The sequence below is a fragment of the Kogia breviceps genome, chromosome 4 (genome assembly GCF_026419965.1).
Source record: "Kogia breviceps isolate mKogBre1 chromosome 4, mKogBre1 haplotype 1, whole genome shotgun sequence".
In the NCBI taxonomy this organism is placed as follows: Eukaryota; Metazoa; Chordata; class Mammalia; order Artiodactyla; family Physeteridae; genus Kogia; species Kogia breviceps.
In genome coordinates this window covers 80,970,086-81,042,174 of record NC_081313.1, presented here as the reverse complement: position 1 = coordinate 81,042,174, position 72,089 = coordinate 80,970,086, and the positions used below count along the sequence as shown (strand labels likewise).

Below are 72,089 nucleotides of genomic sequence, written 5' to 3'. Positions count from 1 at the left end.
AAAGTTATATTTAGATAACTGACTGGCAGGTAGGTGTCAGTTCAGTTAAAAATGAGATTGCGCCTCCTCTGTCCACCTCAAATTTAACACAAAATACGTTACCAAGGAGAATTTAGACCTGATTAGGATTGACACTTTTCAAAGAAAACTTCCATAAGTGAAATCAAAATGTCATAAGGGAAATAAAGCTGTAACAGAACAGAATTGCAAAGAAAGGAAAAAAGAATCACAACTCAGTTTATGGATCGTTTGTAAGAATGATGATGCTATTTTCTAATTAGACTTGACTTTCAAATTTTCTATTTGCAGATAGAAATGAGCCATGAATTATTACTTTGAACTATCATTATTAATCTCAATGATAGCAGGTTACAATGAATTTTTTAAATGATACTTTTTCCTACTTAGTATAATAGTATAAATATTAATAACAAGAAGAGTACCCTACACTTATCTAGTAACTTCAGTGTTAGAACATCAAAGGATGTTTTACAGATTAAGTGCTTCACCTTGTGGTAGAATTCACTAGAAATTTAAAAACAGTTACAGTGCATTGTAAACTGGTCTCATGTGAGGTGAAGTATATAATTTATTTTTCAAAACTGAATCAAGTGAAAATGGCTCAGATAAAGTAATTAAATAAGGAAAAGTGTTAAATTTATTTTATGAATAAATATGGAACCAAATATGAAAACCATTGCATTAAAAAAACCATTTAACGTTTTCAAGAGGTTATTCAGTATTCACATACTGTTTCAGTACCCTTACTATGCAACCTTATTGACTGTCTTGGTCAGCTCAGGCTGCTGTAACAAAATACCATAGACTGGTCTGTAGTTTAAACAACAGACGTTTGTTTCTCCTAGTTCTAGAGTCTGGAAAGTCCAAGAACGAGGTACCAGTAGATTCAGTTCTTGGTGAGGGCCCTTTTCCTGGTTTATAGAGGGCTACCTTCTTGCTGTGTGCTCATGTGGCTTTCCTCAGTACTTGCATTTGGAGAGAGAGAGAGATCTCTGCCTTCCTTTTCTTATAAGGGTGCTAATCCCATCACGAATTCCCACTCTTGAAACCTAATCTAAGCCTAATTCCATCTCCAAATACTATCACACTGGGGATTAGAGCCTCAACATATAGATTTTCAGGGAACACAAACATTTAGTTTATAACATTGACCACTCAGTGTGATGCTGAACGCAGTTGGTGATGAGTTAATCAAGAATGAGATCTTGCAGTGCCTAAGCTTTTGTATGCACTTTTCCTTTGTGAATTACAATGTTAATACAGTAAACTAACAGGAGGTTCATAGTGTTCTGTTTAACACTTACTTTACTGTAGTAAAACTACTTAAGTATTGATTCTCCATCACTAGTAGGTTAGCTCCCTGAGAATAAAGACTGAATTATTCGTGTTCATTTTCCCACATGCTTAGTGCAATTCCTGGTGCATCTGACACCCTTTTGTTCTAGACTGCCTTCTTAAAGATACTTTTGTAGCTAACAGCTTTGGAAAATAGAGGTAATACCTACTTCCAGAGCAAGGACATGTTTTTTTTTTTTTTTTCTTACTGTTCAAGATAATAAAGATAGTGTCTCCCTCCCAGGCAAAGGACAGATTTGCTTGCAGTCCTTTATAGTTCCTCAGCTATGATTCAAACCCACTGCATGCACAGTACCTATTTGGACCACTTAATGTCCTCCCCACAGGATTTGGTGGTTAAAGGAAAATAATGATACAAATGTGAGGTTCATACAGTTTTTTGTACCCATGAGTAATAACGTCTCTTGGCTCTGTTCTGAGACTCTTTTGTCAGTTCTGACAACATCCATGAAACTATGTCAGGCTAACTTGTTAGCATTCAAGAAGAGTAGAATCTCAGACCCTGCACACTAATGGACATTAGGTACTCAATGGATGTATGTTAAATGTTTTTCACTGAATTATGGATGACAAAAGGAAAATAATAAAACTCAGTCATCTAGTCTATATTTCTTTTCACCCACTTAACACATGAGGAATCCGAAGTTCAAATAAGTTAAATGACTTATTCTTCAAGGTGATGATTAAAACATATTTTTTGAACACTTAGTCCATGGATAATTATAAACTTTATGATTTTGTTTTATTTAGAATATCTGAGGAATGTTATGATCATGTAGAATATAACTGTAAAAACATTTTTGCCATGTGATGTAGTGCTGATGTTTGTTATTTGCATTTACAAGCAGATTGGCAGTAATGAGAAATGAAAAAGGAAGACAATATATACGTAATGAAATCTTGATGAGTCCAATTTTTTGTAGTTTAATTAGGAAAAAGTGAAAGAATTAATTTTTCACATGGTCCATGGTAAGATAATCATACACATTTTGGCAAATCTATATTATCCAACACATTAAATCAATGCTATTGATTTAAATTTTATTGATGTTAAAATTATGATCATATTCAATTGGTAACTGTTTTTTAAACTTGTATGAACTATGAACATGATATATCTATAGTTATATTTTTATATAATATAAATATAAGAAATATTATAAGTAATATTATATTCTAATGATCTAAATTAACAGGGAAAATACATAATTAAGTTTTCTAAAGAAATCTGTACAGGTGCATCAACTTACATTTCAGAAACTGCTCCAAGCCATAGACAAAACATAGATTAGTTTAAAGCCAAGATCTTTCCATTGTGTCATTTTTATCTCCTTATTATTTACTATTTCTCAAAAGAAGAACAACAGAAAAATTTTCCTCTTGTCAGTTAAACATTGATGAAGTGAAACAATTTCAGAACGTAAGTTATTTTGTTTCAAAGCTAGTAAATGATCTGGTAGTTGTGATTGAAATGTTTGACATTCCATTGACAAAAGGATATGGTAAAATATAAATCACTGCCATATTATTATTGATTCTATATTGCAATGCACTTGAATGCAAATTTGTGAAAATCAACATTTAGCTAACTGTTATACAATCCCTTCATTTTCTTACAAGATCATAACTTGAACATAATATTCTCCCTTCTTCTTGAGCATTCAAAATATTTCAAGTTAACAGTGATCATTTTGGATATAATCCCACCTTCTAGTAAAATTGGTACATTTTCTTCTTTGGCTTATTTATTTAAATTGTTATTTATCATGTATAGTGTTAGTTATGCTATGCTCATTCTATGTGATACAAGCTATTTATCTTCAGACCGCTTCTCACGTTGTGCTCGTCTTACCTTTTATCGTTGTTATAATTATGAGATGGCAGAATAAGGTAAATGAGTCTTAATTTATGTAAAAATGAATGAGTATATTTTCAAGTTATATGTATTTTAAATTGACTTTACATTTTGAAATTTAATCCATGACTTATGTTAATGTAACTTACACCACAGCAGTGATGACTTCTTAGTGGCAGAGCCAGAGATACTTGATCTTTGTCTGGCAAATGTTAACTTTAAGATTTATTTTTCTTAAAAAGTGGTAACATTTCATCACCAATAATTAAATTGACCTTCACTTTAAAGCAATATAAATCTCAACAGCAGAACCCTGCCAAAGGAACCTGGATGTTGTATGGAGAATTATTCTGACATTTGTTATAATGGACTAAATTTGGGTTTCTTAAGCCACATTCTTATGTATTGGTTAGAATCAGAAGGCATTTAAGAGGAAACAAAAAACTTAACTATACCTTTGTTTGAATAATAATATAATAATTAGTAATCACAGATTCTAATTTTTTGACTCAAAATCTATTGATTGCTACTTACTGATTATGGAAATCCTGTAACCCAGGGTCAATAAAACTGATAGGAATAATATTTACCAATCCCCAAGTCCTGGGAGGTGGATAGAGGAAAGATTTGAATGGCCCTAGGGGCTCATTTCCTTTCTCACTTTGAGAGTTTAGTGGAGGAGAACATGCACAGTAGATCTGAGTTAGCTCCAGAAAAGAATAGGCTGATACCGTTAGCTGTGGTCTAGAGACTGACCCATTCTAACCTGACCGATTTCTTAACAAGCAAACTTGCATTATCACAATTCACATAGATCTCCCTCCTCCATCTTGTTCCTATAAAATGTAAAACAGTATGGACCCTGTTCCTATAAATGTGTAAAACAGTATGGAACAGTATGTTCATATAAATATGTAAAACACTATGGATTTTTCTCCACTGGGATATTTGTCTTAATGTATGTGGATTTCTTTTGTCCAGCATAAGGTTTAATATAATTAGATTTCCTGAATATATGCTATATACTTCTGTACTGTCTGTTTTAATATTGAAAAACTCTCATATCTATACCATATACACACACATTACCACCATCAACACCACCACCATTACCACCATCACCCCCACTAACAAATACTAATTGGTGTCAGAATAGGAAAATGCTATGAATATAACCTTAATTTCCATGAATAAAATTATATGTTGGCTTTAACTTTAAGAAAGGCATAGCTGATAGGTAGACAGATGTAAGTATAGATATATACATATCTATATCAATATATGTATCCATTTGGGGTTCTGTTTCTCTAGAGATTATGGTAATGAGAGTGGTTCTAGAGGAAGAGCATTTTAAGCATGACTTTTATGAATTGGTTTTAAGATTTCTGGAACTGGTTCTTTAATCTGATTAGAAGTAAAGATCTTAATGACACTGATGATCCATAGCATGAACTAGTAATAGAAATACACAAAATGTCTGCATTGGATGCTTCCAGTCAACCACTTATAAGACTCAGGGAGCTGGGTGACTGAACATTGGGGTGCATGTCTTTTTGAATTATGGTTTTCTCTGGGTAAATGCCCAGTGGTGGGATTACTGGCTCATATGGTAGTTCTATTTTTAGTTTTTTGAGGAACCTTCATACTGTTCTCCATAGTGGCTGTATCAATTTACATTCCCACATACAGTGCAAGAGGGTTCCCTTTTCGCCACACCCTCTCCAGGATTTATTTTTTGTAGATTTTTATTATAGCCATTCTGACCGGTGTGAGGTGATACCTCATTGTAGTTTTGATTTACATTTCTCTAATAATTAGTGATGTTGAGCATGTTTTCATGAGTTTGTTGGCCATCTGTATGTCTTCTTTGGAGGAACATCTATTTAGGTCTTCTGCCCATTGTGGATTCGGTTGTTTGGTTTTTTGATATTGAGCTGCATGAGCTGTTTATATATTTTGGAGATTAATCCTTTGTCAGTTGCTTCATTTACAAATATTTTCTCCCATTTTTTTTTTTTTTCGGTACGCAGGCCTCTCACTGTCGTGGCCTCTCCCGTTGCAGAGCACAGGCTGCAGACGCGCAGGCTCAGCGGCCATGGCTCACGGGCCCAGCCGCTCCGCGGCATATGGGATCTTCCCAGACCGGGGCACGGACCCGTGTCCCCTGCATCGGCAGGCGGACTCTCAACCACTGCGCCACCAGGGAAGCCCATTTTCGCCCATTTTCTCCCATTTTGAGGGTTGTCTTTTTGTCTTGTTTATGGTTTCCTCTGCTGTGCAAAAGCTTTTAAGTCTCATTAGATCCCATTTGTTTATTTTTGTTTTTGTTTTCATTACTCTAGGAGGTGGGTCAAAAAAGATCTTGCTGAGATTTATGTCATAGAGTGTTCTGCCTATGTTTTACTCTAAGAGTTTTATACTGTCCAGTGTTACATTCAGGTCTTTAAGCCATTTTGGTGTTTATTTTTGTGTATGGTGTTAGGGAGTGTTCTAATTTCATTCTTTTATGTGTAGCTGTCCAGTTTTCCTAGTACCACTTATTGAAGAGGCTGTCTTTTCTCCATTGTATATTCTTGCCTCCTTTGTCATAGATTAGGTGACCATAGGTGCGTGGGTTTATCTCTGGGCTTTCTATCCTGTTAAGGAAGAGATTTTAGTACCTTATGTGCTAATAATTTGCGTGTGCCTAAGGACAAGCTGCTAATATTTGGCTTCTAGTTTTTGAGTAGATGAAGCAAAGGGGTCAATGGAACATGTTAATTCAGTTCCCATAAGATGAAAACATATGGTTTGATTAGGAAAAGCAAATAAATGCTTGGAAGAATTTTATCCTCTAAGGCCTCATAAATGGACATTAGCTAATGTTAAGGAAAAGGTTCTTAATGTTAAAGTACAGTATTCAGAGTGAAAAATCATGAGTATCATGCAAACATTAAAATGACAAATACCTTATTCCAGTAATTCATTTATGGAGAACTAGTAAGATTTATGACGGGTTCAAAGATCATTTGAAAAACTAGGCATTTATATGTAGTGTTAGGGTAAGATTTCTCAGTTAGATACAAAACTGGCTAATATCCTACAAGGCCCTACCATGTAATCTGTTTCTTCCCCTGGAAAGAAAGTGTTTGCCTCTCTGTCAGACAAATTCTACAAGTTAATCATAGGTTGGAGAGGTAATAGAAAAGTCAAGCCTGGCACTGTGCTGAAAGTACAGCTAGTAATCTCTTAATAAATCATTAAGGCTCAAGACACTACCACTGAAACAGTAAAGAATAAAAAAAAAAGATGTGCTGAAGTCTAAATAAGCAATAGCAAAATAAAGAGAAAGTAATATAAAGTGATGAAAGGGATAAACACGAAAAAATATTTTCAGAAAAAATTTGAAGTCTCTTTCTCTTAGTTGAAAATTGCTTTATGTGTAAACTTTTCTGTATTTAATATAGCCTATTCAAATAAAATATGCTGTGAATTTTATAGAGGAATTTGTTTAATTAAAGGCAGCTTTTCATGCATAAAATCATTTTCCTTAAGAATGAAGAAATGCATATTTAAAGATTCAGAGGATTCTTTTTTTGAGCTAACAATTTTAAATCCCTTAAGTCATTTTGAAAGTTCTAATCCCTAATTATGTTTAGTTTATTATTCTCAGAATTCTGTAATTGACCTCTGGTCCATAAAGATAGGAGAGAGTTTCACATGGATATATTTGGGGTATAGAATGCTGGGCTCATAGATAAGACACTCAGTAGGTATTCTTTATCTTATTTGAGTAATCGTAACTATAAAACTGTCTCATATGAGCCCTGTTCCATCCCGATTTTTAATAAAACTGCCTTTTGAGAGAATAAATTATTTCATCTTATTTCTGCAAATTGTAAATATGTCACTGACTGATGACTTAGATTGTATCTGAACTGATGACCTTGAGCTAAAAGGTTTAATATTCCATTATAAATCAACCCCCTGAGTCTTCTTTCTTCCCATTTGTGTTTTGTTATTATGTGCATGCCTGAATACTGTTATTTAAAGATACATTAGTTCTCTTAAGCACATACTGCTAAGTAACTCTAGTCACTCTCTTGTTTCCAGGGGAATATATATTAAATATTTATCATCAGAATAAACAAAAACTACTTACATTATAATTGTGATTCTCCCAAAATAAATCTTATCATACAAGACTACTTAACCATCTGTCAGCACTCAGAGATTTGTTTCTATCTCCAGATTAAAAACAAAATTATTAGTATAGTAACATTTTTGAATATTATTTCATTCAAGGAGCAAGATTTTGTGCTGGAGAGAGTGTAGAGAAGAGGGAACCTTCCTACACTGTCGGTGGGAATGTAAATTGGTGCAGCCACTGTGGAGAACAGTATGGAGGCTCCTCAAAAGACTAAAAATAGAGTTGTCATATGCTCCTGCAATCCCACTCCTCAGCATATATCTGGAGAGAACTATAATTCAAAAAGATACATGCAACCCTATGTTCATAGCACTAGCCACAGTAGCCAAGACATGGAAACAACCCAAATGTCTATCGACAGATGAATGGATAATGAAGATGTGGTACATATATACAATGGAATATTACTCAGCCATAAAAAAAGAATGAAATAATGCCATTTGCAGCAACATGGATTGACCTAGAGATTATTATGCTAAGTGAAGTAAGTCAGAAAGGACAAATAACATATGATGTCCCTTATATGTGGAATCTAAAATATGATACAAATGAACCTATCTACAAAACAGAAACAGACTAACAGACTTAGAGAACAGACTTGTCCTTGCCAAGGGGGAGGGGGATGAGTGGATTAAGAGTTTGGGATTAGCAGATGCAAACTATTATATATAGAATGGATAAACAACAAGGTCCTACTGTATAGCACAGGAAACTATATTCCATATTCTTTGATAAAACATAATGGAAAAGAATATAAAAAAGAATATGTGTGTGTGTGTGTGTGTGTGTGTGTGTGTGTGTGTGTGTATATATATATATCTGAATCACTTTGTTGTACAGCAGAAGTTAGCACAACATTAAAGAAAAGGAACAAGAGTTTGTCATTCTTTGGCTAATAAGTTAGCAAGGAAAATTATAGAAATGTGTGTTTTCCAAAGAGTAATATCAGAGCATGTATAATTTTATTTTTAAAAGTATCCGTTTATTCATCCATTATCCATCTGTCCATCATTCATCCATACATCTATCCAAGAAATATTTGCTGAAATCTACCATGTCCCAGATACAGTTCTAGGTACAGAAATAAAATGAAACTCTGTTTGTATAGGAACAATACATTTCCTATAAATTTAAATTTTGATTGATTAGAGTAGACTTCTGTTCCTTTTAATGTATAGAATGTTATCTGACACACAGGGATATGGGACATTCTGGGTTTGATTTTTCTCTCTTCTCTGTCTCTCTTCCTAAGTTATGCTTTTTATCTTTTTAATCTGCTTTCTGTTTGTATACCTATAACTTACCTCCTGTTACACTGATTTATTTTACTATTCATATCCTCTATCAATTTTTTTTTTTTACTTTAAGCAATTATGTTTCTCTTGCCACACAAAATTTTCCTTATTCCAAAATTGTTCATAATTTGAATGCATTTTATTGAAAGTGTAAATGCTCCCATTAAAATGCTTTTATTTTACAACTTGTATGGAAGTACAATGAACACATTTTTAAAAAATTCTCCTTTTATATTTTTTTCACTATTTTTGCCTTCACTGCAGGGTATTTGCTCTATTTCCCTAAGTCTCTATTTTTCAGTTGTTCGTTCTCTTTATTTGTCAGTTGATTTTAATTTGTTTAAATTGCCTACTTATATTTATATATCATAATATATACTATTTGGTATTAGTAGCTAGTATGGGCTCTTGACATCAAATATTTTTTTCACAATTTGATTTTCCCTGGTAAGTCATGCTTACTTTTGCACTCCAAGTAGGGGCCAGTGGTGGATTGTTGGACACCTTCTGTAGGTCAGTATAAAGTTGCCTCACCTTAAGTGGGATGAAAAAGAATGATCTTAAAGAGAGCCTACTCTTCAGTTCAGCTGGAGGCTTCAGGATTTGATAGGCAGGTAGAACCCTCAGTAATCCTCTTCTGACAGCAAGAAGGTGGTTAATAACTTTAAAATTTCTGGTTAGTATCTTTCTGAGAAAATTAACTAGAGTAAAAGTCTATAAGCCTCCTTAGAATGAGGAAGTGGATGTAGAGATTTTAGGCCTGGCAACAGAGCACAGTCTTTCATAACTCTTTCATCAGCACCTCTTGAATTTCTAGGTGGGGTTGATACTTCCCCTTCCAATTGATCACTCTTAGGAAAGTTGGGGGAAAAGAGACACATTTATATGCTTAGGTCACCTTCTCTGTCCTCTCTTACTGTAGTTGCTAATTTTCCGAGTTCTTTCCAACATAAAGAAGGAAAAAGCTACAATAAAAATACTATACATTTTTAGCTCTAAAAAAATAAGGGTATAGGAAGCAGAATTCGTGTCTCTGCCCAACTAGGACACCTACCAGGCACTTGTGGGGGACCATAGACACCTAAGGGAATGGGAGAAACCCCCAGCAACTGAGTAGGATGTGGGGAGTGGGGGGAGTGAAGGGGGAGGAGAAGTGGAGGCCAGACAGGACTGACACCCCTGAGGGGTAACTGGGGGAGGGGAAGGGATCCCATGCCCGAATGGGGAAATTGGGGAACCATTGGGAGGACAGAGGATCGAAAGGGAGCATGGCCATGTTTCCCCTACCCACTTGGGCCCCAGAAGCCTGCTGAGATCCCAGTCCTGATCCTTTGCCCACTGAGGCCCTCCTCCAGCCACGTGGGTCCAAAGGGAATGGAAGGGAGGGAAGGGGGAACAAAAGTAAAGCCCAGACCTCTGAGACTAGCACCTCAGAGGTGAGGCTTGGGGAGGGAAGGAGTTCCTGCACCCAGTGGAACCCACCCACAGTTAGGGGTCCAGCAGAGATGGGGGAGATGGTGGTGGGGGTGCAGAGGAACAGAAGGGAATGCAGCCAGCTCTTTCCCTGTCTACTTAGGCACTAGGGAGCCTGTTGGGCTCCCAGACCTAATCCTTTGCCCTCAGAGCCTCCCTGCTGCCATGCAGAGCCGAAGCGATGCCCCTACACTCCCACCCAGGGCCTTACCTCCAAATTCCAGAACTCCACACTCCAGAGGCCCTCCTTTGGAGGTGCTGCCTTTCCCCTTCTGCACAGGTCCTAAGCAGAGGCCCCGCTCCACACTTCAATGTCACCTTGCCTAGGCCCCACCACCAAGGCCTTCTCCTGCTGGCTGTGTGCATCCTGAGCCTAGCCCCCGCCACATGCTCAAACGTCATACCCCCACTGGCCTAGGTCCTGCCCCACCCTAAACCCCATGCCTGCTTAAGTTCCACCCCCGCCTAAACTCCATCCCCATAGCCAAGGCTTTTTTTCGCTTTTCCTTTTTTCCTCTTTGAGATTAGGGCTCTATTTTACCTTGTTGATTCATTGTTATTCATTCATTTATATTTTTATTTTTCCTAATAAATCTTTTATTTTTCTAATTTTATTTTATTCTATATACTTTGTTATTGTTCTCTCCTTTGGCTTGTTCCCCTCGCACCCCCTTTGTTCTTTTTTCTGTTGTGGTTTTATTTTACCTTGTTGCAGTTGTTTCAAATATAGTTTTATTTTTCCTAATAAATATTTTATCTTTCTAATTTTATTTTGTTTTTTATTCTTTGATATTGTACTGCTCCTTTTTTTCCTTCCTTTTTTTTTTTTTTTGCCATGCCATGCAGCTTGCAGGATCTTGGTTCCCAGGCTGGAGGTTGGGATCAAGCTCCTGAGTGAAAGCTCTGAGTTCAAATCCCTGGACTAACAGAGAACCTCAGACCCCAGGGAATATTAATTGGAGTGAGGCCTCCCAGAGGTCCTAATCTCAGCACCAAGACTCATCTCTGTCCAACTGCCTGCAAACTCCAGTACTGGACGTCTCAGGCCAAACAACCAGTAAGACAAGAATGCAGCCGCACCCATCCAAAAAAAAAAAAAAAAAAAGCAAAAAAATATGTTACAGACAAAGGAGCAAGGTAAAAACCTAAAGACCAAATAAATAAAGAGGAAATAGGCAGTCTACCTGAAAAAGAATTCAGAGTAATGACAGTAAAGATGATCCAAAATCTCGGAAACAGAATGGAGAAAATATAAGAAATATTTAACAAGGATCTAGAAGAATTAAACAAACAAACTGTGATGAACAACACAATAACTGAAATTAAAAATACTCTTGAAGGAATCAATAGCAGAATAACTGAGGCAGAAGAACGGATAAGTGAGCTGGAAGATAAAATAGTGGAAATAACTGCCAGGGAGCAAAATAAAGAAAAAAGAATGAAAATAATTGAGGACAGTCTCAGAAACCTCTGTGACAACATTAAACGCACTAACATTAGCATTATAGGGGTCTCAGAAGACAAAGAGAAAAAACAAGGGACTGAGAAAATATTTGAAGAGATTATAGTCAAAACATTCCCTAACATGGGAAAGGAAATAGTCAATCAAGTCCAGGAAGCACAGAGAGTACCATACAGGATAAAACCAAAGAAAAACACACTGAGACATACATTAATCAAATGATCAAAAATTAAATACAAAGAAAAAATATTTAAAGCAGCAAGGGAAAAGCAACAAATAACATACAAGGGAATACCCATAAAGTTAACAGCTGATCTTTCATCAGAAACTCTGCAAGCCAGAAGGAAGTGGCAGGACATATTTAAAGTGATGAAAGGGAAAAACCTACAACCAAGATTACTCTACCCAGCAAGGATCTCATTCAGATTGAATGGAGAAATTAAAATCTTTAGAGACAAGGAAAAGCTAACAGAATTCAGCACCATCAAACCAGCTTTACAACAAATGCTAAAGGAAATTCTCTAGGCAGGAAACACAAGAGAAGAGAAAGACCTACAAAAACAAACCCAAAACAATTAAGAAAATGGTAATAGGAACAATACATGTTGATCTTAAATGTAAATGGATGAAATGCTCCAAGCAAAACACATAGACTGGCTGAATGGATACGAAAACAAGACCCTATATATTCTGTCTACAAGAGACCCACTTCAGACCTAGGGACACATACAGATTAAAAGTGAGGGGAATGAAAAAGATATTCCATGCAAATGGAAATCAAAAGAAAGCTGGAATAGCAATTCTCATATCAGACAAAACAGACTTTAAAGTAAAGACTATTACAAGAGACAAAGAAGGACATGACATATTGATCAAGGGATCAATCCAAGAAGAAGATAGAACAATTGTAAATATATATGCACCCAACATAGGAGCACCTCAATACATAAGGCAAATGCCAACAACCATAAAAGGGGAAATTGACAGTAACATAATTGTAGGGAACTTTAACACCCCACTTTTACCAATGGACAGATCATCTCAAATGAAAATAAATAAGAAAACACAAGCTTTAAATGACACATTAAACAAATGGACTTAATTGATATTTATAGGATATTCCATCCTAAACAAACAGAATACACTTTCTTCTCAAGTGCTCATGGAACATTCTCCAGGATAGACCATATCTTGGGTCACAAATCAAGCCTTGGTAAATTTTTAAAAATTGAAATCTTATCAGGTATCTTTTCTGAACACAATGCTATGAGACTAGATATCAGTTACAGCAAAAAAATTGTAAAAAATGCAAACACATGGAGACTAAACAATACACTACTAAATAACCAAGAGATCACTGTAGAAACCAAAGAGGAAATAAAAAAAAATATGTAGAAACAAATTACAATGAAAACACTATGACCCAAAACCTATGGGATGTAGCAAAAGCAGTTCTAAGAGTGAAGTTTATAGCAATACTATCCTACATCAAGAAATAAGAAACATCTCAAATGAACAACCTAATGTTATATCTAAAGCAATTAGAGGAAGAAGAACAAAAAACCCCAAAGTTAGCAGAAGGAAAATAATAAAAATCAGATCAGAAATACATTAAAAAGAAATGAAGGAAACGATAGCAAAGGTCAATAAAACTAAAAGCTGGTTCTTTGAGAAGAGGAACAAAATTGATAAACCATTAGCCAGACTCATCAAGAAAAAAAAGGGAAAAGACTCAAATCAACAGAATTAGAAATGAAAAAGGAGAAGTAAAAATTGACACTGCAGAAATACAAAGAATCGTAAGAGATTACTACAAGCAACTGTATGCCAATAAAATGGACAATCTGGAAGAAATGGACAATTTCTTAGAAAAGCACAACCTTCCAAGACTGAACCAGGAAGAAATCGGAAATATAAACAGACCAATCAGAAGCACTGAAATTAAAACTGTGCTTAAAAATCTTACAACAAACAAAAACCTAGCTCCAGATGGCTTCACAGGGAAATTCTATCAAACATTGAGAGAAGAGCTAACACTTATTCTTCTCAAACTCTTCCAAAATATAGCAGAGGGAGGAACACTTCCAAACTCATTCTATGAGGCCACCATCACGCTGATACCAAAACCAGACTAAGATGTCACCAAAAAAGAAAACTACTGGCCAATATCACTGATGAAAATAGATGCAAAAACCCTCAACAAAATACTAGCAAACAGAATCCAACAGCACATTAAAAGGATCATACACCATGATCAAGTGGGGTTTATCCCAGGAATGCAAGGATTCTTCAGTATACGCAAATCAATCAATGTGATATGCCATATTAACAAACTGAAGGATAAAAACCATCTGACAATCTCAACAGATGCAGAAGAAGCTTTTGATAAAATCCAACACCCATTTATGATAAAAACTCTCCAGAAAGTGGCCATAGAGGGAACCTACCTCAACATAATAAAGGCCATATATGACAAACCGACAGCCAACATCATTCTTAATGGTGAAAAACTGAAATCATTTCCTCTAAGATCAGGAACAAGACAAGGTTGCCCCTCTCACCACTAGTATTCAACATAGTTTTGGAAGTTTTAGCCACAGCAATCAGAGAAGAGAAAGAAATGAAAGGAATCCAAATCAGAAAAGAAGAAGTGAAGCTGTCACTGTTTGCAGATGACGTGATACTATACATAGAGAATGTAAAAGATGCTACCAGAAAACTAGTAGAGCTAATCAATGGATTTGGTAGAGTAGAAGGATACAAAATTAATGCACAGAAATCTCTTGCATTTCTATACACGAATGATGAAAAATCTTAAATAGAAATTAAGGAAACACTCCCATTAACAATTGAAACAAAAAGAATAAAATACCTAGGAACAAACCTACCTAAGGGGACCATAAACCTGTATATAGAAAACTATAAGACACTGATGAAAGAAATTAAAGATGATACCAACAGATGGAGAGATATACCATGTTCTTGGATTGGAAGAATCAACATTGTGAAAATGACTATACTACCCAAAGCAATCTACAGATTCAGCACAATCCCTATCAAACTACCAATGGAATTTTCACAGAAGTAGAACAAAAAATTCCACAATTTGTATGGAAACACAATAGACCCTGAATAGCCAAAGCTATCTTGAGAATGAAAAACAGAGCTGGAGGAATCAGGCTCCCTGACTTCAGACTATACTACAGAGTGCAGAAATCTATGGTATTGGCACAACAACAGAAATGTAGATCAATGGAACAGGATAGAAAGCCCAGAGATAAACCCCCACACATATGGTCACCTTATCTTTGATAAAAGGAGGCAAGAGCATACAATGGAGAAAAGATAGCCTCTTCAATAAGTGGTGCTGGGAAAACTGGACAGCTACATATAAAAGAATAAAATTAGAACACTGCCTAACACCATACACAAAAATAAACTCAAAATGGATTAAAGACCTAAATGTAAGGCCAGACACTATCAAACTCTTAGAGGAAAACATAGGCAGAACACTCTTTGACATAAATCACAGCAAGATCCTTTTTGACCTACTTGCTAGAGAAATGGAAATAAAATAAAAAATAAACAAATGGGACCTAATGAAACTTAAAAGCTTGTGTGTAGCCAAGGGAACCATAAACAAGACGAAAAGACAACCCTCAGAATGGGAGAAAATATTTGCAAATGAATCAAGTAAAAAAGGATTAATCTACAAAATGTACAAGCAGCTCATGCAGCTCAGTATCAAAAAAACAAACAACCCAATCCAAAGGTCAGAAGACCTAAATAGACGTTTCTCCAAAGGAGTTATACAGATTGCCAACAAACACATGAAAGGATGATTAGTATCACTAATCATTAGAGAAATGCAAATCAAAACTACCATGAGGTATCACCTCACACCAGTCAGAACAACCATCATCAAAAAATCTACAAACAATAAATGCTGGAGAGGGTGTGGAGAAAAGGGAACACTCTTGCACTGTATGTGGGGATGTAAACTGATACAGCCACTATGGAGAACAGTATGAAGGTTCCTCAAAAAACTAAAAATAGAACTACCATATGACCCAGCAATCCCACTACTGGGCATATATCCAGAGAAAACCATAATTCAAAAAGAGTCATGTACCACAATGTTCATTGCAGCACTATTTACAATAGTCAGGACATAGAAGCAACCTAAGTGTCCATCAACAGATGAATGGATAAAGAAGATGTGGCACATATATATAGTGGAATGTTATTCATCCATAAAAGGAAACAAAATTGAGTTATTTGTAGTGAGGTGGGTGGACCTAGTCTGTCATACAGTGTGAAGTAAGTCAGAAAAAGAAAAAAATACCGTATGGTAACACATATATATGAAATCTAAAAAAGAGAAAAAAAATGGTTCTGATGAACCTAGGGACAGGACAGGAATAATGACGCAGAGGTAGAGAATGGACTTGAGGATACGGGGATGGGGAAGGGTAAACTGGGATGAAACTACAGAGTAGCATAGACACATATTCACTACCAAATGTAAAATAGATAGCTAGTGGGAAGCAGCTGCATAGCACAGGGAGATCACCTGGGTGCTTTGTGACCACCTAGAGGGGTGGGATAGATTGAGTGGGAGAGAGATGCAAGAGGGAGGGGATATGGGGATATATGTATACATATAGCTGATTCACTTTGTTATAGGGCAGAAACTAACACAACATTGTAAAGCTATTATACTCCAATAAATGTGATAAAAGGAAAAGTGGACATTTTGAGAACTCATGGTAATGACATAACGTCACTCTGAGTAACTGTTTTATTAGTGGGTTTAATAGTTAGAAAGTTATATTAATTATTTGGAATTCCAAGATAATAATAAGAATGTGATATAATAATTCTGCCTACCCTCTAAGTTTTTCATAATCTGTGTAATCTGGTCCAGTATTTATTTATAAACCAAGTATTTATGGCTACAGGAGAGAAAACAGCCTTTTATTTTCTCTATTCTATTCAGAAAAGACATGCTATTTTTGGTGAGTTTAAACCAGTTTTGTATGTGTACTTCACTGTTTTGTTATCCAAACTTAAAAAAAGCAAAACCAGTATAATTTAAATGAGATTTTCAAAATTATTTGACAATTTGTTACCACGATTTCCAGTTTTCAAGATATAACCTGTTTGTAATAATTTTTACTGATATTCAAAATGTTCTTTTTGAATCTGACCTTCCTCTTGACAGGGCCAAAAACTACACTGTTAACTCAGATAGTCAATGTTATTTTAAATAGTTTTATATAGCCTTATGGCTCTTTAATGATATGACAAAGCATCTCTCTACCAACCTGAACTTGCAGCAGGGAAACATGATTAGAACTGCCACCAGATAAGTCCTTTGGTCCTAAAGTCTCAGCATGGACAATTCTCCTTTCATGCCTTGCAGTTCTTTCTGAAGGGCACAGGTATTACACTACAGCAAACATGGAAGCCATGTATGAGGGGAGTAAATATTGGTTAGAACCAGGAACAAAAATATAGTTCTGAATGAGAAGATACAGAAACCTGACAAAGGATTCCCTCATGTGGCTGTATAAGGTCCTTTATATAGGGTCAGTGTGCAATGTGATGATCTAGATTAATCTTATATAAGCCTGTGGGAGTATGGGTTAAAAGTAAAATATATAGAAGCTTTGAGAGTCCTTTAATATTTTCTACATTTTATAGTGAATTCTTTAAAATTTTGCTACCACAAACTGCATAACATAAAATAAGTACAAAGTGGTATGAGTTTCTCGTGGGTTCAGGAGCAAGTCTAGAATAGTGCTCAATGATTATTTGTGAATTTGCATTAATTTTCACATAGTCAATGCTAAGTGATATCAAGCTTTATAATACTGTAATAATATTATAAATCTGTAATAACTTTATTATTTTTCATGACATTTTCATTCTAACAAGATTAACTATCCCTAGTAATCCTCACAAATGTCAAGTTATCAAACTTTAAATAAAGACTTAGAATGTGGCAGTGATTCACTATTTATATGCCAGTGCAGTTTTTATTTGTGGGTGTGTTTCAGGGAGACTATCAGGAGTAGTAACTCTGATGACTATCTTTGTAATTGTGTTTCTAATCTTATTTCATATATCTTTGTGATATATGAAGCAAGATTAAAAGGTAAGTTATGAAATTGAAAACAAAAAGAATAAATAGAAGGAAATAAGTTGTGATAATCACATTGCTATTTCCCTTTGAGAGGTGTTTTTGGAGTCTTTCCCTCTCTGAGAATAGGTTTTAAAATTTGTTTATGATGCTTTGTAATTAGCATAGTCCCCCAGAGAGGAGAAACTGTCTCAAGAAGAGTTCTCTTCATCTTCTATGAGCAATGCTTTGATACCAATGACTCTCTCACCCCTTGCTTTATATTACTTTAGTGAAGAGTCTCCTGGCTACTGTCATTTTGTGAAATGGAAGCACAATCCATTTGCTTTGCCACATAAGCCATCCTTGAAATTTGGTCAGAGCTCATTATGCTGCCTGTGCCTCATTTGGGCCGAGGCATGGAGGAAAATAAAATTAAAAACGTAGCTTGAGGCACAGACAGAATGGATTTCAGTCTTGTAAAGAATTAGAAATTGCTTTAGGATAGATGGATTTTACACAGATAGGAGATAAATGTCCTCTGAGAAGAACTTGCAGGTAGAGGGAATGAGTGTAAAATATGAAGAGAATGCTGGGAGAAGGGACAAGTACACAGAGAATGAAAATGACAAAGAGGTGTATATGAAATGCCATTAAGAAGGAATATTGTGAAAGTATGCATACTAAAGCAAAAAACAAGTGCAGCACTAGCTGTCTAAAGGAAAATATTGCTCATATATCTGTCCAGAACTGCAATAGGAAATAAATTTGAGAAAGTTAGTTATTGAGTATGTATACAAAACAAAATACGGCAGTAAAATATGTAAGGTTTGGAATCACATGCACTTTGTTACAAGTGTGAGATTGTGAGAGTCACTTAAATTTGACAGAAAAATAACTGGAGTATCAGTATAACAAAATATAAGCTGATTTGGAGATACTCAGAGGGTAGTGAGAAAATAGAACTAAGAGAAACACATACTCTTCCTGTGGCTATAGCTTTCATATAAGAAAGTATATTATACTTACATTTTATATGCATTTGATTGCCTTACAGAATACAAACTGAAGTTAAATTATATTAGTATTCTTGGTCAAGGTTAGACAGTAAAAGGAACCAATGCCCTAAGCATGCTTTGAATAATGCTGTATTTTTAGTGCTTCCTAAATGCACACTGTAATTTTTCTTCTCTTCCCTGCCTGCCTCCCTCTTTCTCTCTCTCTCTCTTTCTCTCCCTCCCTCCTTCCTTCCTTGCTTCCTTCTTTCCTTCCTTCCTTGCCATTTACCTGTGACCAATTTCCCCGCTCTGTGTAACATCACGACCAGTGCTGCTTTTCCATGATACTCAGCTTTCTATCTCTCTGTCTGTCATCTATCCATGTATTTATTTATCTATCAATTTTCTAATTCTGTTACCGAACTCAGGTTCAGGAGCTTGCCACTCAAAAGCCAAGAGGCACCTGTCAGTAGAAAGGAAAGATGCTTTGATTAGAAAAGCCAGCAATCTGGGGAGAAGTTGGACTCATGTCCAGAGACTAACTCCAAAGATTCTGCTCAGCCATGACAGTTTTTAAACGAAAAAAAGGTGGGGTGTGGCGGAGAATCTCAGTGAATCATCTAGGCAGGAGGTGGGTTCTGCATTATTCTCTATTACTTGCAGACTGGCCAACTCTCTGTTTAGATGTGATCTTGCCCACGTGATTTGCCTGCAGGATTGCTAAGGGAGCTGTTGGGGGTGAAGAGCTGGTCATTATTTAACTACTTAATTCTTCTTTTTTTTTTAAATCCTTCATTCTTACTACTTCTTTTTATCTAGGAGAAGAATCAACAGGTTAGTCAAGGCACAGTGTGTATTCAGGAGTGCATGTCAGAAGTTAGTTTAAATTGCCTAGTGATCTTGTTCCTATAATTAGGTTCTTTCAAGGTTAGAAGGGGACAAAAATAGGCAAGCAAGAAAGGGGAAAAAGAGCTGCTTTCAATTCTACCTATCATTTTTCTAATTCTTTGAACACAAAATACATATACATACATAGATACTTATTATTTTGAAATTTTATCTGCTCTAGGACAGGCTGAGTGTCTTCTAAGCTCTTTCTGTAAAAAATTTAAGGACAAGATTTGGGAAGTTTCTGGGTTGCCTGAAGTTACCTTGTGAATGAAACCTTACTCAAATTTACCACTTTCTTTGTAGTGTTTGTCCACAAAATGGATTAACTTGCTTAGAGGACTATCAAGTAGATAGGCTGATTTCCTGGTCACACTACACTTTCTAATTTCATGGTAATAGGTCTTTATCATCCATAGAAACCTGTATTGAGTGCCTTCTTTGAGTAATAAAGTGAAAACCTGTGTGTGTGTGTGTGTGTGTGTGTGTGTGTGTGTAATTGTTATTTTTAGTCTAATGTGGTAAAGTCTTGGTTACTGCCTCTAATCCACCATTTTTAGTTGCCTGAATGAGGCAAGTAACTTTACTCCTCTGAGCTTCTGGTTTCTTCATATGTAAAATAGAACATATAATAAAAACTGCCTTGAATTGTTTGTTGTTTTTAATAAAATAATAGATATAAGTGTTTAGCACAGTACCTGGCATGCAAATAATACTCAGTGAAAGTTAGCTATTATTATTATAAGGTGATGATATGCATATATATATAAATATAGAGATATATAGTAAAATTATAAAGTGGTTCATGCTAAAATTTCAGGATATTCCACCTAACACAGGAGTGAGGAAGATAGTGAGATGGTTTGCATACATTGGAGGAAGGCTGTCTAGACAGGGTAGATGGAAGTGATAACAGAAGAAACAGAATGTGGAAGCAGAAGTACAAGCTGGACAGTGCCACAGAGACCAATTTTAACATACTATCATTGTAGAAGAATGAGTATGTAGAGCGCTTTGGTTTTATAGCTTACTTGATTGTTTGAGATGCATTCAGTTTTGAATATAATAATTGTATGTATCCTGACAATCTTGAATTTTTATTTGGGACCAGCTGAAATATCTTATAGCATAGTTAATAATGTTCTTTGTCCTGAAAGATAGATGAAAAAGTTCTCCAGTTGTTGAAACAATCAGATTTTTCTTTTCTTTAATAACATGAAATCTGATGCTGTCTCCCCAAACAGGCTATTTTTCTTTACACCATTGACCACGCCCCAAATTAAGAAAAAGGTCACATTTAAGATTTTTCTTACCATTATTTTTTTTCTGTCTTCTTGAAACTCTTCCAAGACATGTCCTGGGGTTTTACTGAAGTTCATTATGTTGTGAAAGGTGATCTTTGTCAGCAGTGAGAATCAAGAACAAAATGCTGAGTGTTGGCAAATTCTTGGGTATTTAAAATGTCATCAGAAATGATAGACACTGTTGAGAAAAAAAGTGTAAGCAACATTTTAGTAATTACCATGAGACTTTCTGCTTCTTTCGTTATATGAAAAAAGCTTTTTTGTTTCTTCAGAGCAATATTTATAGCATGTACCATGTACCCCTTCTCTAAACTCCAGATTTAAAAACTTGAGAAGTTTGTTTCTCTGTGGTTTGCACTTTTGTGTTACATTAGTTGCAAAAGCCTTAAAGTTGAAAGCAAATTGAGAAGTATTGATTCAACCTAGGTTTAGAGACAGTAGTTTAGAAAAATAAAATCATATGATTGTATTGTACATCTCTCATAAAGTGGTAATTTCTTTCTTTGAACCAATGCACTTTCTAAAACAGGTTTGAAATAATTCTTAATACAGACTTCATAGACTCTTTCTCAAAATGAAGACACACTGTATTACACTGAATAGATTACTAATGTTTAAGTAGATTATTTAAAATATTTTTTAGCAATTTGTATTTTATCTTTAAAATAAAGTGGTTTCTAGAATGTGTGGTGACCAACTGCACCAATTTGCCTAGAACTGAGAGGTTTCCTGGACTGGGCTTTTAGTGCTCAAACCAGACAGTCCTAGGCAAACTTGGATGGTTGCTGTTACCCTGAATGTATCACACAGAAAAACAGGTAGTGTATAAAAAAATAGATGAACATCTCCTATATGGCCTGCATTTGTCATATATTCACATTTCAAATTCAACCAACAGAAATTAGTTCGAGTCTTAGAAAGGATTCAATACATTCTATTTATCTTCACAAATATATTTGTATAAAGAACAACTACTTTTGGAGTATCTACGGTCACATTCAAATGAAATATATATGCACCAAGGAGCTCACCATTTAGTATTAATGATAATGTTCACAAAGTTCTTGCTATTTTTAATTAAGGTGAGATCATAATTGAATTTTAAGTCAGATTAAAGGGGAAAACAAATAACTGATATGAAACTGATCAGATGGTGGTCACAGATAATAAAGGAAGAAAGAAGTAATAAAGAAAAACACAGAATTGAAATCTACCCTTTTTTTGTTTATCTCTAAACTCCTATTTAATTTCTAGAGTTCATTAAATTTTAAGGTAGCAATTTAGGAAAACCCAAGACAATCAGATGCTAATCTAGGATAATTTGTTTCAGCTGGAATATTGATTGAACCATATAATATTTGTAGTCAGATACTTTGCATTATTGATGAGCACTAGCTAGCAAGCACTTTATATATTGCTTCCACTATGTTAACAAGGGAAAACAACACTAACAACAGTAAACAGATGCATAGGAAGTTCTCTTAAAGTCATTTTGGACAAACTTTTTTTTAATATATAAAACTTTAAGTCTCCCATTGACATCAATTAAATATCCAGATATTTCTCCATTTCTTTGCTTTTCATTACAGCAAGACTTCGTATATGTATAGTTCATGTTTTCAGTCTCTACCTTCTCACATATCATATTATTCCTATGTATATGCTTATTTATATTTTTAGCAGTGATTTTTTCCATTTTGCTTAAAATACATAACAAAATGTCCATTAACCTCTTAACTTTTTTACTTTGTTGTCAAGGTATCTCAAGCGTAATGAGGTAATATATAATTTTGATTCTAATCTGTGCCTTTCTTCCTCAGTTCAGTAGCATGCATCATCAAACCATTTATTAACTGAACTTAAAATCCAAGAGGCATAATTGATTCCTGCTTCCTAGAATATTGTATAGTACTTAATTGAGTTTAACAAAAAATTGTTAAATCTCAATAAAAATTTAATCATATTTAGAAAAACATAAAAGAAGTTGAAAACCATTCTGTATCAAGCACCTCCTCTGGGTAAGAAACTTTACACTTTTATTTTTTATTGAAGTTTAGTTGATTTACAATATTACATTGGTTTCAGGTGTACAACATAATGATTCAATATTTTTATAGATTATACAACATATAAAATTATTTTAACATATTGGCTATATTCCCTGTTTTGTACATTAATTCCTTGTAACTTATTTATTTTAAACCTAATTATTTGTATCTCTCAATCCCCTTCACCTATTTCGCCCCTACCCCAACCACCTCTGGTAACTGCTAGTTTGTTCTCTGTATCTGTGTGTCTGGTTTTGTTTTGTTATATTCGTTCATTTTATTTTTTAGATTCCACAAATAAGTGAAAACATACAGTATTTGTATTTTTCTGTCTGACTTATTTAACTAAGCATAATATCCTCCAGTTCCATCCATGTTGTTGCAAATGACAAAATATTATTCTTTTTTATGACTGAGAAATATTCCATTTTATATATATATATATATATATATATATATATATATATATAGAGAGAGAGAGAGAGAGAGAGAGAGAGAGAGAGTGCATCTTTATCCATTTATCCATTGATTGATACTTATATTGCGTCCATCTTGGCTATTGTGAATAATGCTACAGTGGACATTGGGATGCATATATCTTTTGGAATTTGTGTTTACATTTACTTTGGATAAATACCCAGGAGTGGAATTTCTGGATTGTATGGTAGTCCTATTTTTAATTTTTTGAGGAGCCTCCACTTACTGTTTTTTCATAGTGGCTGCACCAGTTTACATTGCCGCAAACAATATACCAGGGCCCCTTTTCTCTACATCCTCTTCAACACTTTATATTTGTTGTCTTTTTGATAATAGCCATTCTGACCATTATGAGGTGGTATCTCATTGTGGTTTTTGATTTGCATTTCCCTGATAATTTGTGATGTTGAGCATCTTCTCATGTGCTTGGTGGCCATCTGTTTGTCTTCTTTGAAAAAATGCCTGTTGAGTTCCTCTGACCATTTTTCTAATTAGACTGTTTATTTTTTGATATTGAATTCTATGAGTTCTTCATATATTTTGGATATTAACCAGTTATTATACATGTCATTTGCAAATGTCTTCTTCCATTCAGTAGGCAGCCTTTTGTTTTGTTGATAGTTTCCTTTGCTGTGCTAAAGCTTTTAAGTTTGGTTAGGTCCCATTTATTTTTGCTTTTGTTTCCTTTGCCTGAGGAGACATATCCAAAAAAGTATTGCTAAACCAGTGTGAAAAAGCATACTGCCTATGTTTTCTTCTAGAAGTTTTATGGTTTTAGGTCTTCCATTTAGGTCTTTAATCCGTTTTAAGTTTATTTTTGTATATGGTGTGAGAAAATATTCTAATTTCCTTCTTTTGCATGTACTGTCCAGTTTTCCCAGCACCACTTATTGAAGAGAGTGTCTTTTCACCATTGTATATTCTTGCCTTCTTTGTTGTAAATTAATTGACCGTAAATGCATAGGGTTTATTTCTGGGCTTTGTCTTCTATTCCATTGATCTATGTCTGTTTTTGTGCCAGTACCATACTGTTTTAATAACTGTAGCTCTGTAGTGTAGTTTAAAATCAGGGAGTGTGATACCTCCAGCTTTGTGTTGTTTTGTTTTGTTTTCTCAAGATTGCTTTGACTATTCAGGGTGTTTTGTGGTTCTATACAAATTTTAGGATTATTCTAGTTCTGGGGAAAAAATGTCATGGGTATTTTGATAGGGATTATGGTAAATCTGTAGATGGCTTTGGATAGTATGGACATTTTAACAATGTTAGTTCTTCCAGTCCATAAACACAGGATATCTTTCCATTTATTTGGAATCATGCCCTTATAAAAGAGGCCCAAGATATCACCCTTTACCCTTTTTTGCCATCTGAAGATACAATAAGTCTGAAATCCAGAAGACCCTCACCAGACCATGCTGGCACCCTAAACTCAGACTTTCAGCCTCCAAAACGTGAGAAATACATTTCTGTTGTTTTTAAGCTACTCAGTCTGTGGTATTTTGTTATAGTAGTCAGAACAGATGAAGACAAACGATTTCTAAAGTAGTAATAGAATCATATGTAATCAGTGAATAGAGTGATAAGGATGGCGCTGGCCAGTAACTTGAAGCAGGATATTGTGCTTCCAAAGGTTCTATGTTATTCCGAAGCAACCAGTGCATATCACTGTCATAATACCTTCCATAATTATTTATTGCAGTTCTCTCTTTACCTGTCTGTACTCTAGTTAGACTGTGATATGCCTGAGAGCAGAGAAGGGTTTTTTTTTCTAGCATCAGCCTCATGTAAGTGTGTTTTCAGAAAGAATGTCTTTAAAAAAAAAAAGTGAGGTAGGAAGGAAGCAAACTGGAAGGGATAGAAGGAGGAAAAGCAATAAAGAGTAGGTCCATGACAACCAAAGACGGCTCTTGAAAATTTTATGTCCATTTGTTCTGAGGTATTCTATTACGGTGATGGCTCTTTTAAGGTAACATGGCCCTTAACCTGTAATGTGTCTTTCCAGTGTGTGTGTATGTGTGTCTGTCTGTCTCTCTGTCTGTCCAGTTGTCCCTATTTCTATCCCATCTGTCTCTATACAGACATACCTCGGAGATATTACCAGTTTGGTTCCAGACCACTGCAAGAAAGTGAATATCACAGTAAAGCAAGTCACACAGATTTTTTGATTTCCCAATGCATATAAAAGTTAAGTTTACACTATACTATACTCTAATAAGTGGACAGTAGCATTATATCTAAAAATATAATGTACACGTTTTAATTTAAAAAACTCTTTATTGCTAAAAAATGCTAATCATCATCTGAGCCTTCAGGGAGTTGTAATATTTTTGCTGGTGGAGAGTCTTACCTGGATATTGATGGCTGCTGACTGAGGGTTGGAGTGGCTGTGGCAGTTTCTTAAAATAAGACAACAATGAAGTTTGCTGCATTGATTGACTCTTCCTTTCATGAACACTTTCTCTGTAGCATGCAGTGCTGTTTGATGGCATTTTACCCACAGTAGAACTTCTTTCAAAATTGAAGTTAATCCTCTTAAATGCTGCCACTGCTTTAGCAACTAAGTGTATGTAGTATTCTAAATCCTTTTGTTATTTCAACAGTCTTCACAGCATCTTCACCAGGAGTAATTTCCATCTCAAAAACCATTTTTTTTGCTCATCCATAAGAAGCAACTCCTCATCCATTTAAGTTTTATCATGAGATTGCAGCAATTCAGTCAAATCTTCAGCCTCCATTTCTAGTTCTAGTTCACTTGCTGTTTCTACCACATCTGCAGTTATTTCCTCTGCTGAAATTTTGAACCCCTTCAAATCATCCATGTGCATTAGAATCACTTTCTTCCAAACTACTGTTCATATTGATTTTTTGACCCCTTTCTATGAATCACAAATGTTCTTCATGGTGTCTAGAAGGGTGAATCCTTTTCAGGTTTTCAACTGACTTTGCTCAGATCCATCAGAGGAATCAGTATCTATGGCAGCTATAGCCTTATGAAATGTATTTCTTAAAGAATAAGAACTGAAATTCTAAATTACTCCTGATCCATGGGCTGCATAATGGATGTTATGTTTGCAGGCATGAAAACAACATGAATCTGTCCATCTCCATCAGAGCTTTTGGGTGATTACCAGGTGTATTGTCAATGAGCAGTAATATTTTTGAAAGGGAATCCTTTTTTTCTAACAATAGTCTCAACAGTGGGCTTAAAATATTCAGTAAGCCATGTTGTAAACAGATGTTGTCATCCAGGCATTGTTGCATTCAGAGCACAGGCAGAGTAGATTTAGCATAATACTTAAGGGCCCTAGGATTTTCAGAATGGTAAATGAGCACTGGCTTCGATTTTAAGTCTTGGGCTGCACTAGCTTCTAACAAGAAAATCAGACTGTCCTTTGAAGCTTTGAAGCCAGGCATTGACTTCTCTCTAGCAATGAAAGTTCCAGATGGCATCCTCCAATATAAACTTGTTTTATTAACATTGAAAGTCTGTTTAGCGTAGCCACTTTCATTCATTATCTTAGATCTTCTAGATAACCCACTGCAGCTTCTACATCAGCACTTGCTGCTTCACCTTGTACTTTTATGTTATGGAGGCAGCTTCTTTCCTTCAACCTTATGAAGCAAAACTGGAGCTTCAGACTACTTCTAAAGCTTCCTCACATCTCCCAGCCTTCAAAGAATTGAAGAGAGTTAGGGCCTTGCTCTGGACTAGGTTTTGGCTTAAGAGAATGTTGTGGCTGGTTTGATCTTCTATCCAGACCACTAAAACTTTCTACATATCAGCAATAAGGCTGTTTTACTTTCTTCTCATTTGTATTTTCACTGGAGTAGCTGTTTTCATTTCCTTCAAGAACTTTTCCTTTGCATCCACAACTTGGCTAACTGGTACAAGTGGCCTAACTTTCAGCCTATCTCTGCTTTTATTGTGACAATTCCACAACTAAGATATTTTAATGTAAATATTATAAAATACATACAATAAAAAATACAGAATGATAATACGTGATATAACATGGAAAGTAAAAATCCTCCTCCCCACCCTCCAGTCTTCCAGTGGCACAACTGTAAACACAACAGTTTCTTTAAAATACTGAAATTTAAAGATTGGATATATGTATATGTATAACTGATTCACTTTGCTGCACACCTGAAACCAACACAACATTGTAAATCAACTAGACTCCAACAAAAAATTTTTTTAAAAGAAAAAAATACTGAAATTTATAAATATTCTAACAAGTCACAAGGCTATGTTTCTTTGGTATTGGTTTGTTTTACATAGTGTTGAGATACATTTAAAATATTAAGCATCACTACTGTTAGAGTAGGAGTAAAACCTAATTTTATAATAAAATACAGTTAACCCTGGGTTGCCAAAAGCCCGTTTTCTTCACATTTTATATTTATTCTTCCTCATTAAAATAATATTTCTCAGTTAGGTTTTTATTAGTAAGAACCTGCTGTATAAAAAAATAAAATAAAATTCAAAAATTCAAAAAAAATAATAAAAGTATATGTTTAGACAGAAAAAAAATAATATTGCTCAAAGCATATACTCCCTGCATTGATCACCAAAATTTTATTGTTTTGTCTTACAAGTGTAGCACTTATATAATTAAGCAGTTGGTAAACCTGTAGAGATTGAGCACAAATAAGGCCCACAAGGTACTGCTATGTAATGTATCTACCAAGAGGTTGACTAGGGCAGTTGTTACATTTGATTGAAAGAAGAAAATTAACTGGTTTCTGTTCATTGCTGTGATTAAACAAAGAATGGGTTCCTTTCTTTCAGCTTCAGAGACTAGAGATTCTGAATGCTTTTTATTTGCAGTAGGTGACTGGGTAAGTTTCTAAGAACATGGTACTGCTGCCCCTTAAATTAGAAATTTGGCAAAACTCAAAATTATGTCACCCAGTAATAAACTACTAAGAAGGATCAGGCAAGAAGCAACTATCCGAATACAAAAGACTAAATAGGCCTTTCTTCGAGATGCTATTTCTACATTTACATAAACTATGTAAAGAGATTTGAAGAGGCCAGTGGCTGTCAGTAGAATACAATATGCTACTTTTATCCAGTCTTTGATGTGTGATCTTTTTCTAAGCACGTGAGACCCTGTTTTAACACCAGCCATGTGTATTGCCACATACCCCAAGGTAGAAATTATTCCTTCTCGGTTGGCATTTAATAAACCAACCCTTGTGCCACTGCCATCAGTGCCATATAAAATTAGCTGTTTCAGTGGGGTAAAATCAAAGGCTAGCTGATGTAATACAGTAATGCTGATGGCCACAGTCCAGGGTTTATTTAGGGAAAAAATAATCAATAGCATTAATATTATCAATTTCACAACTATTAAGGTAAAGAAAAAGTTCCAGTGAACTCCATACTCAGTTAAATGTTCCTGATAGCCTATGGATTTTATAATGACTAATCGTCCCATTCCTAGGAAAAGTAATGGCCAAACAGAGTACAGTGACTTTGTAAGATAACAAAGTCTGGACCCTTTTGTATATTTTCTCCTAACCTTTGGACAAACCATTGCAGTCCCTAAAATAAAACCTCCTACTCCAAAATCCATTGCTTCTATCCCATAGAGCTCGGTTTTGGCAAATCTTCTGAAAAAAATTGGGAAGTCCACAGCCAAAATGGCAACGGCAGTAAATGCACTGTTAATTACATGGAAAGAGAGATGCCTGGGACTGACTTCCAAGATTTTTTCAAGGATTTTCTGGACAGGCATTCTGGCATAGCAAGTTCTCCCGTGGTATATTTCATAGAGCTGCCCTGCCCCCAAGATAATTACAACGAGGTCCTCGAGGAGGACAAATGAAGAGAAAATGGTCAAAGTAGTCACTAGAGGAACTATTATGTAAGCAAAGTGAGCAAAGAATAGAGGTCTCCAGGTATGTGAAGAAGAACATAAATGCTGTGAGAGAATGATCAAGAGCTCTCTACACAGGATACAGAGTAGAGGACAGAAGACTTTTCTTCTTCCTCACATGCTCCTGGTGGTCTCGGTGCCCTGCTATAGAGAGCCATGTAAGCTTCTGCCTTCCAAGCAGTGCTTCCAGCTAATGCAGCTATCTCAGCTTTTAACATGCCTTCCTCACCAAGCTTAATCAGTACTAGCTTTGGATTTAAAGTGAGAGATGTGTGACTCTTGCTTTCACTTGAATATTTAGAAGCATTTGTAGGGTTATTAATTGGCCTAATTTCAATATTGTGTCCCAGGGAATAGGGAGGCCTGAGGAGAGGGACAGAGACGGGGGAACTGCCTGTTGGTGGAGCAATCAGAACACACACAACATTTGTTGATTGTTTGCCATTTTATATAGGTGTGATTGGTGGTGCCCCAAAACAATTGTAAGAGTATCATCAAAGCTCACTGATCACTGCTCACCATAACAAAAATAATAATAATGAAAATGTTTGAAATATTATGATAATTACCAGAATGTGAGAGACTTGCAGTCAGCACATGCTGTTGGAGAAATAGTGCCAATTGACTTGCTCAACACAGGGTTGCCGCAAAGCTTCAATTTGTAAAAAAAGCAATATCTGCAAAACGCAGTGAAGCAAAGCACAAGAAAATGATGTATGCCTGTGTCTACATTTATCTCTCTATTGTTTTTTCATCCCAATATTTTTCAGCTAAATTCTTAAAGATGAACAGGATGTGTAAGTAATCACAGGCTCAAAGTCCTTTCCTTCACATATTTATTTAAATCAAAAATACTATTAGGAATCATTAATTTCAAAACATAATTGACATATTTTGTAACTGAGTACTAATTCGTTCTGTCAGTGGTTTGAAAAATTATTGGTCTTACTCCATATTAATCTTTTTAAAAAAAATTTATTGAAATATAGTTGATTAACTCTAGTTAATAAATTTGTTTCTTACCGGAGAACTTGTGATTCTGAAACATCTTCATTTTTACTTACGTGTGTCACTACAGTAAGTAAAAATATTGTGCGTGACAGCCAGGTTTCACACTATTAGAGAAAACAATTACAAATAAGGAAAGGAGGAAGCCTAGAGTGATCCCTGTAGGATAGATTGGAATGAGAGTTATCAGTGTGATTACACACACACACTGTCACACAAATGGGTAGACATAGAAATATATAGATATACATGTTCGTATGTAGGAACAGTATCTAATGGCAGTGAGCACAACTACCATCCAAATCTTGCTTTCTAAATACTATTTTCCAATAAAAAAGATCAGGGCTTCTTGGAAAAATCTTGTGAGGTTAGGTTAATTACAAGGTAAGCCTAGAACATCAGGATGCTAATTAATGAAGTGCTCAAAAATATGGTAAAGTCATTAAAAAAAGACAACACCAACGTGAAGATCTCAATGGCCAAATCTGGGACAATTTGAGCAACAAAATAAATAACAATATTCATTTTTGAACAGTTTATGATAAATTATGGATATACAAATTATGGGTAAACTGTGGACTAATATAAATATTCATTCATGATCCTCCTTATAAAAATGAATAATTGAAAAAAATAATGGAGAAGAGCAGCTCTTTCTTAAAGTAGAACGTAGAAGGAACAGTGGAAATAGGAAATTTCCTTTAGGCAAATACCAGAGAAAGAAATATTGTACACAAGATCCATTGATGATGCTAAAGTTAGTGGGTGAAAGTGTCTTAAGAAACAGATTATTTGCCTATTATTGTATTCAAGGACACTGAAAAATTTGTTGAGGAAAGAATGAATAAGGCTTAAATTGAAGTATTTAGATGTTATTGTTAAAATGATTATGGGGAAAAATACTTGATCAGTGATATGGTACTGTACTAGTATAATTAGGCATGGATATTTGGAAATCTTTAAGTAGAAAAATGAAAGCTCACTGCTATGGAAATACTGTGAACAAAACTGCAATCTATTAGATCCTGATCCTAGGTCTTTTTAGATCAACAACTTTGTGATGGATTGTGAAGTGATAAATATTAGAAAATTGTGAAATCAAACTTTCAACCTCTGATTTGCAGCTTTTGTGTGACAGTCTTTGGGCATTTGGTTCTAGTTTTCTGTGCGATATATTTTTGTAAGACAATAACTTTCTATCACCTCCATTTTTTAAACATTGCAAATGAAAAAAACAACGTATACAGGCAGTTGCTCTCCCTTTCATCAAAACTATCTGAAAGAAAAATGTATTGGAATAAAATTAATTAATTATATCTGAGAGTTAAAACACATAGTAAACCTTTCTTTAGAATATATGCAGATTTATATTTAATAAAGAAAAATAATTAAAAATGGAGGTAATATTAATAAACATATTTCATTCTCTCCAGACAAGTAAAATGAAAATTATCATAGGGAATTTGTTTAAAAGGATGTATTTTATTTGTTTCCATAAGAAAATACTAATCAATGAGTTATACCCAAAGTAAGCTCTGTTTTAATCTAGGGCAGCTCACATAGTATGAGAATGTTCTATCAGAAGACTTAAAGGAATAATTCATATATAAAAGACTGTAGATATTAAAATATTTAACCCAATTTCCAGAGGGGAAGTCCAGTACCTTGAAATCTTACTGAGTATATAAACAGTAAAAACAATTTCTTACGGAATTAAAATAAACTATAAGTTCTACTACAAAGGAGTAAAAAGGAGAAGGAAGAAATAATAAAAACTGAACAAATAAATGTGTTAGAAAATTGACTAAAATGGCAATGGATAAATTAATCAACAGTTACAAAACAAGGCTCCATATGGCATTTTTCCTTAATATAGAATATTTTATTTATATTTCATATAAATTATTATCTCACTGCATGCAGTATCTCTTGTCAACCTACCATCTCACTGCATACAGTATCTCTTGTCAACCTTACACAAAATGTAAGCTAAACCACACATTTGATGCTGTTACTTCCCTAGTGAAAACCTTGTACAGCCTCTCTTTGTCCTGAACAGGCTCAGCAAAAAAGGTTTCTATTTTTGGCTTAAATCCATTGTTCAGAGACCATATTGGCTCAGCTTGAAAGTGTGCTTTGATCAGTGACAAAATAATTAAGCCTGTTTGGTTTATTTGAGAAGGTAGTGATAGTATTAGTGCAAGTTTATGCCGTCTTTGTCCTTCAGGCATGGATTTTAGCTCCTTACCAAGGGAAACATAGCCTGTCATGTTTGGGATAAACCCTAGTTAACTTTCAAGCTTCCATCTCCAGGAATGCCCTGTTTGGAACTATATCATGTGTGGCACGCCACACCAATCAGGCTTCATACCTTGGCTTGTGATCTCCACTCAGTGTAACGTAGCCTTATCACAAATATCCTACCTCATCTTTCTTTCACTTCAACTTCGCCCTTCCCAGCAAACATTTTTGCCCAGCTAATTCAACTTATCTTTTTTTTTAACTTTTTATTTTGTATTGGAGTAGAGTTGATTAACAATGTTGTCCTAGTTTCAGGTGTACAGCAAAGTGATTCAGTTATACATATACATGTATCTATTCTTTTTCAAATTCTTTTCCCATTTAGGTTGTTACATAATATTGATCAGAGTTCCCTGTGCTATACAGTAGGTCCTTGTTGGTTATCCATTTTAAATAATATTGTATGATATCGCTTATATGCAGAATCTAAAAAAAATTGACACAAATGAACTTATTTACAAAACAGAAATGGACTCACAGACTTAGAGAAAGAACTTATGGTTATCGGGGGTAATGGTGTTGGGGAGGGATAGTTAGGGAGTTTTAGATTGACCTGTTAACTTATCTTTTGATCACAACTTACACAGAACTCATATTACTTGCTATTTTAGTTAACAAACAGAGTGCCTACTGTGTGCTAAATACTATGGTGGACTCTGGAGGTAAAGCTGTCAAAAATAAACTTTTTCACCATCCTCATGGACCTTGCAGTCTAGAAATAGTGAACTTATACAAGTAGTTATACGTTTATACTTGAGATAGGTTTTATTAATGGCAAAGGTCATATAAAAAACATCCTAAAACCTTCCAGGGTATGCTAAGAGTCCCTCCTCTATGTTTACATATTTTTCTGTTTTCTCACTGTAATAAGAGTCTTTCCTGGGGCAGGTCTAAAGTACTGAATATAGTGCTTCAGCCCTAGCAGGTGTTTAATAAATGTCTCTTTAACTTAAATATGTGAAATGATCATCCATAAATCATCAGTAAATCGACTTCCTTGATGCCTTGTTAATAAAAATATTTATGTCTCAAAAAAGTCTTTGCAGATGATACATTCATTTTCACTTAAGAGAGTTTTCACTCTGCAATGAGACCTGGGTGGAAAAAAAAATTGCCACTTCTACCCTATGCTATTTTCCCCCTAAATGAAACTTTCTATTAAAGACTGGCTTATACAGTTCTCAAGATATGGACACCTAGAGCATTTTAGGTTAAAAAAAAAAAAAAAAAATGTCAGGACATAGCAATATCTGGAATGGCTTTTTTTTTTTTTTTTTTTTTTTTTTTTTTTTTGGTACGCGGGCCTCTCACTGTTGTGGCCTCTTCCGTTGCGGAGCACAGGCTCCGGATGCACAGGCTCAGCGGCCATGGCTCACGGGCCCAGCTGCTCCGCGGTATGTGGGATCTTCCCGGACCGGGGCACGAACCCGTGTCCCCTGCATCGGCAGGCGGATTCTCAACCACTGCACCACCAGGGAAGCCCTGGAATGGCTTTTTAAAAAATTATTTAAATGTGATTTGGTTTATTGCCTGAGCCTTTAGAGACAAATATCTGAAAGAATATGGATGAACTCTGAACATTTATTGAGGTTTCTTCACTAACTTATTAGACGATATCAGAAAATGGGCTCCACTGTAATTACAAAGTCTGTTCAGGGTTGCCATTGGCTATCATTGGTTTACTAACACAGAAAGTAAAGAACATTATATACATTTCTCTAGAAAATGAACCCTAACCTCCACCATGCCCAAGTGGACTAAGGCATGCAGGCAACTCAGAAAGAGAGTGCAATGAAATCAGTTCAGTTTATTAATAACATGGTTCAGAATATGATCAAATATTTGCCTGATATTTAATTGGTTCTTGGTTCTGTCTCCATATTTGGAAGAGGTCTCAGACCAGGAGATAAATCTTGTCCCTTAGAGTATTAGGCAGAAACTACACATACAGTAGTTGGCACATTTCCCACAGTAATAGGACTGTTTTTCTATGGTGTTTTCATTTCGTTGTAAAATTGAGCACTTACGGCAAACCAAAATTTAGTACTGAAGCAGTACAGAACCTAACGTGATGCAAGATGTAAGCTATTCAAGTTAGCTATAATTAAAAAAAAATTTTAAGTGTATTGAATATTAGGTGAAAATGTTATATGATAAAGTTTAGCATATTCTGATTATATGTGACAGGTAATATATTTAGGTACTATACTGACAGTTATTGCAGTCATTTGATTAAAAAGGGCACACAAACCAAGCATATAATGAACAAATATACTGAGAGAAAATCTGTTAACAAGATGCTAATTTTTATGTAGTTGGTTAAGACATTATGTTTTTAACTCTGACATATATGTTGGCCTTTTAAAATAATTAATGGAACTTTCATAATAGTTTGAGACAAATGTTGCATTTCTCATGTACAATGAAGATGTTATTCCGATCTGAATAGCAGAAGTCACTTTTTAGATTAATTTTTAACAATGTTTCCAGAAAGACCTCTTAAAATAATATATATATGTCCATGGAAAACATGGAAAACATTTATCTATTCTGGCCCTACCTTGAGTCTCCATGCTCTAGATTTCACCTACACTCAGTGCATCTCATGCAATAAACCTGAGCCTTAGATTTTTGCTCTCTCATTTGCTTAAAGAATTTTTTTTCTTTAATTCACTGTGAACCATGATATTTGGTCAGTTTTCTCACTGATATTCTATTTGACGGACTCAGTAAAATCTAACTTCTTTTTCATTGCTTCATAAATAAAAAGTTAATCAAATATTAATTTAGTTCTTGTTATGTGCTAGTCACATACATAGTTTTGACAGGCCAGTCAGGGAAACCATGGAGGCATATGGTGACATGCTACCTCTTCTGGAAATGATTTTTGCAGATATATTGTGTTGTACATTGTAAACATGTACAGCTCACCTCCTAGTCTTCATACTAGTGTCATTCAATAAGGAGTCTTTATCAAAATTTCCTCTAGACATTTTTTAAAGTATGAATTCTTGAGGATCTAGTTCAGAGTTACATAATCACAATTTCTGGGGATGAATTCTGACCATACTTTAGTTAAGGACCACTAATTTTTATTGTGGCCCCATTTATAATCACATATATTCTTACATATTTCTATTCTTATATATAAGAATATATATTTCTTATATACTCATATATTTTTTATAGATAAAGTTTTTAAAAAATTTATTAGAGTATAGTTGATTTACAATGTTGTGTTAGGTTCTGGTGTACAGCAAAGTGATTCCGGTGTACATATACATACAGTCATTCTTTTTTAGATTCTTTTCTCATATGGGTTATCACAGAATATTGGTAGAGTTCCCTGTGCTATACAGTAGGTCCCCGTCAGTCATCTATCCTATATATAATAGTGTGTGTATGTTCATCCCAAGCTCCTGATTTATCCCTCCCCACAGTGTTTCCCCTTTGGTAACCATAAGTTTGTTTTTGATATCTGTAAGTTTGCTTCTGTTTTGTAAATAAGTTCATTTGTATCATTTTTTTTAAAAATTAGATTCCACATGAGTGATATCATATGATATTTGTCTTTGTCTGACTTACTTCACTTAGTATGATAATCTCTAGGTCCGTCCATGTTGCCGCAGATGGCATTATTTCATTCTTTTTATGGCTGAGTAGTATTCCATTGTATATATGTACCACATCTTCTTTATCCATTCATCCGTCAATGGACATTTAGGTTGCTTCCATGTCTTGGCTATTGTAAATAGTGCTGCAGTGAACATTGGGGTGCATGTATCCTTTTGGATTATGGTTTTCTCAAGATATATGCCCTGGAGTGGGATTGCTGGATCATATGGTAGTTCTATTTTAGTTTTTTAAGGAACTTCCATACTATTCTCCATAATGTTTGTACCAATTTACATTCCCACCAACAGTGTAGGAGGGTTCCCTTTTCTCCACACCCTCTCCAGCATTTATTGTTTGTACACTTTTTAATGATGGCCATTTTGACCAGTGTGAGGTGGCACCTCATTGTAGTTATGATTTGCATTTCTCTGATAATTAGTGATGTTGAGCATCTTTTCATGTGCTTTTTGGTCATCTGTATGTCTTCTTTGGAGAACTGTCTATAAGTTAAGCTTTAATTATGGACTTTAATACCACATTTATATTTTGGAACTAAAGTAGGTAGTGTAACATTGTTGTCAAATTATTTCATGTGTGTTAGAGTCCATTACACAACTAGACTACTAGTATCTTGAAGGAGAGAGCATGGTTTATGCTACTGAAATATCTAACCAACATTTCAATTCTGTTTTCTCTTAATAATTTTTCTAGATCAATTGATGTACTTTTCTTAATAATGAACTATATTCACCCTCCCACTTCTCTGTCCAATTTCTCTCCCAAGGTGACACTCTTATATGTAGAGATTAGAGCTCTAGAGCACGAGCATACTGCCTCACTAATTAGTGGGATTCTAGGCAAATTTTCAAGGGGAAGAGAGCAATAGCTATTGATCATCACTCTTAGAATATTTACATAGTTGATATCCAGAGTATTTGGAGGTCCTGCACTGAGAAAAAAAAAAAAAACTAAGGTTCTACCACTGTGGTTGAAGTATCAATATAGTGGGTAATAGGCTATTTTTGGTACCATTGGTACAGAATAAATAAATCTAAGCTCTAAAGTGTTTTTAAGGTTTTGAAGAGTTCTTTTTCCATGAATGATCAGGTGGGCAAGTCTGCCCCAGAAAAGTTTGCAGATCCTCATTCCTTTGTGCTTACTATTATAAAATCACTTGTAATAACAAACAACAAAATGAATATTAAGGTCAAATATTTAATAGTACTTCACAGGTCAGGACTTGTTAAGTGCTGTATAGGCACTGTCAAATTTAATTCTGACAATATGTGGTAGACACTGTTATAGCTTTTATATTATGAGTGTTTTTTCATATGTAATATTGACATGAATTTTATGAGAGTAATTGGTAATAAATTATAGATTGTCTGAACTCATTCTACATTCATTGAGCCCCTTTATAAGTAATCTACAGAAATAATGATGACAAGCACTTGAAGCAGCCTGAAATATGTTCAATACCTTTATCTCACGAATCAGCCACAATAGTGTGTTCATAAAAGAAAAGCTGTGTGGTGATATATGTTGGTAAATGTGGCTCACTTCCTTTGCTTCAGTCATTTGGGAAAAAAATGAGAACTCAGAAATGGTATCAAAACTGAACATAAGGATAAATCAATATAAAAATTTACAGAGTAAATGATTGGATGTATAAATCGTAATCAGAATAATCTGAGTGTGGTAATTGGAGAAATTGGATGGGGATTTAGGTGAAACAATATTTGCCGTGACTTATTAATTGTTGAATATGGATGCTTGGTGTATTTATATAATTTTACATAATATAATGTTAAAAACTAGCAAAAAGATAGATCGATGTGTAATTTAAAACTCTGATGAGTTCACAAGCATCCAAATAGTTGTTTTGTCTTAATATGGTAGATCAGTTTAGCAAATGCATGAATTTCTCTTCCTCAACCAAGATGCAATTAGCATCCATGAAAATATACAATTTTCCATTTGCCTTTGCCCACCTATAATAATTTTGCCTAATGGCCATCTAAGTTATTCATTTTATATGGTGAACAAGTGATTATCCTTAAAACAGATCCTGTGCTCTTTTAAATTGCTTTTCTTCATTCTCCAGTTGGCCCAGACCATTACTGAGTTAACCGTTTCTTAATGAAGAATACTGCCTCACTGAACTTTGCTTTGTCTGCGAATCAGAGGAATAATTTGAAATTCCTAAAGTCCAGAACTGCATCTCAAAATGAGATGGCAAAATGCTAAAGTTTTGTATCTTTTCACTAATGGCCTTTTTCTGAAATGCTTTTTCCTTTTCTTTAGAAACAGAACACTTTCAGAGGATATACTTAATATCTATAAACCTGGATACAAATAGTCCGTGTGCTGATGATTCTAGGAAGTTAATTTTATCTATTAAGACATAAACAGAACTTATAAAATGAACAGAAACAGGCAGTATGAGGGTAGAGGGGCAAAAAGAAGGCTTAGAATAATGCTTTTACTTCCTTCTTTCTGCCACCCCCAGCACTTCCTGTAGAGGAGAAGCTGCATATCAAATTGTTTGAGTCCAAGACATTGATAGGGTGATACTTTTTAGAAGGTGAGATCATTGTGCTAAAGCTGTGGTGCTTGCTCAATTCTTTTATATTTTCCATTTCCTTTGTGTACCATCCACTTTGGTATGGTTAAGGTTTGCCTAAGTAGGCTGTTGGCTGTACATATCTGATGATCTCACTTGCCCTGCTAGTTTGATTCCTGTTAGGGAGGCAGATGAAGAAAATAAAGCCCAAGTTTAAGAAACAAGGAAAGTAAGGGCTTCCATTAAACTATGTACTGCATCACAGCCTTTACCAGACCTGTTTCATGGTGTGACTTTAGTTTATATGCTAATACCCTGGAATTTTAATTTGTATATTGTTTCTTTTGTATATCCATCTCTTCATGTGTGTGTGTGTTCAAGTGAGGACCATCAGAGGTGATTGGTGAGATGTTCCTGGTGTCCTGGGTCAAAATAACAAAACTACCAGCAGAAAGCCTTAATTCTACAGACTGTACATGCACACTTAGCAATGGCATAATTTTAACACTATATTATTTTTTTGATTTAAAGGCTGAAGACTTGGTTTATTTTATGAAATTATTTCAGAGAGCAAATAATTATTTTTAAGCTTGTGGGCCTGACTCAATGGCTATGTAAACAGTTGGTGCAAACCTACCAAATTAGAACTTGAAAGTTACAAAATCCAGAAAGATTTACTTTTATATCACCTGTGTTTTGTTGAGCTTCTGGTTGACACAGCATGTCTCTAAGACATGGAAATCCCTTCACCCCCTTTGCTCCCTTCAAGTGCCAGGAATTGATTTTCCAGCCAGCAGGAGCATCATGCCCATCTGTGTCCTTTTTCATTTTTGCCTTTCCCTTGACTTCACCTTATAGTTAGTCAGAAAGCAATCACATAACCCCAATAGTGTCAAAACTAGTATTCTAAATGTCTCAGCTATGCACCTCCAAACTTCCAAAAACCCCCTGACTATTTTTATGATCAAGGACACATATATGACTAATGAAGTACGTTCATACAGAGACACTCATTTAGCTAAATTATTATGTATTATAATCAAAAAGTAATTATTTTAATGCAAAAATTTTCACTATAGTGATAAATATTCATGTAATATTTAAATATGAAGTGAAATTAAATAAACATGTAGACACAATTTATTGTAACTCATCAATGTAATAAATTAGCATTCTTTGAGTATACAACTTTTAAATGAGTCTTTCCCTCCTTTGATAATACAGGAAATGGGTTTAAACTTTCTTTAAAATAATAAATATGAAGGCATAATCAAATATAAAGTTTGACTTCTAAACTTAAAATTTTAAATCCATAAACATTCTCACTTATTGTTAACCAGAACAATTGCCTGAGAAAATAGACTTGAAGTAAACCTTTTATCAATTTATGTGGATAATAGTGCAGGCATACCTCAGATGTATTGCAGGTTTGGTTCCAGACCACCACAATAAAGCAAACATCGAGTTAAAGAAAGTCACACAAATGTTTTGGTTTCCCAGTGCATATGAAAGTTAGGTTTACACTGTACCATAGTCTATTAAGTGTGCAAAAACATTATGTCTAAAAAACAATGTACACACCTTAATTAAAAATTACTTTATTGCTGAAAAATGCTAACCATCATCTAGTATTCAATGAGTCGAAGTGTAATAAAACAAAGTATGCCTGTACTGAAAATCCTATGATGGACAGATGTGTTGGACTGTTGAAGGTACTTTGTGGACTTATATGGGGTAGGATATATTCTAGGAATGGGGATACAGCTATCAGATTTCAGCTGTCTCAGGTATACCAAAGCCATGGATAAATGAAATGTACTGGTGGAAGGCATGAATGCAGAGCAGAGGTAGCCACAGCTGCTAATTCCAGTGTCTCAAAATATGATACTAAGTCTTTATCTCTAAACCTACTACAGTTGCTGAGTAGGAATTTATGCTTTCTGTTTATGTATCTTCTGATTTCAAATAAACCCTAAGAAAGTCATAAGTCTGCACTTTGTAATTGTGATATGTCCATTTTTGTAAATGTTGGCAAAAAAGTTTTTTTGGAAAACCTTTGTACAGATGAACCCTATAGAGGCAAAGTTAGACATATCTTTCAGAGGAATTCCATCAGTAAATGTTGTGTTGATACCAACATTTTATTATAAATTATTTATTTGATCAATTCTCCACTTAAAATCTTTTAAAGTTTTTCTGTAGTCCACCAATTAAATACTGATTTCTCAGCAAGCCATTTTCTCTCCTCCACAATATAGGTACAACCTCCATTAAATAAATCCTTATATCCGTCTTTTCCCATGTTTGCAAGTACCTTTCATCATACCATTTTCATCTACTCTTCATGTTTGTTTCAAGGCCCATCTCAAGTGTTTTGTTCTTCAGAAAGCTGTTTTTCACCCTGACCTTATATTTGGATTTTATCTTTCCTTTTTCCTGAAGCACCAGGAGATATTTATCTTCTCAAATGACACTTAAGTCAGTTTGCTCAATGGTCACAGAATTGCTTTGCTATTCCATAGACAAAGGGCACATTTTAGTCTCAGAGCATACCTGGCTTTGGCTTGGAATATCAGGGTGTTGTCAATGTTGTAAGTATGATGGAAAGTAAGAGAACTAATGTTGCTGAGTACTTATTCAAAGCTGGGTGCTTGGTTTTATCACTGAGAAATATTCAAGTTGTTTTTTATTCTTCCAGTGTTTCATAGTTTTGATGAAAACAACCGGTATGATTAAACTTTAAGAACTGATATATATTGCCAGGAACCACCTGTCAGAAAAAATATTTGACGTGTGCGCCTCATATCCATTCATTTGCATGTTGCCATGCCCATGTCAACTGGGAAACCTATTGTAAGTGTAAGCTTAAAGCATTAAACAAAATGACAGCTGTTAGCTGTAATACAAAGAAAAAATTATAAAGGTTGTTCTTGGTTATTTTTCTGATAGTGCTAAAAACAGTTGTATGCCTGTTGTTTGTGAAAGAGCTGTTATTTCAGAGGATTGTCTTTTATTCTATGCTGTGATTTATGTCAGCTCCAACAGCTTTCATTGGATCAAACCACTTGCTTCCAGTCTATCATCCTTCCATTTACTCCATGCATAGGTTCCAGAATCATCTTCTTAAAATACATATTGATCATCCTATCTCTCTGCTCAAATGGTTTCTCATGAATTTTAGAATAAATTCCACTTCCTTACCAATGCATTTAAGAATCTCTATAATCTAAATCTAACCTAACTCTTGATCATTATTTCTCTCCTACAGTCACTCTATGTTGGACAAATTTATTCCTTATCAAAAATATTTTGAAGCTGTGTCAGTCAGGGATTAATCCAAGAGACAGAAAAATCTCTAGGTTTTTTAACAAGAAAGATATTCAGTACAGGGAATTAAGTGACTCCAAAACTGATAGAAATGCTGAAGGGCAAAATCCAGATTCTAACTCAGGGTCCAGGAATAATTTCCACAATGAAGAGATGACTCACTAGGGCAGCCTCTTCCTCTGAAGCCACCACAGAAGCTAATGTCAGAATCAAAAGTCCCTACCAGAAATGACACCTGACTTTCAGAAAACTGAAAAATGAGCTATGGAACAGAGCTGCAGAGAGAGTACCACCAGTGCTGGGCTGAAAATGGTCTCTGCTGTATTTCTGCCTTTCAATCATGCTTTTTGTCATGACTTTGGGGAACACCAGTTTCTCCTTTGGGGAGGGAACATAAAGTCTCTGGGAGACAGTGGTTGTCCTTCAGAAAGTTTCTTTTTCTGATGTATCAGCATTTGATTGAGGTCCTCAAATGTTTATAATATAATATTATTTAGAAGCAGAGAAAGTATTCTTTGGTAAAGGATTTAAAAGACAGATAAAGATAATTGGAGATTGAGAGTTCAAATATCTGAAAATCTAAATTTATCTCAATGGATTTAATTTCTGTTCCTAATAGCAGAGCAATATAGGAAAGATCATTTGTGATTTGGCCACTTTTTTTTTTTTTTTTTTTTGCGGTATGAGGGCCTCTCACTGTTGTGGCCTCTCCCGTTGTGGAGCACAGGCTCCGGACGCGCAGGCCCAACGGCCATGGCTCATGGGCTTAGTTGCTCCGCGGCATGTGGGATCTTCCCGGACCAGGGCACGAACCCGTGTCTCCTGCATCGGCAGGCGGATTCTCAACCACTGCGCCACCAGGGAAGCCCGATTTGGCCACTTTATACATGTTATCTCATAATCTTTTCAACCACTTTCCATCTGCTACCCTTGTAGGTATTCGTATTCCAACTTAATAATCTCTGAAAAGTAAAAAGATTTTCTCAAGTTTAAAGAGAAAAGGGTAGCATTCAAAGTTAATTATGACTGCTATCAATGCTCTTTCTTCTATAAAATAACACACATTTTTTACGTTTAAATTTATGCCAGTAGAAAACATTAAAAACTTATTGTGATTTTTGCATTGTTTAAAACTGTGGAAGGAAGGTAAATGGAAATAAACATGTTCCAGTTAAACTCTATAAAAAGGTAATTCTAAGTATATATTATTGTGAAAGAACAATTTACATTATTTAAATGGTGGAGAGAGGATTATTTGGCAAGTATTCAAGTTACTCATAGGGGAAAAGCAATAGTATTTTACATTGTGGACAGTTATCGTTACAATGTGTACTTTTTTTCCCCTTAATAATTGCGTGTTCCCTCTTGTCACATCTGCCTAAGACAGAATAATTAATGTACATTAGCTGCATTGTGGAAGGGACGTTTGGTTTTAATTAACATTGGACCATAAGAAAGGCAATTTATATTACCATTCATTATTTGATGCACACATACACATACACATACATACATACAGAGTCTGCAAAGAAAGGCAACTATGTGAAATGTTAGAAAGCTTCTCAATCTGGAGTTACACTAAGCCTAACTAAAAATATACAAAATGTTTTTGCAGAATAATTCCTTTCTTCTCTTTGATGTTTTAGACAATTGTGTGGCATTCTAATGTAAAATGATTTAAAACCAGAAATTAGTTGTATAGTGATTATTCCAGAAGTGAACTGGACAATCAACAAAGCTCCTGGTGTTCATATGGCAAGAGCAGTAATGCGGAACTCACTGGAGACTAAAATCACAATAAGAATGTGCCTGCTAATGCAGGGGATGCTGGTTCGATCTGTGGTCCGGGAAGATCCCACTTTCCACGGAGCAACTGAGCCCATGTGCCACAACTACTGAGCCTGCTCTCTAGAGCCCACGTGCCACGACTACTGAAGCCCGCATGCCTAGAGCCCGTGCTCTGTAACAAGAACAGCCACCACAATGAGAAGCCCGTGCACTGCAACGAAGAGTAACCCCTGCTTGCCTCAACTAGAGGAAGTCCGTGCGCAGCAATGAAGACCCAACGCAGCCAAAAATAAATAAAATTTTTAAAAAATCACAATGCATATTCATTTCAAATTATAACTTAAAGAAGCGGGACTGATACCTCTGACATGTCTAATACATTTTGATGAAAAAGAAGTTTATCTTATAATTGAGTGAAGTGTCAATTAAACTTTTTAATATATGTAGGAATGTATTTAGATTGCCTGTGTGATAAACTACAGTAACCTTATTCCTTCATCAGGAGGATATTGACCATGTGTATCAGTTAGCTTTTGCTGTATAGCAAATGACTCCAAATCTTAGTGATTTAACTGCTGAGTCTATGACTTGGCAGTTGGGCTGGCCTTATCTGGGCAGTTGTTCTTGTCTTGGCGAGGCTCACACATGTGTCTGAGCTCAACAGATGGTCAACTGGGAAGTGGTTAATTAGAATTACTGTAGCCAGGAGGATGTCTCTGTTCCCTGTTCTTTCTCATTCTTCAGCAGGCAAGCTGGAAGTTATTTACATGACAACTGAGGATTTCAAGGAGGAGAGGGGAAGTGACTCTGGACTTGATCCCTACACTCAGAATTGGCATGCTTATACTTATACTACATTCTAATGGCCAACCATGTCACACAGACAGCCCATATTCAAGAGATGGAAAAAGAAACTTCACTCCTTGATAGAAATAAATGTAAAGCAACATTTAAAAGGTGTGAACATAAGGAAGACTGAGGGATTGTAGCCAGTTTTTCAATCTACTCTTCCACATTGGGAAACAAATTTTGTTGGTGAGGTTGTTCCTTCATAATGAAGTGTCTTACGAACAAAAGTAGGCTTCAGAGGATGTATGTATGTATAGTGCTCTTCCAGTCTTCTCAAAACTTCTTCATTGTCACCTCTGGCTCAACGTAAGTATCTCTTGTGACTCCTCAGTGAGATTCATTCTGAGGACCATAGACTGCTGTTCAGCAGTTCTATCAGTTTAAGTTATTTTAACATCCAAGTCTTCTACATAAATATTTCTAAGTATGGCCTTTCTGCTCTCCAAAAGTAGATTCCCTGAGAATCTCTTATAAAACCCAGGTTTTTCTCTGTTTTTCATATAGTGTTTTCATGTAGTACAGTCGTTCCTTGGTACCCACAGGGATTGGTTCAAGGACCACCCTCACCCCACCCACCCCTTCGATACCAAAATCAGTGGATGTGCCATCCCTTACAGAACATGGCGTAGTATTTGCGTATAACCTACACAAATCCTCCCGTATACTTAAAATCATCTCTGGATTACTTATAATATCTAAAGCAATGTAAGTGCTGTGTAAAGAGTGGTAAATACAACATAAATGCTATATAAGTAGTTGCTGTTGTGTGGCAAATTCAAATTTTGCTTTTGGGAAGTTTATGGATTTTTTTTCATCATTGATAACTGTCATTTATTGAATCCCAACTGTATATATATTTTTAATTTAAAAAAATTTTAATTAAAAAAATTTTGGAATACAGTTGCTTTACTAAAGTTTATGGATTTAAAAAATATATATTTTTAATCCACGGTTGGTTGCAACCATGTATGCAAAACCTGCAGATATTGAGGGCCAACTGTGTTCTGTGTTTATCACTTTGTAGTAGTATTCTCAAATTTACTTCATGTTTTTAGATATATTCTCTACATCTGAGGTCTTCCATGCATAAGACTCATTGCCTTGAAAATGTATTCTCTAATTAACTTCACTTAATCTTTACATTCATTTGAATTTAGAAATTGCCTATATCACATATGTTTTATGTTGATAGTAATGATTTTGTTATCTTCCTAATCTTCCTGTCACCATTATAATACTCTGTAGGGTAAGGATAACACTGTTTCCTTTGCAGCATTTATACAGTTTACTACTCTAGGTATCTAATTATTGGGGCTAAATTAATGTATGTCATCTCTCTTCCTCTATATGTGTGTGTGTGTGTGTGCATGCACGTGCCTATGTAAATATACATAAATAATATGCATACACATATATATGTGTGCTTGTGTGTATAAATGTGTTTATAGACAGATGGTTGTATAGATCAGATCGATAGAAAAAGATGGATATTGACACTTAAATTACCCATTTGAATGTTAGATATAATAATCAACATATTCTTAAAATTTCAGTATATTCATAGATCAAGGCATTCTGTTTTCCTCTTTTCATACCATGATATATTCCTGATGAACAATAATAAGTTATATGTATGTGCATAATTGTTTCCATGGTAAAATTTTTAAAATTATTTTTGACAAGAGTGACAATAAAATTTACACTCTGAAACAAGGAGTCAATAAAGGGCAATGAAATGTGGAATGAAAGTAGTAAGACTCTTGAACAAAAATGTACTAGTTTTAAGTTTAAGTTCCTTTACTGAATTTGCAAAATTCAGTAAAGGACATCTTTGCAAAAGAACATAGAAGAACACTGATATTTATGTACAAACCACAGAGCAAAGAAGTTTTTGAGGGAGACTCAGTGAAGCTAGAATGCCAGATCTCACCTGTGCCTCCACTAAAGGTGCTCTGGAAAAGAAATCATGAAATGGTTCAGTTCAGCACTGACTGAATAGGCTGATGAATGATAACTAGATTAGTTACTTATAAAAGATATAAATAAGGAAGATGCAGGGTGACATAGTGTCTACAGTTGCTGAAGCTAAGTTAATGAATGACTGTATATAATACCTAAAACTCTTCCAACTCCTAAGCAGTTATGGATTCAACCAATTTTCAGCAAATATTTAGCACTTGAAAGGTTTGGATGTGAAACAAGCTTTTAACTTGGAAGGAGAGTTTCAGCATCTGGCAGCTCAATTTGGACTTTATGAAAGTGGAAAATTTGAATAACTTTACCAACATTGAAAACACAATGACTACACTGTTAGTAATATATTTGATTGAATTTTTGAAATAAATTTGTAACTATTTATAGGTTATGGTTTTAATTAGGTAATATAACTGATATACACATATATACACATGCACATATAACATTATGCCTATAATTACATGTATAGTATTTACACATAAATATAATGCATATATATGTATAGATACGTATATTTATAATATTATTTATCCCTTGACTCTTGCACATTTGAGCTACTTCTCTGGTTTATGAAGCCGACAGAAAATCTGGGTTTATAATTGTAGATTATAAAGGTAGGATTTTAACATTAAGTTATACACATTTAACAATTGCAGCTTATGAATTAATATCAACTTTAATAACATATCTAATACTTCTAATAAAGTTTACTGGTACTGCTTTCTAAATACTGGTTAATACATTTTCTCTTGTACTTACTAACAAGGTATAGATGATCCATAGTTTTAGACAAAAACTATGAGTGTTCCATAGTTTTATATCAAAAGAGAATAAAATTTGAAATATTTAAAACAAGGAACAACAAAATACATTTCCTCTTATACCAAAACAAATAGCTATTTATCTGAGTTTTGTCTTCTTTCAGCTCTATCCATAATTCTCCTACTATTTTATTTTCCATCAGATTCATTTTTTTAAAGAAAATATTTTTTAGAAAGCTATATAAATTATGCTAACTCTTGGAGTTAAGAAAGCTAACAGTGAACCCCAGAAGGTGACTAAGTATAATCACACAGCCAATAAGGCATCATCTGATTCTTAGATTTGCTTACTTATTAGAGTTATAACGTCAAGATGCTACCTTTAACTTTTCTGCAAAAAATGATATATATAGTTGATTTCTTGAAATCACTAAAACATACTTTTGTTAATTTCTAATTCCTAATTCAAAATGATACCTAACAAATAGAACAACTTACATATTAGCTTCCAGGAGAGAAAGTGAATAACGTTTTAGTATTTAGTGGGTCAGTCATTATGATGCTTCACATTTATTATCTTATTGGCTCTTTAAAAGATCTTGTGAAATAAATGTCATCCCCACTTTACAGATGACAAATAAAGACTTAGAAAACTTAAGTCACTTGTTCAAAAGGATGTATCTATAACTGGGAGTGATAGGATTGTTTCTTGAACAATGGGTTACTTGAAGCCATACTTTCCAAATACGCTTATGATAATTAACAACTAAAATTCAAAGGGCATTAAAACAACAAATAGATTTATACAAACTCAGTTTAAAAAATCATATTTGTAGGTAACTTATGAAGCTACCCCCGCCTTTATGAAAGGCAAGATAATCTGTTCCATTTCTTTTGGGTACAGTGGAAAAATAATAAAAGAAAAGGTGCTTTTTAAAGTGTCTCACCCTTATTGTCTCTTGTATATGAAATAGAATATCCTGTTTCTTAAAGTGAAGAAGATGGAGTTGAGGTTAGGTGCACAAGGCCAGCGGCAGAGACCAGGAGGTCTATTCAGTTTTCCAGCGGCTTTGTAAGAATGGTTAAATACACGAAGTTTTCAAATAAAGATAAAATGGATGAAGGTTAGTATTAAAAGAAACCTTCACACAGATAAGTGTTAGTTGCTCATTTTTTTTTGTTGTTGTTTTTTGTTTTTTTTGCGTTACGCGGGCCTCTCACTGTTGTGGCCTCTCCCGTTGCGGAGCACAGGCTCTGGACGCGCAGGCCTAGCGGCCATGGCTCACGGGCCCAGCCGCTCCGCGGTATGTGGGATCTTCCCGGACCAGGGCACGAACCCGTGTCTCCTGCATCGGCAGGCGGATTCTCAACCACTGCGCCACCAGGGAAGCCCTAGTTGCTCATTTTTAACTAAAACTTCAAGCTAAACATGAATAGACATTTCTCCAAAGAAGACATACAGATGGCCAATAGGCACATGAAAAGCTGCTCAGCATCACTAATTATCAGAGAAATGCAAATCAAAACTACAATGAGGTGCTGCCTCACAGTGGTCAAAATGGTCATCGTTAAAAAGTCTACAGATAACAAATGCTGGAGAAGGTGTGGAGAAAAGGGAACCCTCTTACACTGCTGGTGGGAATGTAAATTGGTACAACCACCATGGAAAACAGTATGAAGGTTCCTCAAAAAACTAAAAATAGAGTTGCCATCTGATCCAGCTGTCCCACTCCTGGACATATACCCAGACAAAAGTATAATTCGAAAGAATACATGCATCCATATGTTCACTGCAGCACTATTCACAATAGCCAAGACATGAAAACAACCTAAATGTCCACCGACAGAGGAATGTATAAAGAAGATGTGGTACATATATACACTGGAATATTACTCATCCATAAAATAATGAAATAATGTGATTTGCAGCAACATGGTTGAACCTAGAGATTATCATACTAAGTGAAGTAAGTCAGAAAGAGAAAGACAAATATCATATGATATCACTTATATGTAGAATCTAAAATATGACACAAATGAACATATCTACAAAACAGAAACAGACTCACAGACATAGAGAACAGACTTGTGGTTGCTAAGAGGGAGTAGGGGAGGGATGGATTGGGAGTTTGGGATTAGCAGATGCAAACTATTATATATAGAATGAATAAACAACAGGGTTCTATTGTATAGCACAGGGAACTATATTCAATATCCTATGACAAACCATAATGGAAAAGGATATGAAAAAAATATGTATAACTGAGTCACTTTGCTGTATAGCAGAAATTAACACATTGTAAATCAACTATACTTAAATATAAATTAAAAAAATAAAGTTCAAGCTAATTCAAAACTGCATTTCAAAATTAGCTTAATAGTTGAGCTATTATATAATAGATAATATATATTATTTATTATAAATAAATAAAACTTGGAAAACATTTTTTGATGAGATTCTTCTTCATTTCATGACAAATAGTGGCTTAAAAACAAATAGCTCTTATTAAATCTTGTACTACTCTCATAAATAAGAAAATGAGAGTGTGTAATGCAAATAGCAATAGATTTCTTTTCCTCAGTGGAAAACATTTGCATCTTTTTTATTTTTACATGCATTTTAATTGTAAACATTGACACATTAAAGCTCTAAGTAAATCAATAACTTACTAACAAGTTATTATTAATGTGAAAACACATTTACTTTTCTCAGAGATTTTAGTTCCTGATTTTCATTGAATGTTTTGTTTATACAGAGTTTGTTCTTGTCTGGTTAACTTCATTTTTCTCAAGTCTTTGAAGGGATATAGGCAAAGAAATGTTAACCAATGTAACTTCATGTTTTGTTCACTGTAACTCTTACTTCCTTATGTTGTTGGCCTCCAGGAATATTATTTGAAAAAAAAAATCCATTACATTTGATTAAAAATCATGTCATATCTGGACATATTTGACTTTTATGTCACCTAGTTTGTACATTGAGCAAAATATTCTTTCCTTTTCTTTTTGAAAGGGATATTCAACTCTAAGGATATTTTTAGAATGGTAATTGTAGTTCACTAATTTCTTTTTTAACTTACTATGCAGATAGTACTACCTGAAAAAACCTTTTTAATAAAAATGATAGTCTCCTCTTTAATCACTGAGGTAGAATCCAGTCACAAGGTGCTATGAAGAATTTTGTTCTGATGCTTTCTATGTATTAATAGGTAAATGAATTAATAATGGGTTCTGATTTCAGGGATGTCAGTTTGGGATGTAGGGTGTATAATAGTAAAATATTACAGGGTGAAAAATTAGCTAAAGGGTTCATATGTCCATTTGATAGCACTTAGTGTTTTATGTCTTTCAATGTGAAAGTTGACTTATTCTATTAGCAAAGTTCACAATCCCTGAATCATCTGCCAGCCTTCTGCTATAATCTTCTCCTTGAGGGTTATCATTTCCAAGACTATAATATTATTCTATGGGTTTTAAGAAATTTTTCAAATTATGACAAACGAAGTCATGGGACATGGAAGACTAAGCAATTTTATGGATCAGTGAACACTGATCCATAAAATCTATTTTTTTAAATTATCCTCTTGAAGCTTCTTTTAAAAAGTTTATAAAACCATGTCTAAATACATCTGTTAGAAAAATAAATGGTTTCTGCCAACCATATTCTGTAAAACCTTGACCCATTTGAAAAATTCTTATACTCTTTGTTCCTGCATTACCTTCAATTTGTTTGACCTTCCCCCATGCCAGTGAGAATAAATTGTTATTTTTTATTCCAATGGAATGTTATTGATACTTCTATTTGTGTTTATATCACTGTGCTATAATCATTTGTGTGTCTTCTTTGTCACTTGTTTCAGGGTGAACTTGTTGAGAGCAAGGGCATTAAGTTATCATTCTTTTCTCATGTATTCATTTCATTTACAAGGTGAACTGTACCTGAAACAACAAACATTTTTCAAGGAATTTTCCTGAAGTATTTTTGACTCATAATAGGGAGCTTAATTAATATTTGTTGAATGGACTGAATGCCTTTGTTTCTTTATTATTTTAAAAATTTTTATCTTATATTGGAATATAGTTAACAACGTTGTGTTAGTTTCAGGTGTACAGCAAAGTGATTCAGTTATACATATACATGTATCTACTCTTTTTCAAATTATTTTCCCATTTAGGTTATTAAAGAATATTGAACAATGTTCCCTATGCTAAACAGTAGGTCCTTGTTGGTTATCTATTTTAAATATAGCAGTGTGTACATGTCAATCCCAAACGCCCAATCTATCCCTTCCCTCCACCCTTCCACCCTGGTAATCATAAGTTTGTTCTCTGTGAGTCTGTGAATGCCTATGTTTCTTATTGAACAAAATATTGAGAATTAAAGAGCAGTGGACTACAGTGGCTATACATATTAGATAAGAGACAGTATTCCTATAAGGGAACACTCTTCTAGCCTATTCTGCAAGATACTATCTTCACATACTCTTTGTTTCCTTGAAATTTGTGTCCTTTCAGACCTCTGGCAGAAATTATTTGAATAAATGATGTTCATTTTCTTCTTTTTTTTATTTTTAACATCTTTATTGGAGTATAATTGCTTTACAATGGTGTGTTAGTTTCTGCTTTATAACACAGTGAATCAGTTATGCATATGTTCCCATATCTCTTCCCTCTTGCGTCTCCCTCCCTACCACCCTCCCTATCCCACCCCTCTAGGTGGTCACAAACGACCTAGCTGATCTCCCTGTGCAATGTGGCTGCTTCCCACTAGCTATCCACCCTACATTTGGCAGTGTATATATGTCCATGCCACTCTCTCACTTCATCACAGCTTACCCTTCCCCCTCCCCATATCCTCAAGTCCATGCTCTAGTAGGTCCGTGTTTTATTCCCGTCCTACCCCTAGTCTCTTCATGACATTTTTTTTTCTTAGGTTCCATATATATGTGTTAGCATACGGTATTTGTTTTTCTCCTTCTGACTTACTTCACTCTGTATGACAGACTCCAGGTCTATCCACCTCACTACAAATAACTCAGTTTCATTTCTTTTTATGGCTGAGTAATATTCCATTGTATATATGTGCCACATCTTCTTTATCCATTCATCTGTTGATGGACACTTAGGTTGCTTCCATGTCCTGGCTATTGTAAATAGAGCTGCAATGAACATTTTGGTACATGACTCTTTTTGAATTAAGGTTTTCTCAGGGTATAAGCCCAGTAGTGGGATTGCTGGGTCATATGGTAGTTCTATTTGTAGTTTTTTAAGGAACCTCCATATTGTTCTCCAGAGTGGCTGTATCAATTTACATTCCCACCAGCAGTGCAAGAGTGTTCCCTTTTCTCCACACCCTCTCCAGCATTTATTGTTCCTAGATTTTTTGATGATGGCCATTCTGACCGGTGTGAGATGATATCTCATCGTAGTTTTGATTTGCATTTCTCTAATGATTAATGATGTTGAGCATTGTTTCATGTGTTTGTTGGCAATCTGTATATCTTCTTTGTAGAAATGTCTATTTAGGTCTTCTGCCCATTTTTGGATTGGGTTGTTTATATTTTTCTTATTGAGCTGCATGAGTTACTTATAAATTTTGGGTATTAATCCTTTGTCAGTTGCTTCATTTGCAACTATTTTCTCCCATTCTGAGGGTTGTCTTTTGGTCTTGTTTATGGTATCCTTTGCTGTGCAAAAGCTTTTAAGTTTCATTAGGTCCCATTTGTTTATTTTTGTTTTTATTTCCATTTGTCTAGGAGGTGGGTCAAAAAGGATCTTGCTGTGATTTATGTCATAGAGTGTTCTGCCTATGTTTTCCTCTAAGAATTTGATAGTGTCTGGCCTTACATGTAGGTCTTTAACCCATTTTGAGTTAATTTTTGTGTATGGTGTTAGGGAGTGTTCTAATTTCATACTTTTACATGTACCAGTCCAGTTTTCCCAGCACCACTTATTGAAGAGGCTGTCTTTTCTCCACTGTGTTTCCTTCCCTCCTTTATCAAAGATAACGTGACCATATGTGTTTGGGTTTATCTCTGGGCTTTCTATCCTGTTCCATTGATCTATATTTCTGTTTTTGTGCCAGTACCATACTGTCTTGATTACTGTGGCCTTGTAGTATAGTCTGAAGTCAGGCAGCCTGATTCCTCCAGCTCCACTTTTCGTTCTCAATATTGCTTTGGCTATTCGGGGTCTTTTGTGTTTCCATACAAATTGTGAAATTTTTTGTTCTAGTTCTGTAAAAAATGCCAGTGGTAGTTGGATAGGGATTGAATTATCTGTAGATTGCTTTGGATAGTATAGTCATTTTCACAATGTTGATTTTTCCAATCCAAGAATATGGTATATCTCTCCATCTATTTGTATCATTTTTAATTTCATTCATCCATGTCTTATAATTTTCTGCATACAGGTCTTTGGTCTCCTTAGGTAGTTTTATTCCTAGATATTTTATTATTTTTGTTGCATTGGTAAATGGGAGTGTTTTCTTAATTTCACTCTCATATTTTTCATCATTAGTTTATAAAAATGCCAGAGATTTCTGTGCATTAATTTTGTATCCTGCTACTTTACCAAATTCATTGATTAGCTCTAGTAGTTTTCTGGTAGCATCCTTAGGGTTCTCTATGTATAATATCATGTCATCTGCAAACAGTGACAGCTTTACTTCTTTTCCAATTTGGATTCCTTTCATTTCTTTTTCTTCTCTGATTGCTGTGGCTAGAACATCCAAAACTATGTTGAATAAGAGTAGTGAGAGTGGGCAACCTTGTCTTGTTCCTGATCTTAGTGGAAATGGTTTCAGTTTTTCACCATTGAGAACGATGCTGGCTGTGGGTTTGTCATATATGGCCTTTATTATGTTGAGGAAAGTTACCTCTGTGCCTACTTTCTGCAAGGTTTGTATCATAAATGGGTGTTGAATTTTGTCAGAAGCTTTCTCTGCATCTATTGAGATGATCATATGGTTTTTCTCCTTCAGTTTGTTGATATGGTGTATCACGTTGATTGATTTGCGTATTTTGAAGAATCCTTGCATTCCTGGAATAAACCCCACTTGATCGTGGTGTATGATCCTTTTAATGTGCTGATGGATTCTGTTTGCTAGTATTTTGTTGAGGATTTTTGCATCTATGTTCATCAGTGATATTGGCCTGTAGTTTTCTTCCTTTGTGACGTCTTTGTCTGGTTTTGGTATCAGGGTGATGGTGGCCTCATAGAATGAGTTTGGGAATGTTCCTCCCTCTGCTATCTTTTGGAAGAGTTTGAGAGAGATAGGTGTTAACTCTTCTCTAAATGTTAGATAGAATTCGCCTGTGAAGCCATCTGGTCCTGGCTTTTGTTTGTTGGCAGATATTTAATCACAGTTTCAATTTCAGTGCTTGTGATTGGTCTGTTCATATTTTCTATTTCTTCTGGGTTCAGTCTCTGCAGGTTGTGCATTTCTAACAATTTGTCCATTTCTTCCAGGTTGTCCGTTTTACTGGCATACAGTTGCTTGTAGTAATCTCTAATAATCTTTTGTATTTCTGCAGTGTCCGTTGTTACTTCTCCTTTTTCATTTCTAATTCTATTGATTTGAGTTTTCTCCCTTTTTTTCTTGATGAGTCTAGCTAATGGTTGATCAATTTTGTTTATCTTCTCAAAGAACCAGCTTTTAGTTTTATTGATCTTTGCTATCGTTTCCTTCATTTCTTTTTCATTTATTTCTGATCTGATCTTTATGATTTCTTTCCTTCTGCTAAATATGGGGTTTTTTTGTTCTTCTTTCTCTAATTGCTTTAGGTGCAAGGTTAGGTTGTTTATTCGAGATGTTCCCTGTTTCTTAAGGTAGGATTGTATTGCTATAAACTTCCCTCTTAGAACTGCTTTTTCTGCATCCCATAGGTTTTGTGTCATCGTGTCCCCATTGTCATTTGTTTCTAAGTATTTTTTGATTTCCTCTTTGATTTCTTCAGTGATCACTTCGTTATTAAGTAGTGTATTGTTTAGCCTCCATGTGTTTGTATTTTTTACGGATCTTTTCCTGTAATTGATATCTAATCTCATAGCATTGTGGTCAGAAAAGATACTTGATACAATTTCAAGTTTCTTAAATTTGCCAAGGCTAGATTTGTGACCCAAGATATGATCTATACTGGAGAATATTACTTGATCAGTTGAGAAAAATATGTATTCTTTTGTTTTTGGATGGAATGTCCTATAAATATCAATTGAGTCCATCTTGTTTAATGAATCATTTAAAACTTGTTTCCTTATTTATTTTCATATTGGATGATCTGTCCATTGGTGAAAGTGGGGTGTTAAAGTCCCCTACTATGATTGTGTTACTGTTGATTTCCCCTTTTATGGCTGTTAGTATTAGCATTATGTATTGAGGTGCTCCTATGTTGGGTGCATAAATATTTACAATTGTTATATCTTCTTCATGGATCGATCCCTTGATCATTATGTAGTGTCCTTCTTTGTCTCTTGTAATAGTGTTTATTTTAAAGTCTATTTTGTCTGATATGAGAATTGCTACTCCAGCTTTCTTCTGATTTCCATTTGCATGGAATATCTTTTTCCATCCCCTCACTTTCAGTCTGTATGTGTCTCTAGGTCTGAAGTGGGTCTCTTGTAAACAGCATATATATAGGGGTCTTGTTTTTGTATCCATTCATCCAGTCTGTGTCTTTTGGTGGGAGCATTTAATCCATTTACATTTAAGCTAATTATCGATTTGTGTGCTCCTATTACCATTTACTTAATTGTTTTGAGTTTGTTCTTGTAGGTCTTTTACTTCTCTTGCATTTCTTGCCTAGAGAAGTTCCTTTAGCATTTGTTGTAAAGCTGATTTGGTGGTGCTGAACTCTCTCAGCTTTTGCTTGTCTGTAAAGGTTTTAATTTCTCCATCAAATCTGAATAAGATCCTGTTGGGTAGACTAATCTTGGTTGTAGGTGTTTCTCCTTCATCACTTTACCTTTTTTGTGTGTGGGGGTGGGAGTACGCGTGCCTCTCAATGTTGTGGCCTCTCCCGTTGCGGAGCACAGACTCCGGACGCGCAAGCTCCGGACGCGCAGGCTCAGCGGCCATGGCTCACAGGCCCACCCACTCCGCGGCATGTGGGATCCTCCTGGACTGGGGCACGAACCCGTGTCCCCTGCATTGGCAGGCGGACTCTCAACCACTGCACCACCAGAGAAGCCCCATCACTTTACATATATCCTGCCACTGCCTTCTGGCTTGCAGAGTTTCTGCTGAAAGATCAGCTGTTAACCTTATGTGGATTCCCTTGTATGTTATTTGTTGTTTTTCCCTTGCTGCTTTTAATATGATTTATTTGTATTTAATTTTTGATAATTTGATTAATATGTGTCTTGGCGTGTTTCTCCTTGGATTTATCCTGTATGGGACTCTCTGTGCTTCCTGGACTTGATTGACTATTTCCTTTCCCATATTAGGGAAGTTTTCAACTATAATCTATTCACATTTTTTCTCAGTCCCTTTCTTTTTCTCTTCTTCTTCTGGGACCCCTATAATTTGAATGTTGGTGCATTTAATGTTGTCCCAGAGGTCTCTGAGAGTGTCCTCATTTGTTTTCATTCTTTTTTCTTTATTCTGCTTTGCAGTAGTTATTTCCACTATTTTATTTTCCAGGTCACTTATCCGTTCTTCAGCCTCAGTTATTCTGCTATTGATCCCATGTAGAGTATTTTTAATTTCATTTTTTGTGTTGCTTATTATTGCTCGCTTTCTCTTTATTTCTTCTAGGTCCTTGTTAAATGTTTCTTGCATTTTGTCTATTTTATTTCCAAGATTTTGGATCATCTTTATGATGATTATTCTGAATTATTTTTCAGGTAGACTGCCTATTTCCTCTTCATTTGTTATGTCTGGTGGGTTTTTACCTTGCTTCTTCATCTGCTGTGTGTTTTTCTGTCTTTTCATTTTGCTTACTGTGTTTGGGGTCTCCTTTTTGCAGGTTGCAGGTTCGTAGTTCCCGTTGTTTTTGTTGTCTGTCCCCAGTGGCTAAAGTTTGTTCAGTGGGTTGTGTAGGTTTCCTGGTTGGAGGGACTAGTGCCTGTGTTCTGGTGGATGAGGCTGGATCTTGTCCTCCTGGTGGGCAGGTCCACGTCTGGTGGTGTGTTTTGGGGTGTCTGTAGCCTTGTTATGATTTTAGGCAGCCTCTCTGCTAATGGATGGGGCTGTAGTCCTGTCTTGCTAGTTGTTGGGCATAGGGTGTCCAGAACTGTAGCTTGCTGGTCGTTGAGTGAAGCTGGGTCTTGGTGTTGAGTTGGACATCTCTGGGAGATTTTCGCCATTTGATATTACGTGGAGCTGGTAGGTCTCTTGTGGACCAGTGTCCTGTAGTTGGTTCTCCCACCTCAGAGACACAGTCCTGATGCCTGGCTGGAGCACCAAGAGCCTTTAGTGCACACGGCTCAGAATAAAAGGGAGAAAAAATAGAAAGGAAAGAAAGGACGGAAGGAAGAAAGGAAGGAAGGAAAGAAGAAAGGAAGGAAGGAAGGGAGAAAGGGAGGAAGGAACGAAGGAAGGAAGAGAGGAAGGAAGGAAGGAAAGGAGGAAGAAAGGAAGGAAGAAAGGAATGGAGAAAGGAAGGGAGAAAGGAAGAAAGAAAGAAAGAAGAAAATAAAGTGGGATAAAATAAAGTTATTAAAATAAAAAATAATTAGGAAAAAAAATTTAAAAAAATTAAAAAAAAAAAGAAAGCATAAAACGGGTTGGTCAGAACCCTATGACAAATGGTGAAAGCAAAGCTGTACAGACAAAATCTCACACAGCAGCACACATGTACACACTCAGAAAGAGAGAAAAAGGGGAAAATAATAATATATATTGCTCCCAAAGTCCACCTCCTCAACTTGGGATGATTCGCTGACTATTCACGTATTCCGCAGATATAGGGCACTTCAAGCTGATTGTGGAGCTTTTATCTGCTGCTTCTGAGGCTGCTTGGAGAGACCTCCCCCTCTCCTCTTTGTAAGCACAGCTCCCAGGGTTCACCTGTGGACTTGGCCCCGCCTCTGCATGTAGGTCGCCTGAGGGCATCTGCTTTTCGCTCAGACAGGGCAGGGTTAAAGGAGCAGCTGATAAGAGGGCTCTGGCTCACGCCTTGTGGGGGTGGGTACAGATGCAGGGCGAGCCTGCGGCGGCAGAGGCCATAGTGACGTTGCACCAGCCTGAGGCACGCCGTGTGATCTCCCGGGGAAGTTGTCCCTGGATCCCAGGACCCTGGCAGTGGAGGGCTGCACAGGCTCCTGGGAAGGGAGTTGTGGATAGTGACCTGTTCTTGCACACAGGCTTTTTGGTGGCGGCAGCAGCAACTTTAGAGTCTTATGCCCATCTCTGGTGTCCGCGCTGATAGCTGCGGCTCGAGCCCGTTTCTGGAGCTCCTTTACTCGGCGCGCTTAATCCCCTCTCCTCTCTCACCAGGAAACAAAGAGGCAAGAAAAAGTCTCTTGTCTCTTGGACAGCTCCTCGCCCATCTCTGGAGCTCTTTAAGCAGCGTGCTTAATCCCCTGTTATCACGCCCCAGGAAGCAAAGAGGGAAGAAAAAGTCTCTTGCCTCTTTGGCTGCTCCAGACTTCTCCCAGACTCCCTCCCGGCCAGCCGTGGTGCAGTAGCCCCTTCAGGCTGTGTTCGTGCCACCAACCCCAGTCCTCTCCCTGGGATCCCACCTCCAAAGCCCAAGCCTCACCTCCCAGCCCCCGCCCGTTCCAGCGGTTGAGCAGACAAGCCTCTCGGGCTGGTGAGTGCTGGTCGGCACTGATCCTCTGTGCGGGAATCTCTCCACTTTGCCCTCTGCACCCTGTTGCTGCGCTCTCTTTTGTGGCTCCATTTTCTTATTTCTTAATAATATGGACCCATTCAGAGGGGGGCAGCTGTGTGTCTGGATAAGTTTCCTGATCTCCCAACGTTTTGTGCAATGTGGGTGACCTATGCTACATTTTTGACATTGGCGTGTAAGCAGGAATTGTTAGTTAGAGCTCAAGAAATCACTTTAAAGGAAGATAAAATCAGCTGGTTTGGGTTTTTGCTTCTTGTAGTTAAAGATATTTGAGTAGGAAGATGAAAGCCTGCATTGTAAAGCTGTCATATCATCCCTGAATTGTTTGATACACTTATTTGGTAAGCCAGATAAATCCAGTTGGATTAAACATGTTTCTATTTCATGAAAATAAACAAGGAAAAAATGTTTTAGTAAATATTGCATTTAATAGAATTAGAAATTGCAAAATTTATTTTACAATTTTCAAAAGAAAATATGTCTAAATGATTTCAGCTTGATTCAGTAAAGAAAGTGTTAAAAAGAGAGAGAAATGTTTTCAGTTGTGTTTTTAATGATACTTGATAATAAGGAAAGATCTCTTATTTTTGAGAATATTTCATAAAAGCATAGGATGTGTATTACTTAAAATGAATATATAGATATCTAATTTATTGAAATAATCTAGTATAACTAATATAAAAAGGATAAAAGTTAGTGACTTTAACAGAGAAGAGCCAATAGAACACTAATTACCATCATAAAATTAAATTGTGCAAAATATTACTTACCAATGGAGAAGCTATTCCAAAAGCAGTAGGAGACAGAAACTATTAGAATACACGAGGAAATTTTCAGACCATAGGAATGGAAGAGGAACCCATGGAGATACCATATTAGATACTGGAAATCTGTGTCTGAAACATGGATGGCAAGATGAATCTCTAACACATCCAAAGGATATGCTATACTATCATAAAAGATTCCCTGTTATGAAAGTTTCACAACCTCTCTCTTTAGCTTGTCCAGCACTTAAAAATTAATAGAAGTCTATTAGTCTGTCCTAGCAGAATACTCTTCATATTGTTTGAACCCATTGTCATAGAGGAAATATCAATGACCAGTCTTTGTTCTCAGAAGAAACCATTTTGAAAATCATGGACAATTATTGATCTCTTGATTATGTTTTTTCAAGATTATATAAATCTGAATTATTTTCTATAAAGAACTTTGTTATTTTACTAATTGTCAGTGTTCTCTCCAAAAAACTTTTTAAACACAAGATTAATAAGGGACTATTAAACTTTAACAGCATATTATAATTCTAGGTTTAAGAATAACATTCTGGGGCTTCCCTGGTGGCGCAGTGGTTGAGAGTCCACCTGCCGATGCAGGGGACACGGGTTCGTGCCCCGGTCTGGGAGTATCCCACATGCCGTGGAGCGGCTGGGCCCGTGAGCCATGGCCGCTGAGCTTGCGTGTCCGGAGCCTGTGCTCTGCAACAGGAGAGGCCACAACAGTGAGGCCCGCATACCACAAAAAAAAAAAAAAAAAGATTAACATTCTGTCACCAACCAATCATCAATAAGTAATCTCTAGCTTCTGCATGGATTGTTTAATGAAGGATTATGTATATTTCTCAATTCTAAATGAATGAAATAAACTTTTTGCCTGTTGGTTCCTAGATTCTGCTTTTACTCTCTTTTTTACTTGATAACCGTCTACCTATTTGAAGAGTTGTTATGTTCCCTCTGAAGACTTCTTTCTATTCTTTAGGCTACATTTCCAGCAGCCACTTCAAGTATCTTTAATATAAAGAGTCCTTTTCAATGTAACAGCATGTATCAGTTGTCATTTTGGTACAATATACATTGTCTAAATTTTTTTTTCCACTTCCACTAATAAAAAACTGCATGCTTATAGTTGATTGCTTAAACCCAAATATGGTACTTCACATGAATCAAGTTTTCTTTTTTAAGAACTCCAAATCTTACCTCTTGCCAGCACATGGAGAGCCTTCAATAGACATTGCAGAAGTGAATGGGTGAAGTAATGAAAAATTAAATTAAATTAGTTTTCCATGACCACATCCAGATAAAACCATCTTGGCTTCCCTCCATAACTGAACCCTTTCTAAAGAGAAGAATATTTTCATTTATTCATTACAGAATTCTCCTTGAGAATAATGGAAATCTCTACGTTTGTATTTTGGAGTCTATACTTTGTTTTCATTGGGATTGTTTTTTTCATCTCCAGTCTTCCTTCAGCTCTTCCATTCCCTATTGTCCTCTTAGTTCACTGCCATCAGTTCAGGCATCTCATCTCTACATAATAATCCTGTGGGAATGTAATGTGCCCAAGTCCAAGTATTTAAATCCACGTGTCTTTTTCTTAAGGCCCTCTATTTTTCTTGTGTCTTAAGCTTTACCAAATACCACTTGTTATCTCCTTTATAGCTTTATGATTATTCTTCTGGACAGAATACTCAGAAATGAAATGGGAACTGAGGAATTAATTATGTTTTCTCTGTTGTTTCTTTCTATTACAACATTTATCCCAAGCTGCAGGCAGATGAATTCCTTATGTTTCTGCTTTCTAGGAGGGTAACTCATCATGTGCTTTCAAGTTTCCAGTTAATCTTTTATATGTTAATTACAATGGTCTATCTTGCCTCTGAGACTCACCATCACTTTCTGTATTCAAAATTTTCATCATTGATATCATGCTATTGCAGATTCCTCATCAATAGCAGGAATGCAGTATATAGTCCCTACAACTTAGTCCTATATTGTGATTTTACTTCTCTTTCCCTCTCCTTTTATTTCAACTCAAGTGTCTTTGGTGCTCCTTCAGACTCCTATTACTGGCATATATCAACATCACTTCTAGTAAATCAGTTTTATTTAGCATACTTCATTGCTTTATTTTTTTTCTGTCTTCAATCTCTTCTGACTTTATTTGATAATTTACTTGATTCAGTGTGTGTCTTTTTAAGTATATACAGTTTTTGCATGTGTATATTCAGTGATTAATCAGATGAATTTATTTTTTTAACATTTAATTCATTTAATCTTAATTTAACGTCAGCTACATGCAAGAGTTTTATAAAATCATAGACATAAAAATTAAAATGACAAAATTTCTGACCTCAGTTGTCTATTAGAAGATATAAAATTTGAAAAAGTATAATATGTATCCTGCTCTCTATTAAAAGAATGTTTTCCTTCCACTCTAGATCTTATTCTTATTTTTCTGACCTGGCTCAGTTTTAGTAAAAACTCTTAGAACATTCCTCTTTCAGACTGAGTATAGTGATCAACCTCTGTGATATGACAACACCCCATGCATAGTATAACTAAGCTACTTAGCATGAAATATCATAAAGAGTGGCTTGCATGTCTATCACCCTTATGGCCTGTAGGCTCCTGGAATATGTATATACATCTCTATTCCCAGTGCTTAGAGTTCAGAGATGATACTCAATAAATTAATTTTGACTGCCCAAATGAATGATTACATACTATGATAAAGATTTGAGGTAGAGATCACTGATAAGAACAATTGATGGATTATCATCCTTTGCCAATATTTTTTGTTTGCTTTTTATTAGCATGAGTTCTGCATTTAGTTCATTATCATGTTTTAATTCATCTATATCAAATTTAAGAAATAACCTCTGCATTTATTAGAACAGAAATTTATGGATTATTTATATTCACCTTCTTAGAGTTATAACAAGTTCTAACTGAATTAATCTTGAGAGATTTTGAATATCATTTTTTATTTTATCAAATTATGATTCAAATTAGATGCCTACATTTACAATTATATGAGCCCCACCCAGTTAAAACTCTCTCTGTTGATACTGTGGGTATCATTAATATCATGATATTAATTTTTATTTTAAGAAGGACCTTCTAGCAGTTTTTGTAATAAACCCTTCAGATAAGCACCAGGCACATCTTACTCTGTCCTGAGTTGAGAAATGTTTCCCCCATATTTTGTATCTCAATAGCATCATTAAGTTGCTGGCTCAAACTTAACTTGTCACTATGAGTTTCTTTAAATGACCCCTGTAGGATGTACTTTTGTGATTTTCTGTCAATGGGATGTGCTTTTGTAATATTCTGAGGTACCTGAGTAGAGGCTTCCAAGAAACATGATGGGACTGCATGGTCTGCTATTTGTAGAGATCAGGAATGAAAAGTTGCTAGGATGAACAAATTAGTTTCAGCTTTTTGTGAATATAATTCTAAGAAATATATTTTAATTCCCAAGAATTAATTTTTTCCACTTGAGTGTAAGTAACGAGCAAAGTACAGTTAGTCCCGTACATGTGAACGAGTTCCATTCTGAGAGTGCATTCATAAGCCCAACAAAGTTAGCCTAGGTACCCAGCTAACACAATTGGCTATATAGTACTGTACTGTAATAGATTTATAATACTTTTCACAGAAATAATACATAAAAAACAAACAAATACAAAAAATAAAGACATTTTTAATCGTACAGTACCTTGATAGGTACAGTGGTACAGTACAATAGCTGGCATCAAGTGAAAAGGCAAGAAGAGTTACTGACTGGAGGAGGGAGAGGAGGTGGGAAATGGTAGAGCTGAAGGATCATCCGCAATAGGAGACAGAGGGCCAGCTGCAATTTCACTCATGCCTGATGTTGATGGAACCCATGTTAGCTTCTTTGAAAGTTAGCAACTTTAAGGTTCATATGTAGGGGACTTACTGTAAAATGATGCAGATTGATTCTAAAACTCAGTTGTGCCCCAAATTTAAAAAAGAAAAGGTAAACAGAAGGTCTGTGGGTTTGTTTGTTTGTTTCTAGCCCCTTTAGATATTTATAGTTATATATCTAAATATTATCATTTGCAAAATTAAATATCTGGATATCCTGAAGCTATGACTGAATTCACCTAGTTTCTGCCTTGCTACGTTTGAAAATCAGTATCTAAGTTAAAGAATCAATAGAGAAAGCTAACTCAGGCCCTTGATAGAATGATTTTTCACGAGCTCAAAGGGTTTGGACAACTACTGGAATACCAGCAACTCTTAACACTGGTTTACTTGTTGGGCACAGGGACTTTTCTGCCGTTACCAGCCCCTTGAGAAAGTCAACAGTACTTTAAGAGAGACTGTAAGAGAATTAAATTACACATCAGATTAAGAAAAGCTGATGCAAATAGATTGTTTACATGTCTAATTCCTTATCCAGCTCTGAGCACAGTGTTCTATCTAGCAGAAAGGAGTGATCAAGTTTGAGGATAATTAAACATGATCAATTAATGGGATAAAGTACCACAGAGCATGTTACTGTTTTGAGATTTTCACAAATATGAGATACATTAAATTTAGGCAGATTTACTCTATACTTTTTTAATTGAAAATAAACACAAATAAAATTAGGGGGTTTCAGTATCTGTAAAACAGCTCAAATTGTTGTGTGTATCCATTGATGGGGAACCAGGACCCTGCCCCAAGGCTGCACTATTGTTTCTCTTGACTGTTTGTTTTTCCTTTGTCTCGCATCCCCTCCCTTCCCTAATTAACAACTGCTTGAATCTGCAAGCAGATTGGAACTCAGGGAAGGTCATGGAGGCTGAAAGGCTTTGTGCCCAGGAGCCCCACAGGGCCCTGCTGGGTGTCATAACTACTAACAAGTCCTTGTTGAACATTCCTGATTCTTTTCCCTAAATATCATTTTACTTGTGTTTAATTTCCCTTAAATTCTTAGCATGTGCAGAGACATGTAGGTATAAAAAAGACAACATCCTTTAGGAAAAAAGGTAAATGTTTTAATTTAACTTTAACTATGAGAAATCTTATTCTATTTTTTATTTGCTAAAGGAATACAATCACATTTTCAAGTATATCACATGGCAAATATTGATAAGTGATGAATCTAGTAAGTAATTTATTTTGAAAAATTTTTAAATGCTGTCAAATTAACAGGGATGAAAGTGATTCTCAATCTATTTTTTATTGAGTTGTCTACAACTGCCAATATTTGATAACTTTTGACTTACAAAACTGGCACATTTACTTCATTTAAAGTAAACACACCCTTTATAGTTCGGGGAAATAATAAACTTAATATTTCCCATTTTAATAAGAGACCCTAGTAATCATGACTTAAACGTTCTTTTCCCATTTCTCAGAAAGTGTAATGAATGTTAACATTGCAATGGGAAATATACCATATATCTTCTTTTGCCATGAAAGTTTTCCAAGTTTTAGATGGAAAGTTCTTCCATCTAAAGAAAATACCCCTTTACCATTTCCAGACAATTTACTGGCAGTTTCGTGTAGAGGAAAGGGCTTGGTCTCTGGAGTCAGGGACAGACATGTTAGGATGCTTGCCCTGCCATTGTGTGACCTTTGTCCTCTATAGTCTTGACCTCTCTGAGTCTTGTTATCTCTGTTATTTGTTAAAAGGACCCCAGAACCTTTCTCTCTGATTAAAGTGAGTGACAGATATGCAAAGCCTAGTCCCATGCCCAGGACAGTGTAGACACTCCCTCCTGCTGACCTAATTTGTAAGCACTGGATGTGTCTTTGGTGTAACCCATGCCTTCTGTCATGCTTTGTTTTGGTAAGCTAGAAATGCCCTGGGTATTGCTCTGGAATGCTTTCTTTACAATAAAATGTAGCTAGCATTCTCTAAACAGGCATTTTGGGGTTTTTTTGTTTAATTTTTTCTTTATTAAGAACAATGGTTATTGAACAATGAAAGAGCAAAGTACAGCCTTACATTAAAAATGCACACCTGGGGATGAGTGTGGGGTGAGCAACACAAGTTTCAGGCTTCTAAGAGGATGAATCTGGAATCCTTTTGTGCTGAGCTTTTTGGGGAAATCATAATCTTTTGCTAACTAGAGCCATAACCTGTGAGGACTATTTTATAATGAAAATATTTTAGCTGTCTTATTACCCCTGCTACAACTAATAGCAGATAATGGTGAGTGATCACTCTATGCTAATTGCTCAACTAAGGCATTATCCTATTTAATCGTCACAACAAATTTATGAGTTAATTATATCATTGTCATTTTAAAGATGCACTAGTGAGCTTAAAAAAGTGATAGTGTCAGACTTTTAGCCCAGGATTGCCTGACATCTTAGTAACCAAGCTCTGAGTCATGTCATATTCACTTTCTTATTACAATTGAATATCTGAATCATATATGGAGAAATTTCTCTTTCAGAAAAGCTGTCAGATTTATCAGAAGAGATCAGTTTTTGCTTAGTTTTATTCTTTTTGAAATGGTTTAAAAATTAAATACATGTGGGGTCCATATTTTTATATTCCAAGGAAAAGAATGAATTTGTTGTTAAGAAAGGAAGGCATAACACAGGCAATCTGTTTAACCTTATTCCATTTCATTAAAAAATAATTTTATTAAAGTTGTGGAGATAAAACTAGGTTTGGCATCAAAAAAAATTGTCTCATGTTTCTAATCAGTTCTCCCAGATAGATTTCTAAATAACAGATGTTACTGAAGCAGCTCTCCATAAGTGTAACATCATAGCTATAGCACTCTGTAACTCTCCATATTGCTAAATGTCAATAGCTTAAAGTTTAAAAAAGCAATGTATGTTATTTTCTTTATTTTGTTGTTAAAGATCACATCAGGAAAACTGTTGGAATTTAGCTGATATATGTGTGACCCTGTGCTCCCGGGTTTTCTGAAGAACCAGGATCAAAGGGACATTGGGTTATTGCTAAGTCCTGATATGGGTGGTGAGCCAGAGCTGCTTTCCTTGTGCTAACTCTAGATTCCCTTTATTTATTTATTTATTTATTAACATCTTTATTGGAGTATAACTTTTACAATGGTATGTTAGTTTCTGCTTTACAACAAAGTGAATCAGTTATACATATACCTATGTTCCCATATCTCTTCCCTCTTGCATCTCCCTCCCTACCACCCTCCCTATCCCACCCCTCTAGGTGATCACAAACGACCTAGCTGATCTCCCTGTGCCATGCGGCTGCTTCCCACTAGCTATCCACCCTACATTTGGTAGTGTATATATGTCCATGCCACTCTCTCACTTCATCACAGCTTACCCTTTCCCCTTCGCATATCCTCAAGTCCATGCTCTAGTAGGTCTGTGTTTTATTCCCATCCTACCCCTAGACTCTTCATGACATTTTTTTCTTAGATTCCATATATATATATGTTAGCATATGGTATTTGTTTTTCTCCTTCTGACTTACTTCACTCTGTATGACAGACTCCAGGTCCAGCCACCTCATTACAAATAACTCAGTTTCATTTCTTTTTATGGCTGAGTAATATTCCATTGTATATATGTGCCACATCTTCTTTATGCATTCATCTGTTCATGGACACTTAGGTTGCTTCCATGTCCTGGCTATTGTAAATAGAGCTGCAATGAACATTTTGGTACATGACTCTTTGACTTATAGTTTTCTCAGGGTATATGCCCAGTAGTGGGATTGCTGGGTCATATGGTAGTTCTATTTGTAGTTTTTTAAGGAACCTCCGTATTGTTCTCCAGAGTGGTTGTATCAATTTACATTCCCACCAGCAGTGCAAGAGTGTTCCCTTTTCTCCACACCCTCTCCAGCATTTATTGTTTCTAGATTTTTTGATGATGGCCATTCTGAATGGTGTGAGATGATATCTCATTGTAGTTTTGATTTGCATTTCTCTAATGATTAATGATGTAATGATGTTGAGCATTGTTTCATGTGTTTGTTGGCTATCTGTATATCTTCTTTGGAGAAATGTCTATTTAGTTCTTCTGCCCATTTTTGGATTGGATTGTTTGTTTTTTTTGAAATTGAGCTGCCTGAGTTGCTTATAAATTTTGGAGATTAATCCTTTGTCAGTTGCTTCATTTGCAACTATTTTCTCCCATTCTGAGGGTTGTCTTTTGGTCTTGTTTATGGTATCCTTTGCTGTGCAAAAGCTTTTAAGTTTCACTAGGTCCCATTTGTTTATTTTTGTTTTTATTTCCATTTGTCTAGGAGGTAGGTCAAAAAGGATCTTGCTGTAATTTATGTCATAGAGTGTTCTGCCTATGTTTTCCTCTAAGAGTTTGATAGTGTCTGGCCTTACATGTAGGTCTTTAACCCATTTTGAGTTTATTTTTGTGTATGGTGTTAGGGAGTGTTCTAATTTCATACTTTTACATGTACCAGTCCAGTTTTCCCAGCACCACTTATTGAAGAGGCTGTCTTTTCTCCACTGTATATTCTTGCCTCCTTTATCAAAGATAAGGTGACCATATGTGTGTGGGTTTATCTCTGGGCTTTCTATCCTGTTCCATTGATCTGTATTTCTGTTTTTGTGCCAGTACCATACTGTCTTGATTACTGTTGCTTTGTAGTATAGAGGGGCACTTCTTATAGAAGGTCTAGGCCAGTGGCCCCTGGCCCTCTCTGTGCCTGTGAGTCAACCTTGAGAGATAAGTTAATCTGCCACTGTGCCAACTGAAAAGAAACAAATTGCAGTGTGAGGAGGCAGATATATGAGACCTAGCCTGGTCCTGCCATTTGTTAGCTGTGTTCCTCAGTTTCCTCATCTATAAAGTGATGATAATAGCATTGTTGATTTGCAGTTTTCTCCAGAGCTTCCTGCCTGTTACCTGAAACTGGCCCCATTCACAGAGGTCAGGGAGAGATCTAAGAAATTGGCAAACTCTCCAGATTGGTACATGGTAGATTTAATAAACAAGAGAAATTATTGAAAGACAAATTTATTTCTGAACCTGCCTGTTCAGGATCTCAAAAGATTATATAGAGGCCTTAACTGGGTTTAGTCACGTACACAGTCCAGACCCTTTCATCACTACACTCTTATCTCAAGGCTGTGTCCTTGGGGTAGCTTCCGGGAATGGGCAAGGTGGGTGGAATGCATATTCCAAGGGCAGGGGAGGGTGTGAGGAGCTTCCAACTGTCAGGTCCAGCTTGTGGGCCAGACTAGAGATCACATCTTTTTGATGACTTTCCACAATAAGCATCTTCATTACAGGAATGTTGTGGGGTGAGATAGATAAGAAAGGCAGCACTATTTATCGAATAGATAGTACATGCCAAGTATTGTGCTTTTATGTGAATTATCTCATTCTCATAACCTCCACATTTGGCAATACCATATGATTAACATGTGTGCAATTTGAGCTCCAGAAGAGGAAGGAGACCGAGGCGGGAGGAATATTTGAAGAGATAGTGGAGAAATTGTTCCAAATAGGAAAAAAATTTAAAAATAAATAATCAACCCAACACAAAGGAAGCAGAGATGAAAGAAGTTCAGGAAACTTAGGCAGGATAAACAGTACAAAAACGCATACCTTGGCCCATCATAGTCATACAGCTAAAAACTAAAGAAAAAAAAATTCTGTAAAGCTGGCAGAGTAAAAGACAATTCACATTCAGGGGAACAATGATATCTGCTTCTTATCATAAACACTGCACAGGAAAACAAACAGAAAATTCCTGAAACCTTAAAGTTCAGACATGAAAGAAACTCGAAAGAGTTTTTAACAAATTTGGAAACAACTCTGGAATTTATATAACATTTCCAATAGTAAGTTTGAAGTTGAAAGAAACTTTTCTAGGTAATAACTAATAGTAAAAGTTTCCATCAACCATACTAAAGAAAGACTGAATAATATTTTTTATTTCTACATTGACAATGGTATTACAAAATTCTTTTCATTTGACATGGTGATCAGAAATAATACAATCAAAATGTAAGAAAAAAGTATTATAGAGGTGGTGAGATAGTTATTGGATAAAAATATTATATTTTTCTGGATTTTGTGATCCACTTATTTGTAATTTTCTGAAATTTGCTATTCGTTGTGATTTATATAGTCACTTTTGGACTTAATTTTTAAGTTGTAATTATGCTTTCTTTCTCTTACAAAGGACACATCAAATTTTCTAAGCTTCACAACCTGGATACACCTCTGATTTTCCTCTAAAGCAGTCTGTCTTAGTATGTCATGGAATATTTTATAAACATGCTTCCTTAGAGAAATGGGCAGCCTATAAAAAAGAAATGTAAGGTTTCTAAGATTTCAGTAGAACATGTTGTTTGCATTTTAATGTTTATAGAGGTGGTTAGAGAGCAGACATAGTTTTAGGATCAATGAAAGTGAGTCTGAGAAATAACAGACCGAAGTGGGGATGGCAGGAGGGTGTTAATTACCTGAGGAGTGTACAGCGTAGTCCCACCTGAGGCTGATGTATAACATGAGGCCTTGAAGCTGCACTCCAAATCTAGGATGAAAGAGTAAGAGTACATAATAGGGACAGCATAGGAAGATGAGGGAGAAAAAAACAACACAATTATTTATTGAGTCTATTTGGCAGTTTGATACTGTCAATGGATATTGTTGATGTAATGATCTCTTTGTGACTTTTTCAAAAATGAACCCAATTGCAGTACAAATAAATGAAGACTTCCCAGAAGTTTAGTCTGGTAAGGAAAGCAGTTTGTATTAGGAAAGACTTATAAACAAAGGATCATTTTTATAAACTATATCTGTCTCTAAAATTCAATAATTTCCCAGCTCAGATATTTCCCTGTGGTCCATTTTATTTCCATTCTGGGACAGTGCAAGGTGTAATGCAACAATGGGCTCAAAGTTAATATCATTCTGGACATTAATTGACCATCAGCCTGTTTGGTCATGAGGAAAACCAACACAACATTATAATATAATAATAATGATCACAGCAAGAGAGAGAAGACTGGGGAGAGAATGAAATGATTCTGAGAAAACTCACTATAATTATATTTAAAGAAGATTAAATTTCCACAAGTTAAGTTGTTTATAGAACAGAATTTATTATTTCACTGTCCCTGGTATCATGGTAGCAAATAGTCATTCTCAATTTTTAATATATATAAAATTTAAAAGCAAGTATAATTCATCCCATGCTTTGTTTCATGTATAAAACATCTTCACATCTTATTTATGCTTTAATAATTTAGTTTTTTATATTAATTGGAAAAAACTGAAGCTTTTAATAAATAGCACTAAGAATCTCAAAGGATATGTGTGGACATACTGATTATTTTCCTTATTAGCACATATTCTTACAATTGATTTTTCTTAGTCAAGAAAAGTCTTGTTTGATCTGAAGATCATATATTATCCTCAAACTCATATCTGGTTTTGAGCTAAGAATTACATTTTTTTGAGCATCTCAGCAAATCTTGTATTGCATATTGAATATAACACTTGCAGTATTATCTAGCTCTGTAAAATAACTCCTAGTGGAATATAAATGAATATGTTTATGAATAAGCCTAGAGCATTGTTGGTGAGTTTATATAATCTATACCTATAGAACTCAAAACACTGTAGATGTTACACATATTTCTAACACGACATCAAAAATGAAAAAATAATGTGAAAAATAAATTCATATTTATTTACAGGTATAATGACTCATGCATTGATAACAAAGAAGCAGCAATGTGATTGATTCACTGTAGCCTAGCCTATACACTAATGAATGGTTATAACATTTTTATGGTACATAGTATTACAGTCATACTCATAATACAGTATTAGAAACATTGTTATATTTTTAAAAAACAATTTACCTGTGACAATAGGTCAATATGCATTTTCTTCAGTTACCAGAAAGAGAGAGGCATATACTATATGGTAATACAGTCTTTTGAAAGCAAAGTTATAAAATAGTAAGAAAACTGACACATTATTAGTTTTTTATTAACCATCACCTAATGCCTAT

At 35.3% G+C, this 72,089-nt stretch overlaps 1 pseudogene; it reads right to left on the bottom strand.

The window, feature by feature from the left end:
* Positions 1-28,056: 28,056 nt before the first annotated feature.
* On the bottom strand, positions 28,057-39,688 carry LOC131755700 (phosphatidylinositol-glycan biosynthesis class W protein-like; annotated as a pseudogene).
* Between the last annotated feature and the right edge of the window lie 32,401 nt (positions 39,689-72,089).